The 72,089-nt window shown below is 47.3% G+C and overlaps 2 protein-coding genes across 2 annotated transcripts; both read right to left on the bottom strand.

Moving 5' to 3' along the window:
* Positions 1-28,968: 28,968 nt before the first annotated feature.
* LOC127342627 (protein DOG1-like 4) lies at positions 28,969-29,976 on the bottom strand. Its single transcript, XM_051368613.2, has one exon. It carries the CDS (start codon positions 29,777-29,779, stop codon positions 29,081-29,083), a length of 699 nt encoding a protein of 232 aa, XP_051224573.1. The 5' UTR covers positions 29,780-29,976; the 3' UTR covers positions 28,969-29,080.
* A 13,795-nt stretch (positions 29,977-43,771) lies between these two features.
* Positions 43,772-53,172, bottom strand: LOC127342626 (uncharacterized). Its single transcript, XM_051368612.2, has 10 exons — positions 52,775-53,172; positions 52,370-52,487; positions 50,970-51,066; positions 50,372-50,478; positions 47,951-48,073; positions 47,659-47,812; positions 46,710-46,770; positions 46,231-46,595; positions 44,457-45,978; positions 43,772-44,369 (listed from the first exon to the last, which is right to left on the bottom strand). The coding sequence occupies exons 1-10, from the start codon at positions 52,891-52,893 to the stop codon at positions 44,123-44,125; spliced, it is 2,913 nt and encodes a 970-aa protein (XP_051224572.1). The 5' UTR covers positions 52,894-53,172; the 3' UTR covers positions 43,772-44,122.
* Between the last annotated feature and the right edge of the window lie 18,917 nt (positions 53,173-72,089).

The raw sequence follows: 72,089 nt of genomic DNA, 5'->3' as shown, positions 1-72,089 counted from the left end.
CGCCAAATTGTCAGATTCCAAGATCGCGCGGCTCAGGTCCATGATTTCCTCGACTTCTGTACAAGGACCTTGTTTTTAGTTTATGGGACCATGTTCCCGCGCAACAAGATGCCAGAAACTCTTCCTGCTTTGATGGAGAAATTTTGAGATGCCCCTCGAATCCATGGCTTCGTTCGAGCTCAACTCTCTGCTGGCGCAAGATTTGCTATGATGATGATAAAGATTTGCTATCCAAAGTTTCCCATGAATCATATTGTTTCCAGGTGCCTGGTGATACGTCTCCGACGTATCGATAATTTCTTATGTTCCATGCCACATTATTGATGATATCTACATGTTTTATGCATACTTTATGTCATATTTATGCATTTTCCGGCACTAACCTATTAACGAGATGCCGAAGAGCCAGTTGCTGTTTTCTGCTGTTTTTGGTTTCAGAAATCCTAGTAAGGAAATATTCTCGGAATTGGACGAAATCAACGCCCAGGGGCCTATTTTGCCACGAAGCTTCCAGAAGACCGAACAGGAGACGAAGTGGGGCCACGAGGTGGCCAGACACCAGGGCGGCGCGGCCCAGGTCTTGGCCGTGCGGCCCTGTCGTCTGGGCCCCTCGTGACGCCCCCTGACCTGCCCTTCCACCTCCATATAGTCTTCGTCACGAAACCCCCAGTACCGAGAGCCACGATACGGAAAACCTTCCAGAGACGCCGCCGCCGCCAATCCCATCTCGGGGGATTCAGGAGATCGCCTCCGGCACCCTGCTGGAGAGGGGATTCATCTCCCGGAGGACTCTACACCGCCATGGTCGCCTCCGGAGTGATGAGTGAGTAGTTCACCCCTGGACTATGGGTCCATAGCAGTAGCTAGATGGTTGTCTTCTCCTTATGTGCTTCATTGTCGGATCTTGTGAGCTGCCTAACATGATCAAGATCATCTATCTGTAATGCTATATGTTGTGTTTGTTGGGATCCGATGGATAGAGAATACTATGTTATGTTGATTATCAATCTATTTATGTGTTGTTTATGATCTTGCATGCTCTCCGTTATTAGTAGAGGCTCTGGCCAAGTTTTTACTCTTAACTCCAAGAGGGAGTATTTATGCTCGATAGTGGGTACATGTCTCCGTGAATCTGAGGGAGTGACAGAAACCTCTAAGGTTATGGATGTGCTATTGCCACTAGGGATAAAACATTGATGCTATGTCCGCGGATGTAGTTATTGATTACATTACGCACCATACTTAATGCAATTGTCTGTTGTTTGCAACTTAATACTGGAAGGGGTTCGGATGATAACCTGAAGGTGGACTTTTTAGGCATAGATGCATGCTGGATAGCGGTCTATGTACTTTGTCGTAATGCCCAATTAAATCTCACAATACTCATCATATCATGTATGTGCATGGTCATGCCCTCTCTATTTGTCAATTGTCCAACTGTAATTTGTTCACCCAACATGCTATTTATCTTATGGGAGAGACACCACTAGTGAATTGTGGACCCCGGTCCATTCTTTTAATCGAATACAATCTACTGCAATACTTGTTCTACTGTTCTCTGCAAACAATCATCATCCACACTATACATCTAATCCTTTGTTACAGCAAGCCGATGAGATTGACAACCTCACTGTTTCGTTGGGGCAAAGTACTTTGGTTGTGTTGTGCAGGTTCCACGTTGGCGCCGGAATCCCTGGTGTTGCGCCGCACTACATCTCGCCGCCATCAACCTTCAATGTACTTCTTGGCTCCTACTGGTTCGATAAACCTTGGTTTCTTACTGAGGGAAAACTTGCCGCTGTACGCATCACACCTTCCTCTTGGGGTTCCCAACGGACGCGTGCTGTACGCGTATCAAGCAGATTTTCTGGCGCCGTTGCCAGGGAGATCAAGACACGCTGCAAGGGGAGTCTCCACATCCCAATCTCTTTACTTTGTTTTTGTCTTGCTTTATTTTATTTACTACTTTGTTTGCTGCATTATATCAAAATACAAAAAATAAAATTAGTTGCTAGCTTTACTTTATTTTACTGTCTTGTTTGCACTCTATATCAAAAACACAAAAAAATTAGTTACTTGCATTTACTTTATTTTTGTTATCATGACTAGTCCCGTAGTTGTCACTCTATCACCAGAGGAATCGATCTTCACTTTTAAACAAGGTGGTGAAGAGAATTTTAAAGAAGCTTGGTCTAGAATTTTTGATTCTTATAGTAAAACTGAACCTAAAATGACCCTAAGTTTGCTTCTTAGTAACTTTTATTTTGGGCTTATTCTTCGTTATAGATATGCCTTAGATGCTGTAGTGGGAGGAGATTTCCTTCATTGCAATGGGGATCAAGCTTTTAATGCCATAAAGAAGTTGGTTGCATCACATGATTCAGCTAATAACTTTGATTCAGCCCTTATTAGCATTTATAATAGATTAAACACTCTTGAGACAAGTGCATCTCGCTTGAATGACAACTATCGCTATGTTCGTAACCGTCTTGAACAAGTTTTAGTGAACTCTGAACCTTCATTATGGGATCCTACTGTTAAAATTGTTATCGGTGATCAAACTCTTCATGCCAATTGTGATATTATGTCTGAATTTTGCCTTATGCCTAAGAGTATTCATGAATCTTAGAAACTTTGGGGATTCGTCGAAGGGGGAGAAGGAATAACTCTTATTGATAACTCTGTTATAATCCCTAAGGGAATAGCCGCAGGTGTGCATACAACCATTCTTGGAAGAACAGTATCCATTGATTATCTTGTTATTGAATGTGTAGGAACAGGACAAATCACACTCGAAAGATCCCTGCTGAAACTATTGGGAGCAGTCATAGATATGGGAGAAGGCACCCTGAAATTCACCTCTACACCGAGGGGAAGACATGTATTCCCTAAATAAAAAGGTAAGAAAAAGAACAAGAAAGGTAAGGGCAAAGCCCAAGGTAATGTTGATACACCATCTTTTGATAATACTTGATACACACTTTCTGCGCCTAGCTGAAAGGCGTTAAAAAAAGCGCTTATGGGAGACAACCCATGTTTTTTGCTACAGTACTTTTATTTTATATTTGAGTCTTGGAAGTTGTTACTACTGTACCAACCTCTCCTTATCTTAGTTTTGTGCATTGTTGTGCCAAGTAAAGTCTTTGATAGTAAGGTTCATACTAGATTTGGATTACTGCGCAGAAACAGATTTCTTGCTGTCACGAATCTGGGCCTAATTCTCTGTAGGTAACTCAGAAAATTATGCCAATTTACGTGAGTGATCCTCAGATGTGTACGCAACTTTCATTCAATTTGAGCAAGTCCGGTGCCTCAATAAAATTCGTCTTTACGAACTGTTCTGTTTTGACAGATTCTGCCTTTTATTTCGCATTGCCTGTTTTGCTATGCTTGATGGATTTTTCGATTCCATTGACTTTCAGTAGCTTTTTGCAATGTCCAGAAGTGTTAAGAATTATAATGTCACCTCTGAACATGTAAATTTTGATTGTGCACTAACCCTCTAATGAGTTGTTTTGAGTTTGGTGTGGAGGAAGTTTTCAAGGATCAAGAGAGGGAGATGATACAACATGATCAAGGAGAGTGAAAGCTCTAAGCTTGGGGATGCCCCGGTGGTTCACCCCTGCATATATCAAGAAGACTCAAGCGTCTAATCTTGGGGATGCCCAAGGCATCCCCTTCTTCATCGACAACATTATCAGGTTCCTCTAGTGAAACTATATTTTTATTCCATCACATCTTATGTGTTTTGCTTGGAGCGTCGGTTTGTTTTCATTTTTGTTTTGTTTGAATAAAATGGATCCTAGCATTCATTGTGTGGGAGAGAGACACGCTCCGCTGTTGCATATGGACAAATATGTCCTTAGGCTTTACTCATAGTATTCATGGCGAAAGTTTCTTCTTCGTTAAATTGTTATATGGTTGGAATTGGAAAATGATACATGTAGTAATTGCTATAATGTATTGGATAATGTGATACTTGGCAATTGTTGTGCTCATGTTTAAGCTCTTGCATCATATACTTTGCACCTATTAATGAAGAAATACATAGAGCATGCTAAAATTTGGTTTGCATAATTGGTCTCTCTAAGGTCTAGATAATTTCTAGTATTGAGTTTGAACAACAAGGAAGACGGTGTAGAGTCTTATAATGTTTACAATATGTCTTTTATGTGAGTTTTGCTGCACCGCTTCATCCTTGTGTTTGTTTCAAATAACCTTGCTAGCCTAAACCTTGTATCGAGAGGGAATACTTCTCATGCATCCAAAATCCTTGAGCCAACCACTATGCCATTTGTGTCCACCATACCTACCTACTACATGGTATTTATCCGCCATTCCAAAGTAAATTGCTTGAGTGCTACCTTTAAATTTCTATCCTTTACCTTTGCAATATATAGCTCATGGGACAAATAGCCTAAAAACTATTGTGGTATTGAATATGTACTTATGCACTTTATCTCTTATTAAGTTGCTTGTTGTGCGATAACCATGTTCCTGGGGACGCCATCAACTACTCTTTGTTGAATATCATGTGAGTTGCTATGCATGTTCGTCTTGTCTGAAGTAAGGGAGATTTACCGCTAGAATGGTTAGAGCATTGCATAATGTTAGAGAAGAACATTGGGCCGCTAACTAAAGCCATGATCCATGGTGGAAGTTTCAGTTTTGGACAAATATCCTCAATCTCATATGAGAAAATTAATTGTTGCTACATGCTTATGCATAAAAGAGGAGTCCATTATCTGTTGTCTATGTTGTCCCGGTATGGATGTCTAAGTTGCGAATAATCAATAGCGATAAATCCGATGCGAGCTTTCTGCTTAGACCTTTGTACAGGCGGCATAGAGGTACCCCTTTGTGACACTTGGTTAAAACATATGCATTGCGATGATAATCCAGGTAATCCGAGCTAATTAGGACAAGGTGCGGACACTATTAGTATACTATGCATGAGGCTTGCAACTTGTAAGATATAATTTACATGACACATATGCTTTATTACTACCGTTGACAAAATTGTTTCTTGTTTTCAAAATCAAAGCTCTAGCACAAATATAGTAATCGATGCTTTCCTCTTTGAAGGACCTTTCTTCTACTTTTATTGTTGAGTCAGTTCACCTATTTCTCTCCACCTCAAGAAGCAAACACTTGCGTGAACTTTGCATTGATTCCTACATACTTGCATATTGCACTTGTTATATTACTCTATGTTGACAATATCCATGAGATATACATGTTATAAGTTGAAAGCAACCGCTGAAACTTAATCTTCCTTTGTGTTGCTTCAATGCCTTTACTTTGAATTATTGCTTTATGAGTTAACTCTTATGCAAGACTTATTGATGCTTGTCTTGAAGTACTATTCATGAAAAGTCTTTGCTATATGATTCATTTGTTTACTCATGTCATTTACATTGTTTTGATCGCTGCATTCACTACATATGCTTACAATAGTATGATCAAGGTTATGATGGCATGCCACTCCAGAAATTATCTTTGTTATCGTTTACCTGCTCGGGACGAGCAGAAACTAAGCTTGGGGATGCTGATACGTCTCCGACGTATCGATAATTTCTTATGTTCCATGCCACATTATTGATGATATCTACATGTTTTATGCATACTTTATGTCATATTTATGCATTTTCCGGCACTAACCTATTAACGAGATGCCGAAGAGCCAGTTGCTGTTTTCTGCTGTTTTAGGTTTCAGAAATCCTAGTAAGGAAATATTCTCGGAATTGGACGAAATCAACGCCCAGGGGCCTATTTTGCCACGAAGCTTCCAGAAGACCGAAGAGGAGACGAAGTGGGGCCACGAGGTGGCCAGACACCAGGGCGGCGCGGCCCAGGTCTTGGCCGCGCGGCCCTGTCGTCTGGGCCCCTCGTGACGCCCCCTGACCTGTCCTTCCGCCTACATATAGTCTTCGTCGTGAAACCCCCAGTACCGAGAGCCACGATGCGAAAAACCTTCCAGAGACGCCGCCGCCGCCAATCCCATCTCGGGGGATTCAGGAGATCGCCTCCGGCACCCTGCCGGAGAGGGGATTCATCTCCCGGAGGACTCTACACGCCATGGTCGCCTCCGGAGTGATGAGTGAGTAGTTCACCCCTGGACTATGGGTCCATAGCAGTAGCTAGATGGTTGTCTTCTCCTTATGTGCTTCATTGTCGGATCTTGTGAGCTGCCTAACATGATCAAGATCATCTATATGTAATGCTATATGTTGTGTTTGTTGGGATCCGATGGATAGAGAATACTATGTTATGTTGATTATCAATCTATTTATGTGTTGTTTATGATCTTGCATGCTCTCCGTTATTAGTAGAGGCTCTGGCCAAGTTTTTACTCTTAACTCCAAGAGGGAGTATTTATGCTCGATAGTGGGTTCATGTCTCCGTGAATCTGGGGGAGTGACAGAAACCTCTAAGGTTATGGATGTGCTGTTGCCACTAGGGATAAAACATTGATGCTATGTCCGCAGATGTAGTTATTGATTACATTACGCACCATACTTAATGCAATTGTCTGTTGTTTGCAACTTAATACTGGAAGGGGTTCGGATGATAACCTGAAGGTGGACTTTTTAGGCATAGATGCATGCTGGATAGCGGTCTATGTACTTTGTCGTAATGCCCAATTAAATCTCACAATACTCATCATATCATGTATGTGCATGGTCATGCCTTCTCTATTTTTCAATTGCCCAACTGTAATTTGTTCACCCAACATGCTATTTATCTTATGGGAGAGACACTACTAGTGAACTGTGGACCCCGGTCCATTCTTTTAATCGAATACAATCTACTGCAATACTTGTTCTACTGTTCTCTGCAAACAATCATCATCCACACTATACATCTAATCCTTTGTTACAACATGCCGGTGAGATTGACAACCTCACTGTTTCGTTGGGGCAAAGTACTTTGGTTGTGTTGTGCAGGTTCCACGTTGGCGCCGGAATCCTGGTGTTGCGCCGCACTACATCTCGCCGCCATCAACCTTCAACGTGCTTCTTGGCTCCTACTGGTTCGATAAACCTTGGTTTCTTACTGAGGGAAAACTTGCCGCTGTACGCATCACACCTTCCTCTTGGGGTTCCCAACGGACGCGTGCTGTACGCGTATCACCTGGCCAAGATGTCAAAAAAGAAGAGAAACATGGGCAAAATTGATGATCTTGTGACTCCTGTAGCAGAAGATATGATGGATGAACTTCTTCGGATGGATGCTGAGTTCTTCATGAAGGGTAGCTATGCCGAGCATAGTACTCGTGCTTCCAATGAACGAATAACCATAGACCATGTGCTAGGCATCCGCTGAGGATTTTTCCTTTGCTGTATTTTCTCCCTTGGTGCCTCTTTGTATATTTGTAAACATGATCTATATTGTAAAGCTGCCAACTATGTATATATATTTTTTTCTATTTTTGATCGTCAAGCCCCCGAGTGTCTTGGTGGCGACGTTCTATATTTTTGTTGCGAGGTTTTTTGGACCAAAGCGATAGAATCTTGACGAGTATACTATATTTATGGGTGTTAGCCCCAGATTTTCTATTTGGCGAGGTATTTTTGTACGAAGGCGAAATATTTTCGTAAGTCTAGTTCATCTATATTGTGTATATTTTGCAACTTTAGAGGCATTTAGCCCCCGAGCAAGTCGAAGAACAAGAAGTATATCTCCACTATCTTTATTATATTGCAGCACCGCGAGCCCGCCTCATTAAAAACCTTTCCAGCCCCACTCGGTGCCCTGAAAAGGAAAAGAGTGCGTCTGAAAAGTCGCGGGCATTTCAGTACATTGTATTTTTATAGAGGAGGACTATATTTCGATTCTAGGCGTAGAACCGCCTGAGCTGCACCACGTTCCAGGGGTTTTTCTTGGGAACCCCTGTCTTCTTGTCCTTGATCCTGTATGCTCCTCCGTCGATTACTTCCGTGACGACGTAAGGGCCCAACCATGGTGACTCGAGCTTTTCGGTACTTTGCTGGTTGAGCCGTAGGGCCAAATCGCCGACCTGGAAAGATCTTGGCCGCAATCGTCGACTGTGGTAGTTTTTCAGGTCCTGCTGGTATTTGGTGACTCGTGATAGTACTTCATCTCGAGCTTCATCGAGTGCGTTTACATCGTCCTCCCGAGCTTTTCTTGAGGTTTCCTCGTCATACTCTGTCACTCTTGGGGAGTCATGCTCTATTTCAATTGGTAGTACCGCCTCGGCTCCGTGGACGAGAAAAAACGGAGTTTCTTGTGTCGCCGTATTTGGTGTTGTTCGGATGCTCCACAAAACACTTGGAAATTCTTCTGGCCAGGCATGTCGAGCCTTTTCAAGTGGTCCTAGCAGGCGCTTTTTAATGCCGTTGCAGATGATACCATTGGCTTTCTCGACTTGGCCGTTGGTTTACGGGTGCCCAACTGACGCGAAGTGCAATTTGATGCCTACTTCTGCGCAGTATGCCTTGAACTCCTTAGCTGTAAAGTTACTGCCGTTGTCTGTGACGATGCTATGAGGTACTCCAAAATGAAAAACGAGGCCCTTCACAAACTTTATTGCCGACGCTGCGTCTGGTGAGTTTATTGGCTTCGCTTCTACTCACTTGGTGAATTTGTCGACAGCAACCAACATGTACTCATATCCTCCTGGCGAAGTCTTGTGCAATTTTCCAACCATATCGAGTCCCCATTGGGCAAAGGGCCAAGACAATGGTATTGGCATTAGCTCTGCTGCCGGAGAGTGCGGTTTTGCGGCGAATCTTTGACACGCGTTGCAGGTTCGTACTATCTCTTTTGCATCCTCGATTGTTGTCAACCAGTAAAATCCTGCCCGAAAAACTTTGGCGGCAATAGCTCGACTGCTCGCGTGGTGACCACATATTCCTTCGTGCACGTCCTTTAGGATGATTCTTCCTTCTTCGGGTGTAACGCACCTCTGCAGCATGCCCGAAATACTTCGTTTGTATAACTCCCCTTTGACCACTGTGAAGGCTTTTGATCGTCGAATAACTCGCCTTGCTTCAACTGGAACTTCGGGTATTTCTTTCCTTAGGATATACGATATGTACGCTTGCATCCATGGAACCTCTACCATCATCACCAGCTCCTGGTCCTCTTCTTCGTCTGGAACTTCTTTGAGAGGCGCCGAAGTTTTCTCCTCCTTCGTTTTCTTCTGCGCCTTCTTTGGCTTTGTGGATCTCTCAGCTATTTCTTCCCAAAATACACCTGGCGGGATTGGAAGGCATTGCGACCCGATGTTTGCGAGAACGTCGGCTTCATCGTTGCTCAGCCTGCTGATATGGTTTACTTCGCATCCATCAAACAGCTTCTCAAGCTCGTTGTACACCTCCTTATATGCTATCATGCTATCATTGACTGCATCACATTGGTTCATAACCTGCTGAGCTACCAACTGTGAGTCGCCAAAGATTTTTAGTCGAGTTGCACCGCAGGCTTTCGCCATCTTCATCCCGTGTATAAGGGCTTCATATTCTGCTTCATTGTTAGATGCATTCGGGAACGTCATCCGTAGGACTTACTTTAGTTTGTCGCCTTCAGGTGATATGAGTATCACCCCTGCACCAGCTCCTTCTACTCTCTTGGATCCATCGAAGTTCATGGTCCAGGTTCTCGACAAATCTGGGGTCCTGTATTTTGTAGCTCCATCCACTCTGCAATGAAATCTGGCAGAATTTGCGACTTGATTGCTTTTCTTTTTTCATACGTGATGTCCCGAGGGGAGAGTTCTATTCCCCAAAGGGAGACACGTCCTGTAGCTTCTGGATTATTCAGTATGTGTGATAGAGGTGCTTCATTGAGCACTATGATCGGATGTGCTAAAAAATAGTGGCGCAATTTTCTTGCTGTCGTGAATACTCCATATGCTAACTTCTGGTACTGCGGGTACCGCTATTTTGAAGGAGATAAAACTTCACTGATAAAATATACCGGCCTTTGCACTCCATGGAGTTTTCCTTCTTCTTCTCTTTCGACGACTAGCACCGTGCTAACCACCTGGGGTGTGGCTGCGATGTATAGCAGGAGAGGTTCCTTCTCTTTCGGCGCCACCAGGATTGGTGGTGTCGAAATTGTGCGCTTCAAATCCTCGAAAGGTCTATCGGCCTCTTCGTTCCACTGGAATTTCTCCCTTTGCTTGATTAAAGCATAGAACGGTAACGCTTTTTCTCCCAGCCTGGCGACAAATCTGCTTAAAGTTGCGACTCACCCAGTTAACTGCTGTATTTCCTTTAACTTTGTTGGCTTCCTCATGGTTACGATCGCTTGGATTTTTTCGGGATTTGCCTCAATCCCTCTCGCTGAAACTAGAAAACCAAGAAGTTCTCCTCCAGGGACGCCCAAGGAACACTTCGTCGGGTTCAACTTGAGGCAGAATTTGTCAAGGTTGTCGATAGTTTCTTTCAGATCCTCAATTAGCGTCGTTCCCCTCTTTGATGTTATGACGACATCGTCGATGTACACTTGTACGTTTTTCCCAATTTGTGTCGCCAAGCACTTTTGCATCATCCTCTGGTATGTTGCTCCCACGTTTTTCAGACCAAAAGGCATTGTTCTGTAGCAAAACACGCCATAAGGTGTGATGAACGCTGTTTTGACCTCATCTTCTTCTTTCAATCTGATCTGGTTATAAACAGAGTATGCATCCAAGAAGGAAAGACGTTCACATCCTGCCGTGGAGTTGATGATTTGGTCGATCCTCGGGAGGGGAAAGTGATCCTTTGGACAATGTTTATTGAGACACGTAAAATCGACGCACATGCGAAGGACTTTAGTGTTTTTCTTCGGCACCAACACTGGATTTGCTACCCATGTGGCCTCTGTATGCAGCTCTTTTATAAAACCAGCTTCTCTTAGTCAATCTATTTCTGACAGCATAGCTTTGCGGTTTGGCTCCGAAAAACGCCGCAAAGGTTGTTTGATTGGTCTCGCTAGTGGATCCAAGTTTAGGTGGTGCTCGGCAAGTTCCCTGGGTACTCCTGGCATGTCAGCTGGACACCATGCGAAGATTTTCCAGTTCTCACGGAGGAACTCGACGAGCGCGCTTTCCTATGCGAGGTCCATGTTTTTTGCGATGGACGTCGTCTTCTTCGGGTCTGTCGGGTGAATCTGCACCTCCTTAGAATTTTTCTCAGTGTTGAAAGTTGATTCTTTGTTTGGCCTTCCTACATCTGGCAGCACATCATAGTCAGTCGTGAGTCTTGACGCCATATATTCTGCTTGCATCCCGAAAGTTTCTGACAGTCGATGAAAATCTTTATCGCACTTATCGGCTAGCGCAAAGCTTCCTTTGACTGTGATTGGTCCCTTAGGCCCAGGCATCCTCCATAACAAGTATGTGTAATGTGGTACTGCCATAAACCTAGCATATGCTGGTCGTCCCAACAAAGCGTGGTATTGTAATGGGAAATCCACGACTTCGAATTCCAGCCTCTCTATTCTGTAGTTTTCTCGGGTGCCAAACTGAACATCGAGATTAATCTTCCCCAGCGGATAACTTGGCTTCTCTGGTGTAATACCGTGGAATCGTGTATCGGTTGGTTTTAGATTTGCTAGGGATATGTTCATCTTCCTTAATGTATCTGCATACATAAGGTTTAAACTGCTGCCACCGTCTATGAACACTCGAGATACGTCGAATCCTGCAATTACTGCTGGTAAGATGAGTGCTGATTGCCCTGGTCGAGGAACTTGCTGTGGATGATCCGCGATTGTGAAGCCAATATCTTGCCCTGACCAATTAAGATACTCGACTGTTGGTGGAGGCATCTTCTCTGCCGTGAACACTTGCCGCGAGATTACTTTCTGAGCTCTATTGGATGGCCTGCCTTTCTGAATCATTGAGACCACTCCATTGGAATTGGGATCAACATAAGGCGGTGGTGCAGGTGCTGCCGCAATTCTGAGCTGGTGTCGATTATCGTCCGTAATTGCGGGAGGGGGTGGTAGGTGAATTTCACTCCTGGGCCCCTGAGGATTTCTGGGTGCTGCCTGAGCATTGGCATGCCCAGCCCATCGTAACATTGCCTGAAAATTTCGGCAATCCTTCTGCAAGTGTCCCGACTGTCTTTTCCCGTTGTTGTCAAGATAAAAATGCATTTGGCACGGCCCGTTCATCATCTCCTCGGGAGACACGAAAGGCCTCTGAAACCTCGACCCCGTGTTTTGCCTGTTGTTTCGAGAGTCATCTCTATTGTCGCCTCGCTGCTCGTTGCTCCTCTGGTAATCATATCTATTATTTCCTCCGGCGCTCGCTCGGAAGCCAGCCGAAATTTGCCCAGGTGCATCATAACCCGAGTACTGCCGAGGAAATCGTCGCCTATTTTGATAATTTCGGCCGCGGTCCTCCTCTGGTGACCTATGTCGTTTGTTGTGAACAGCATCTTCTCCATCTGCCCATCTATTTGCTATCTCCATCAATGCTGATACTGTCTTTGGATTGGTTCTCCCCAAATCCTCGACAAAATCTCCTCGCCTGATTCCCACGACAAACGCATCTATCGCTCTCTCGTCAGATATATTCTCTGCCGAATTTTTGATAATATTCCACCTCTGGATATATTTTCTCATTGACTCGTCTGGCTTCTGTCGACATGCCCTCAATTCCTCTAGTGATGCGGGTTTTTTGCAGGTGGACCGGAAATTCTTGACGAATATGTCCTCGAAGCTATCCCAGCTGTCGATAGACCCTGGAGGAAGCTTCTTGATCCAAGATCGCGCGGCTCCACTTAAATGCACCTGGATGCTTTGCATAGCTGTTGCTCTGGTCCCTCCAGTGAGCTTCACCGTCTCGAGGTAATCAACTAGCCAATCCTCTGGATCTTGCAGGCCGTCGAATTTCTTGAAGTTATCAGGCAACTTAAATCCCGAAGGGACTCGAGTTTTTCGTACTCTCCTCGTGAAGCATGGCAAACCGCACATATCCTCGTCGTTTAGTTCTGGGGAGTGCCGATGTTCCCTTCTGCTTTGCCGTGCTCTGTCCACCCTTTCTTGCGCTGCCGTGTCTCTTGCTCCACTTGTTCCTTCGGGAGTCGCTGCTGCTGCTGCCGCAGGTCGTGGACTATTTTGCCTTGCTGTTCCTTTGGGAGGTGTCGATGCAAACGCCGTTCCCATGGCTCCAACTCCTGCCATTGCCATGTTATACAGCGCCTCCCTTGGATCTCCTGGAGGTGGCCTGGACGCAAGGATAAAGGCTTGTGTCGCCATATACCCAGCTTCTGGTGTCTTGGGGATAATATTCCCTCTTGTGTCTATCGACATAAAAGACATGTCGAGGTTTTGAACCAAGTGCTCCCTTTCTCCTTCTGGTATATGTTGCAACCTTGACCTTGCTCTGTTTCGAGCTTCCCTGTGGCTATCTCCCAAGGTTCCAGATTGTCGACTCAGCTCTGCCCTTCGCCTGCTTGACGCAGAGGCTGCCTCCTTTCTTCTATTCAGGGCAGCTGTCTGTTTTTCCAATTCCCTCGCAGCCCGTGCGAGCCTATATTGATATGCTTGCAATTCTTCTGGTGTGGCTGTGGTGGCCATTGGTTCTGAGCCATCCATAGCTCTTGCGGCTCTGTCCCATGCTGCTTGCGGGAGTTGAACTCTATCACGAGGCTCAGATCCGATATATTTGTTGCCTATACCTCGTCGTAAATCAGAGGGATCGACATATGGATTTCCCAAATCGTCGAAAGCCTCAGATGTTTCCTCCTGATCGCGGCTTGGCTCTCCGATGGCATAAATCTGATGGTATTTTGTATTCAGATCTGTGCTGGGTTTGGTGACACCATCATAAAGATTGGTGAAGACCTTGCCCACTGTAGTGGATTTGTCGATGAAGTTGAAGCTGTCGACACTGCTCGAGTCATCGCTTATATAGGAGTCCGCAGATGACTCGAAGGACATGTCGCTGAAGATCTTGGCAAGCTTTTCGCTTGCCCTGGTGCTGATGAAGCGTGGCGATGAAGTCTCCTCTTCGCCTGACTCGATCGATGATGTTGAGCTTGAAAAATTGGAATCGACCGCCGAAAATCCCGACGAGATCGGAACTTCGAGATGATACGTTCCCTCTTTCTCGACGCGAAAGTGGAATCTTCCGAACGTCATCTCCATAGGCTCCTCCATATACGTATATGCATCCAAACAGGAGGGCGGGTGAGGAACAAAATCGACAGGACCAGTTGTGATCTGTTTACCTCGATCCATCGCGTTGTTTGCTGTTGATGAAGTCGACGATCTTGAACGTGCCATCGAGACCAGATCCTTGACGCTTCTAATTCCCACAGACGGCGCCAATTGACAAGGTATGAACTTTTCAATGCCTACGGGTTGTAGACTAGGGTTTAGTTGGAAGTAGAGGGCAAGTAGATCTCGAAGGTTTCAGCCGAAAAGTACTCGACGATTGTGAAAACTAGGGTTTGAGAGACAATGATTCGATGCTTTCTTTGTCCCTCGACTCCCCCTTATATAGGAGGTGGAGTCGAGGGATTCGTATAGTACAAGTTACGGAGTCCGGGAGGGTTTCCAACCCATCCCGCAAGATTACAAACATCGTCTTCTAATACAACTTTAGCTTTCCTAAATATCCACTTGGGCTTCCGATTCTTCTTATTCTTCGAGTCGTGGGCCTTCAGTAAACCCCGGGTACTATATTCGGCAGGTCCATTGGGGATGCCTATGTCACGGGGGCCTGGTCAAGGTGGGTTGGCTTTGGCCATGAATGGCGCGCGGAGGGAGTAGGTGGGCGCGCGGGGGCAGACCAGGCGGCAGCGTGCGATGCAGGTGAAGGAAGCGAGCCGACGGATGATGGCCTCAGCGTTGAGCAAGCGCGCTGCACAGCGGCAGGGTGGGCTAGGCTAGCGAGATGTTGTACACGCGGGAGCAGCAAGGTGGCGTGGGCGAGCTTGCGCGGGGTACAAGCTGGAGCGGTGGTGGGCTTGGCGCTGGAAGGTGCGGCGAGGGGAAAGCGGGCGCGCTGGTGGCGCAGCATGCAATCAAGAGGGGCCAGGGCACAACGGAGGAGCTTGGATGGTTGGTCAACATGGAAGAATCTGGCGGTGGCAGTGCCGCAGTGTACCCACTGGTAGTGCCGGAAAGGACGAACTCGAAAGATGAACAGGCCGACGAACAGACGAAGAAGGCAACGGAAATTGGCCAGAAAAATCGACGATTTCGGCCAAAATAGAAAGAATTAGGCCTACAAATTTAGGGGAACCATAGATCAACACGAATAACACCAGATCTGTGGATCAAAACCACAAAAACGTAACAAATCCGGAGATCAAATTTCGAGCTATTTTTTGGGGCAATTTTTTGGAAAAAAAATTGGGTGAAAATAGAGAAATTGGGGGGTCAAATTCGTGTCAACCTTTGCTCTGATACCATATGATGAGGCCTAAGGCCATGTGGGTTACCCGATCTCACGAATTGACCGAGGGAAAGACGGGGGAGAGGAAGAATACGAAGAACGATGAAGAACACGACGAACGCACGCAACACAACCTGATACAATCTGGTTTACTCCCGATAGCATGAACCACTATCCCGATAGAATCTATCAAGGGAAACACACGAGGTAGAATCCCCGAGAGAAAGACCGGTATACGATCTATAGAGTCACATGTGTGAGAGACCGCAGTAGAATCAGAAGTCGGAAATATAAATCATATAAGGAGTGCCTTGATACAACTCTAAGATTGATGTCTAAGAGCATGTCTAACAGGCCCCTTATAACCCGCCCACCCCGTAAAATTCCGGCGAGATACGGGGCAGGCGCGGTTTGGGCCGTTGATACGTCTCCGACGTATCGATAATTTCTTATGTTCCATGCCACATTATTGATGTTATGTACATGTTTTATGCACACTTTATGTCATATTCGTGCATTTTCTGAAACTAACCTATTAACAAGATGCCGAAGTGCCAGTTGCTGTTTTCTGCTATTTTTGGTTTCAGAAATCCTAGTAACGAAATATTCTCGGAATTGGACGAAATCAACGCCCAGGGTCCTATTTTGCCACGAAGCTTCCAGAAGACCGAAGAGGAGACGAAGTGGGGCCACGAGGTGGCCACACCCTAGGGCGGCGCGCCCCCCCCCCCCTTGGCCGCGCGGCCCTGTGGTGTGGGCCCCTCGTGCCGCCTCCTGACCTGCCCTTCCGCCTACTTAAAGCCTCCATTGCGAAACCCCCAGTACCGAGAGCCACGATACGAAAAACCTTCCAGAGACACCGCCACCGCCGATCCCATCTCGGGGGATCCAGGAGATCGCCTCCGGCACCCTGCCGGAGAGGGAATCATCTCCCGGAGGACTCTACGCCGCCATGGTCGCCTCCGGAGTGATGAGTGAGTAGTCTACCCCTGGACTATGGGTCCATAGCAGTAGCTAGATGGTTGTCTTCTCCCCATTGTGCTATCATTGTCGGATCTTGTGAGCTGCCTAACATGATCAAGATCATCTATCTGTAATTCTATATGTTGCGTTTGTTGGGATTCGATGAATAGAGAATACTTGTTATGTTGATTATCAAAGTTATGTCTATGTGTTGTTTATGATCTTGCATGCTCTCCGTTACTAGTAGATGCTCTGGCCAAGTAGATGCTTGTAACTCCAAGAGGGAGTATTTATGCTCGATAGTGGGTTCATGCCTCCATTGATATCTGGGACAAGGATGAAAGTTCTAAGGTTGTGGATGTGCTGTTGCCACTAGGGATAAAACATTGGTGCTATGTTCAAGGATGTAGTTACTAATTACATTACGCGCAATACTTAATGCAATTGTCTGTTGTTAGCAACTTAATACTGGAGGGGGTTCGGATGATAACCTGAAGGTGGACTTTTTAGGCATAGATGCATGCTGGATGGCGGTCTATGTACTTTGTCGTAATGCCCAATTAAATCTCACTATACTCATCATAATATGTATGTGCATGGTCATGCCCTCATTATTTGTCAATTGCCCAACTGTAATTTGTTCACCCAACATGCTGTTTATCTTATGGGAGAGACACCTCTAGTGAACTGTGGACCCCGGTCCAATTCTCTATACTGAAATACAATCTCTTTGCAATCTTGTTCTACTGTTTTCTGCAAACAATCATCTTCCACACAATACGGTTAATCCTTTGTTACAGCAAGCCGGTGAGATTGACAACCTCACTGTTTCGTTGGGGCAAAGTACTTTGGTTGTGTTGTGCAGGTTCCACGTTGGCGCCGGAATCCCTGGTGTTGCGCCGCACTACATCCCGCCGCCATCAACCTTCAACGTGCTTCTTGGCTCCTCCTGGTTCGATAAACCTTGGTTTCTTTCTGAGGGAAAACTTGCTGCTGTGCGCATCATACCTTCCTCTTGGGGTTCCCAACGAACGTGTGAGTTACACGCGATCAAGCTCTTTTTCTGGCGCCGTTGCCGGGGAACTGAAGAAAAGAAGACTTCTAACTCCCACGTCAACTACACGCCAGCAAATCTTTTTCTGGCGCCGTTGCCGGGGAGATCAAGACACGCTGCAAGGGGAGTCTTCACTTCTCAATCTCTTTACTTTGTTTTTGTCTTGCTTAGTTTTATTTACTACTTTGTTTGCTGCACTAAATCAAAATACAAAAAAATTAGTTGCTAGTTTTACTTTATTTGCTATCTTGTTTACTATATCAAAAACACAAAAAAATTAGTTACTTGTATTTGCTTTACTTATTTCATCATGTTTCCTCCTAAGTTTGTTCTTAAAGATGTACCGGTAGGTCGAGGGTCTATCCTTGGGAAAGACAATATAGAAGATTGTTTCACTCATATTAGTACGGTCGAAGATTTTGAAGATAGACACTTGGTAGAACTTGTTCCCACTTATGAAATTGATGTTGCTTCTTTAGTACACGCGTTAGAAGCTAGCTTTGTTAATCTTAATCCTGTGATTCAACATATGTTTCTTACACTCAGTGATATGGAAGAAGGAGAAAAGAAAGATTTTGTATTAGAAACCCTTCTTAAAGAATTTGGGGGAATAGCGAGAGAAGCTAGAAAAGTCTTCACTAAATATAATATGCTAGGCTCTTATACCAACTTTGCCAGTACCCTTGAGAAGATGGAAAAGGATAGACAAAAGTACACTAATAATATTAATGATGGTGGGGAGATCAAAGCACCAATACCATGTAAGCTCCTAGCTATGAATGATGCACTAGAAAATAATTATGCTTGGCTTGTTCCTGAAAATTTGTTTGATGAGAGTAGCACGCCTAAGACTAATGAAAAGGGAGATGCTAAAACTTATGAATCTAATATACTATGCCTAGTTGAGAAAACTCCACATCCCGCTGTAGGAGTACCACCCTTCGATAATACTTGATACACACTTTCTGCGCCTAGCTGAAAGGCGTTAAAGAAAAGCGCTTATGGGAGACAACCCATGTTTTTACCTACAGTACTTTGTTTTTATTTTGTGTCTTCGAAGTTGTTTACTACTGTAGCAACCTCTCCTTATCTAAGTTTAGTGTTTTGTTGTGCCAAGTAAAGTCGTTGATAGAAAAGTTCATACTAGATTTGGATTACTGCGCAGAAACAGATTTCTTTGCTGTCACGAATCTAGGCTGTTTTCTCTGTAGGTAACTCAGAAAATTATGCCAATTTACGTGAGTGATCCTCAGATATGTACGCAACTTTCATTCAATTTGAGCATTTTCATTTGAGCAAGTCTGGTGCCTCGATAAAATTCGTCAATACGAACTGTTCTGTTTTGACAGATTCTGCCTTTTATTTCGCATTGCCTCTTTTGCTATGTTGGATGAATTTCTTTGATCCATTAATGTCCAGTAGCTTTATGCAATGTCCAGAAGTGTTAAGAATGATTGTGTCACCTCTGAACATGTTAATTTTTATTGTCGCTAACCCTCTAATGAGTTGTTCTAAGTTTGGTGTGGAGGAAGTTTTCAAGGATCAAGAGAGGAGTATGATGCAACATGATCAAGGAGAGTGAAAGCTCTAAGCTTGGGGATGCCCCGGTGGTTCACCCCTGCATATTCTAAGAAGACTCAAGCGTCTAAGCTTGGGGATGCCCAAGGCATCCCCTTCTTCATCGACAACATTATCAGGTTCCTCCCCTGAAACTATATTTTTATTCCATCACATCTTATGTGCTTTTCTTGGAGCGTCGGTTTGTTTTTGTTTTTTGTTTTGTTTGAATAAAATGGATCCTAGCATTCACTTTATGGGAGAGAGACACGCTCCGCTGTAGCATATGGACAAGTATGTCCTTAGTTTCTACTCATAGTATTCATGGCGAAGTTTCTTCTTCGTTAAATTGTTATATGGTTGGAATTGGAAAATGATACATGTAGTAATTTGCTATAATGTCTTGGGTAATGTGATACTTGGCAATTGTTGTGCTCATGTTTAAGCTCTTGCATCATATGCTTTGCACCCATTAATGAAGAAATACATAGAGCATGCTAAAATTTGGTTTGCATATTTGGTTTCTCTAAGGTCTAGATAATTTCTAGTATTGAGTTTGAACAACAAGGAAGACGGTGTAGATTCTTATAATGTTTACAATATGTCTTTTATGTGAGTTTTGCTGCACCGGTTCATCCTTGTGTTTGTTTCAAATAAGCCTTGCTAGCCTAAACCTTGTATCGAGAGGGAATACTTCTCATGCATCCAAAATACTTGAGCCAACCACTATGCCATTTGTGTCCACCATACCTACCTACTACATGGTATTTTCCGCCATTCCAAAGTAAATTGCTTGAGTGCTACCTTTAAAATTCCATCATTCACCTTTGCAATATATAGCTCATGGGACAAATAGCTTAAAAACTATTGTGGTATTGAATATGTACTTATGCACTTTATCTCTTATTAAGTTGCTTGTTGTGCGATAACCATGTTCACTGGGGACGCCATCAACTACTCTTTGTTGAATTTCATGTGAGTTGCTATGCATGTTCGTCTTGTCTGAAGTAAGGGAGATCTACCACCTTATGATTAAGCATGCATATTGTTAGAGAAGAACATTGGGCCACACCCTAGGGCGGCGCGGCCCCCCCCCCCCTTGGCCGCGCGGCCCTGTGGTGTGGGCCCCTCGTGCCGCCTCCTGACTTGCCCTTCCGCCTACTTAAAGCCTCCGTTGCGAAACCCCCAGTACCGAGAGCCACGATACGGAAAACCTTCCAGAGACGCCACCGCCGCCGATCCCATCTCGGGGGATCCAGGAGATCGCCTCCGGCACCCTGCCGGAGAGGGGAATCATCTCCCGGAGGACTCTACGCCGCCATGGTCGCCTCCGGAGTGATGAGTGAGTAGTCTACCCCTGGACTATGGGTCCATAGCAGTAGCTAGATGGTTGTCTTCTCCCCATTGTGCTATCATTGTCGGATCTTGTGAGCTGCCTAACATGATCAAGATCATCTATCTGTAATTCTATATGTTGCGTTTGTTGGGATTCGATGAATAGAGAATACTTGTTATGTTGATTATCAAAGTTATGTCTATGTGTTGTTTATGATCTTGCATGCTCTCCGTTACTAGTAGATGCTCTGGCCAAGTAGATGCTTGTAACTCCAAGAGGGAGTATTTATGCTCGATAGTGGGTTCATGCCTCCATTGATATCTCGGGACGATGTGAAAGTTCTAAGGTTGTGGATGTGCTGTTGCCACTAGGGATAAAACATTGGTGCTATGTTCAAGGATGTAGTTACTAATTACATTACGCGCAATACTTAATGCAATTGTCTGTTGTTAGCAACTTAATACTGGAGGGGGTTCGGATGATAACCTGAAGGTGGACTTTTTAGGCATAGATGCATGCTGGATGGCGGTATATGTACTTTGTCGTAATGCCCAATTAAATCTCACTATACTCATCATAATATGTATGTGCATGGTCATGCCCTCTTTATTTGTCAATTGCCAAACTGTAATTTGTTCACCCAACATGCTGTTTATCTTATGGGAGAGACACCTCTAGTGAACTGTGGACCCCGGTCCAATTCTCTATACTGAAATACAATCTACTGCAATCATTCTACTGTTTTCTGCAAACAATCATCTTCCACACAATACGGTTAATCCTTTGTTACAGCAAGCCGGTGAGATTGACAACCTCACTGTTTCGTTGGGGCAAAGTACTTTGGTTGTGTTGTGCAGGTTCTACGTTGGCGCCGGAATCCCTGGTGTTGCGCCGCACTACATCCCGCCGCCATCAACCTTCAACGTGCTTCTTGGCTCCTCCTGGTTCGATAAACCTTGGTTTCTTTCTGAGGGAAAACTTGCTGCTGTGCGCATCATACCTTCCTCTTGGGGTTCCCAACGAACGTGTGAGTTATGCGCCATCAAGCTCTTTTTCTGGCGCCGTTGCCGGGGAACTGAAGAAAAGAAGACTTCTAACTCCCACGTCAACTACACGCCAGCAGCCGTCTAGCAGGCCCCGTATTCGGGCCGCCCCGTTTTGGTGGAATACGGGGCCCAGTAAATCGGCCCCTCCACCCCCCTACTTATACCGGGCGCAGGTGCTGAGTGAGGGGTTAACCCCTCACTCGCAACCCTAGCTCCGCCGAGCGCCGCCGCCTCCTCCTCCTGCTCCGGCGAGCAATTCGTCCCAACCCCGCGCCGCATTCCACCCAATCTCAAGCATGGACCCCCGCCGCCGTAGTACCGCCTCGCCGGAGAGCGGATCGAAGCGATCCCGCTCGCCGGACAACGTGGAGGATGCCTGGCGGCTTTTTTGCAAAAGATCCGCCGCCGGCAGCCGTCGCGCGGCCTGCAAGTACGACGGCGGGGAGTTCGTCCCGGAAAAGCTCCTCGACTTCACGCGGGGCGGCCGCTGGTACCATGAGGACCCGCCGCTCAAGCCGATGAGCGGCCCGAAGTTCTCGGCGTGGCTCGCCGAGTGGGAGCGCCAACGCCGGGTGAGCGAGGCGTGGAGGGCGACCATCGGGAGCACCAGCGGCGGAGGTGCCCCGCTCGCCGGGGAGGAGGAGGAAGACGAGGACAAGGACCCCGCCTTCTTGAAGGCGATTCAAGACTCCCTCAAGGACGCCGCCGAGAAGGACAAGGCGGAGGAGGAAGAAAGGGCGGCGACCATCGCCGCCGTGAAGGAGGCGGAGGCGCGGGCGTCGCAGGCGCAGGCGGAGGCCGATGGGTTCATCGTCGACCTCTCCGACTAGAAGTCGCGATCCGATCGCGCATTTTGTATGTATGTAGGTACATCGATTTCTATGTATGATCGACGAACTATGAATGAAAGTTTCCCGGGGTTTTAAATTTACAAATATACGGGGTCAAATACGGGTTCTGCTAGACGGAGCGGTGTCTGATCGACCATTTTTTTATACGGGGCGAAATTCGAGCGTTATACGGGGCAGAAAAGTAAGGGGCCTGTTAGACATGCTCTAAGAGAGGATAGGATTTCCCTAATCCATGATGCGGATAAGACCGAACGTCGAGCTACATCATTCCCTCTAGTGGAGGGACTCATAAACTTCGGCAAGGGTTAGTTTTACTTAGTATAATATGGTGTCTTGAGAATTTGTAAAGGAACTAGACAATGAGACTAACAGTAGAAGAGTGAGATCCTCATCTTCATACTTTACCTACATGGACAACAATTCAGAAATAATCTCTCTAAACATCAATAAGTGATTCATCACCAACACACCTTATTGCAGCTTATGCGATGACAACTTCATATTCACGTGCATCTTACTCTGAGATGTAGATAGATTCCAGTTTCACCAGAGGGTCGCTGCAGTTTTCTCCAACAACACTTATGCAAATTTTTATTGGATATATTAAGTTGAATCAATGACAACGCCTTAACATTCCTTCCGCTTTTATTTATCGGACCATGTCTTTGCATTGGACTTTCCAAATTGTTCGATCACTTCATTGATGCATGTCATGAACTTTGTAGTTTATTGTGTCAAAATCACTATTAATATGTAACTTTTTTATATTTATTTGGACTAACCTACAGTTCCAAAACTGCACAAGTTCTTGTATTAATCTTTGTTGTGTATGAAATAGGAAAATATGGAAGGAAACCACTCATTATGGCGAAATCTGGAGTTTCCTGAAATCTATTTGATGTGGGCATTACCCGTCGGGTAACCGACATTAGCCTACCGCCTCTGGCCCAACAGGGGCCCCACGAGGATCACCGCGGCCCATGGTGGACCAATACGTTGGTTGCAGCGGTGGAAAGATAGAAGGAGACGAATTCTTGACAGACAAGGCAAGGAGACATCGATTAAGGAAAAGATATATTAGATCTTGTTGTAACCTAGTCGAATCCGTGTAGGACTCTCGGGACCTGGCCTCCTATATAAAGACCAGGAGAGGGCCTGTCGTAGCCTATCCTCGCAACCTACATAATCTAGCATACATTAAACCCTAGAAACCATAGTTCCCGGTGAGACCACCACTATGTAGTCTATCGGCTGCCTCATTGTAACCTTTTTTCAACGATAATCAAGATCAGACAAGCAGGAGTAATGGTTTTATCTCATCGAGGGCCTTGAACCTGGGTAAATCTCGCCTCTCGCTCGTTTGGTATCCGATGTCTCGTGCTAACCTGTAGGATTCCATCAACCCTAAGCCTCTCGTGGTGGGCATTGCCAAGGAGCCCCCTCGTCACTGTCCCTACATGACACTTTTTAAAGATCGCCTACAAAGGACCTGAATATGGCCTCAAATGAAAAATGCTAGAAATAGAAGTTGTGGATAATTTCCATACCTTTCGTTTGACGTAAAATCTCCTCAAACGGAGTTCGTATGCGACATTTGGACATGTTTTACTGAAGGGTACAGAGGCAGTTTTGGGAACCTGAAAATTTGTGACGTGATTGACTCAAACTATTATACTTGAGGGATTCGGCCAAGCAACGACTTTATGGGCTCATAAAGGACAGAGGGGAGTCCTAGGAAGGTTCTAGAGGTGCCCAAGAGCCCTTAGATTAAAGGGCCGTCCATCCTATGGCAAAGATTGTACCTCCACCCCTATATATTGAGAGGAAACCCTACTTTTGGAGGACCCATCCATTGTGAAGAAAATCCTCCTCATTGGCAGCCGCCAAGGAGGGGGAGAACCTCCCCCACACCAGCACCAAGTCCAAGCAAGAAGAAGAAGGGGAAAGGGGTTGCTGCTCCCTAAGGTCGCCGCCCCTCCAGGAGCCGTCGTCCCTGGATGCCGCGTGTCAGGCCACCGGCGGCTCCCGTGGCCGCCGCCATGGGGATCTTCATCTCCATCTTCACCTTGGGGATTCACCTCTTCATCAAGATATATAGCACTTCTCCATCATCTCTCTACTGTAATCTCCTGGCAAACATGATGTGTGATGCAATCTATTATTTTTCCATGATCTATTGTGTCTCTATGTCTTTGTTTGAGTAGTGACTTGTTTATGGCAATTTTGACATAGTTTGTTCTTGGTTTAATATAAGTATTTGTTATCTTCTATGATGATATCTTGTACTGATATATGAGTGCACACATATGTTGGAGAATACATGAGGTTGCCACCGTTGCATGATGATAGGAGGAGGGACAGATGGAGTTTGATAGAAACCATGTCCGAATTCTTAGATATCCATGTTATATTAATTCATGGTTAATCAACGGGGTGGGGGAGGGGTATAACTATAAGTACCTTTAAACATACAACGGTAGTTGGACTTTATGTCTTAATAATTCCTGGCCTTGGGACCAATCACTAGGGGTATATTTGCTCATGTACATGGATGCACCTATTCATGGCTCCTCCTTAGAAGAAACAATAAAAAGACTATATTGAGCTTCACTTATTGTGATAATCACACAAATGAAATAACAATTTTCATGAACACTTACTCCCTTGAGTTACTCCACTTTACTTCACTTCACCTCACACCCTTTACTCCACTTCACCTCACACCCTTTAGTTTACTTGTAGTAATTTTACTTCGTGCAATTATTGTGAGTACTTTATATTTTCTAGTTAGTACAAAAAAACCACACACACACTATAGTCCCTAGCTTTGCATAAAAGTTCATATAACTAGGTTATAGGGCTTAGAGAATAGATAGTTTACCATTAGCTCCTCGTGGGTTTGACACTCAAATACTTATTGAATTGTACTACGATGATCCCCTACACTTGGGGGTTATCATTCATCCATATCAGAAGATTTGCGAGAATCGCCCTCATATTCACTTGCCACGGGGAAATGGTGTCGTGTAGTCTAGCTACTTCATATTGAACTTCAAGGAAGACATGCCGCAAACCCTAAAAACACGGGATCTGATAGCACTTGTTATGAACGCGACAAGCAAATAAAGAAGAACGAACAAGAACACATGCGGGGGATACAAAATTTTAACATGGAAAACTCTCTCCAACAAAAAAAGGTAAAAAACCACGGACGCTAGCTAGCAAAACTTCACTATATCGGGGAGTGTTTACAAATGTCGTAGGTTATTTTACGAAGGGAACCAAACCATAACCGGCGGCTTACAAGAGGTATAAATAGGTGACATGCCTCGCCCCTCTCGTTAGAAGTTAACCTTCTTATGAATTTGGATCACAATATAACATAAATCATCATCGTTGATAGTATCTGTGACTAGCTGACTCTTTTATACAATCAATACCACATATATTTAAAGTAGTAAATAGTGCATGGTAGAGATACATGAGCTACCTCCAACAATTACAACGTGAAGTCTAAAAAGCAAATCTTCGAGGTCTTCAAATTTTTTCTTCTTCCATGACATAATCTTGTACTTTTCTGAGGGCAGGCAAGCAAATACTAAACCAAAAACCTGTAAATACCAACAAAGATTCTCTCATAATTTTAATTTGAGCTACAATGCCAAGGATAGATATACACCGCAACAATTAAAGTAGGCAATCAACTTCCGCAATAATACCAACACCAGTATGTCAAGGCAAAGTTACCATACAACCCTATCGACGTTATTGGGGAGCCGAGAGTACGAATCGCCATTGTCAAGAATATAGAAGGGGTAAATATTGCCAGGACAATCATCCTTGCGACAACCATGAGAAAAGATCCAAAATAGATCTGAAGACTCATACCTAGAAAACTACAACCTTCCAACATCAATGTTGACGTTAAGGAGATCATGTTGTTGAACAAAGAGCTTGAAGATCACTTACTATAAACGATGTTATCTCCATTGAGGTGGATGCAAAAAAGTAACTATCAATACTTGGAATACACTATTTTTATTAAAAACTCCAGACATAGATCAGACTCTTCACTCCTCCTGATGAAGGCCGCCAAAGAAGGGGACCGGTATATGAAAGAGGCGGTGGAGGCGGCACTAGGTTTTGGAGGAGGCGGCCGTTCTGTTAAGACGACTTTTGTTAGCTGTGCGTTGACTGAGGATAGACTAGTCAAACCCGAGACCAAACTCCGTCGACAGTAAAAGGTGACAGTTGACACAGTAAAAATTTCGACATGCCGAACAACAACATACTCAGCAGAAAACACGGGACGGACGAGAACAATTGCACGACAGCTACACGAGAAAACAGGACTCGTGCGACACTTAGAGCATCCCCACTCGTTGGCGCTCCCCACGCCCAAATCCGGACGAAACTACCTCCGGATTGGACGAAATTAAGGCGTGGGGAGTACCGTATTTCCAGTCGTCCACCCGGAGTTCGGCGGATAGAGTTTAAATTCAAACAAACCGCCGTCCCGCGCTACAAGTACGGCCAGTTGATCGGCAAAAGGAGCAAAAGGATCAGCCACAGATCGGCGATCGGAGGGAAATTACACGGAAACAGGCTCGTCGGCAGTCCCGGCCGGCACGGCTTCGTCCGACGGACCAGTTTCCTCACACGTCGTGGCCGAAGCGGCTGCGGCGGCGGATGATGAACCAGCGGCAGTGGACGTCGAAGCAGCCGCAGTCGACGAGGTAGATGGTGAGGCAGACGAGGTAGGAGCCGGCGGAGACGACGAAGGACTGGCCGGAGTGGCTCGGAGGATGTCGTTGCGGTGGCCCTGGTACCAATTCCTCGTCTCCTCGTCCATCAGTTCCATGTCGCCGCCGCCCATGAGGAACGCCAAGTCTGTGTTCCTCTTCTTCGCCGCCGCCGTCGTCTTCAGCAGGGCGATCCGGACGCCTTGGTTGGCGAGCATCTCCCGCCACCTGCCGTCGAACTTGTCGTTCCTCCCGTCGGCGTGCGTCCTCAAGTCGGCCCAGCACTTGTCGATCGACGCCTGCATCCTGTCGGCGGGATTGCCCGTCTTTTTGAGCTCTTTGAGCTTCTTCTGGCCGAGTTCAGGGCGCCCTTCCACCGCGCTTGCCGCCGGAGCGTCGGGGTTGTACTGCTCGGTCTTGCTCTTCGAGAGGGTCGTGCGGACTTCCTTCCACTTCTCGCAGTTCTCGAGGCGGGCGTAGACGTTGAGGAACTTAAACTGCAGGCCGGTGTCGTCCGTGTACATGTCCAAAGCTCGGCGCAGCTGGGGAAAAAAGAACACGGCGATACGGGTCAGCTAACGACGATGTACCTCGGTGATGCAGGGTCGACGGAGCATACCGTTTGCGCCCCGTCGTGGCCGCTGCGCGGCCGGGTCTCGCACGCCTCCGGGATGCCGTGCCATTTGCTGCACGCCGTCTGCATGAGCCCCCAATGGGTGGCCATTGCCTTGTCTCCCCGGAACACGTTCATGTTCGTCTTCTTGAAGTAGGGATCGACGAGTTTGCGCTCCTCGTACGCCTGCTTCACTCGAAGCCAATATGTGTCGAACGACTGATTGGCCCCGATTATGCCGTTCGTGGACACGGTCATCCAAGCTTCGGCGAGGCACTCCTCTTCCTTCGGCGTCCATTTGATACGCGGTTCGGCAGGCGGCGAGTCCTTCTTCCTCTTCTTCTTCCCCTTCGACAGGTTGGCGGCGGATTGAGTTGGCTCTTCTTCTTCCTCGCCTTCTTCTTCGACGGCTTGGCTTCCGTCGGCAACATCCTCCCGATGCTCGTTGCGCGCCGCCACAGCTGCCGTCGCCCTCGTCTCCTCTTGCGTGAAGAACCCCGGGCACGCAGCGGCGGCGGTCATGAAGAACCCCGGGCTCGCAGCGGCGGCGGTGGTGCCGGAGGTGATCATCTCGTGGATCTCCTCTTCGTTCGGCGCCGCCATCGCACCGAACGTGAGCGGCCCTCGTCGCAGGGCCGGCGAGGTGCCCTCGAACAGGCCGCCGCCGCCGACGTCAACCTCGGGCGGCGACGGTGTGGGCTTGGACGGTTGGACGTAGGCGCCCTCTTGGAACACGGCAGTCGGCGACGGCGAGTACAGCGAAGGCGAGAAGGAAGACGGGGAACTTGTTGTACCTTGCGTCGGCCATTGGCCGGGGAACATGCCGCCGCTATAGGCCATGCTGATCAGCCTCGCTTGTTCCTCCTGGGCCGCCTCCGCCGACCTCTTGGCGGCGGCTCTTTTCACCCTCTCCGCCCTGGCGCTTGTTTCCACGTCGCGCCGTTGCTCGTCCGCCGCCCACTCGGCGTTCGACATGCCCGGCGGCTTCGTCTTCTTCGCCCGCATCTTCCTCGCCGGCGCCTTCGGCGGCATTGTGGTGGACGAGAAGACGAGGAGGAGAGTGGTGGTGGACGAGAAGACGCCGCCAGGAACTGGAGCTGGAAGACGAGGAGATTGGGGGATTTCGGCGGGAGAGAATGGGGATATGCAAGCAAATTGGAGGGAATGGGGATATGCAAGCAAATTGGAGGGAAAATCGACAGGATTTGGTTTTCCAGTCGCCGACTACGCGGGTCCACACGCCGTTTCGCGCCAAAATCTTTCGTCCGGAGTCCCCGAGCGCGCCCCAGGGGGCCGGGGGTGGCGTGGGCTCGCCGGATGGATTAAGGGCCAAATCCGGACGAAAACGAGGAACCGGGGGCGTGACTGGGCCGAATTTCGCCGTCCGGATGGAAAAAACGTCGCTCGGGGGCCTCGTCGGGGGGACGAGTGGAGATGCTCTTATTGCAGTGGCTAGACTGACACACAAGGACATAAAACGGCGCATAATTTTCCCACGTGGATACGTAAGACGCAACGGCCTTCGCCTCGCGCATAGGTGGAGTTCACCGGCTATAGCTATGGTGCCCGGCGGCGGCCGTGGCCGGAGCTCCAGACTCGTCCCGCGCGGCGGACCCCGAGATGGAATCTGAGCATAGCGGCAACGAACGCGCCCGCCTGCTCCGGCACCAGTACGCCGACGACGCCGCGCACCGTGCGCTCACGGAGCGTGTCGCCCGCGGCCAGCAGCACGCGGAGCGACCTTCCCACCGCCGCGACGGCCTCGTCCGCTTCTCCGTTCAGAGGGTGCTGCCGGCGCAGCGCCGCCAGCACCCTAGGTCCCGCCAGAGACTCCTGCACGGCCGCCACCTCCCGCTCCACCTCCTTCTCGGCCGCCTCCGTGGCCGCGCGCAGGTCCTCGAGCGCGCGGCGCTGCTGGTGAGAGCGCACGCCTTGGCCGTCCAGGAAGCGGAATACCAGCGCGGGCTTCCACCCCCACGCCCACAGGAAGGTGCGCTCCAGCGGGTTGAGCCAGCGTGGGTCTAGCGCGGCCACCACGTCGCGGTCCGCGAGGCGGGACTTGTGCTCGTAGTAGGAGGCGACGTGGTCCATGGCGGCGTCCACGAGCGGCACCAGCGCGTCGCGCTGGCGCGCCGAGAGCGCGGCCGTGAGCTGGGTGACGATCTCCTCCTCGCGGCCCACCCAGGCGTCGTAGAAAGCCGCCATGTCCTCACCGGAGTGCGCCATGTATGTGGGCGGGCGTGGCTGCGGCGGCATCTCGCTGAGGGCGGCATAAATTGGGCGGGGTTTCTTGGCCTGTAAGGATTGGTACGTGGTGGCCTCATTTGCTTAGGAGCGGGGGCAATCGCGCGTGCAGGGCAGGGCAGGGCAGGGGAAGACGGATACGGAGCTAAGCTAAGGCGGTCGCGAGGAAGGAGACGACGTCGGGGCGTCGCCAGTTTGAGTGTCATGGTGGCCTTGTGCTGGCGTGCTCTCGTGCAGTGCAGCGGCCGAACAGACCAACGGCTTGACCTTTTGTGTTCAGGGCGACTCTCTGTCTCTGGTTGTCAGCTTGCGTTGCCGTTGCTTACAGCTCTACATCACCTGCTGGACCGTTGACACCATGCATATTCTATGCGGTTCTGCCAGTTTTCATCCGACCGACGTTTAGTTAAGGCTCTTTTTTTTTTTACAAAAATAGACGGTATAAACACAGACGCCCTTACGAGTTCAATAAATTGATCCGGTGAATTTTGAGATCGACGAAGTCGCTAGGAGCGACTCACTATCAACGAAAACGTTGCCTCCTAGTAAAAAATACTTTACATTTTGTAAGACACTAAAGTGTCGGATTTGATCCTTAGTGAGTTAAAGGTGGCACTGCCCACCTCCACCTTAGATTTCTTTTGTGGTCTGCGCGTCAAATTCTGAATTGTAAATTAGATTGTAAGTAACAAGAGATTGTTCACGGCATAAAAATCTTGACATAGTAACACCAAGGTTGCAAGTAACTATATTTTTCGATATGCAAAGGTGTTACAATTAAGAAATAATATTATCCACACACTACCAAAAAAAAAATACATAGTGAATGTATAAATAGATTGCCTAGCCCTTTTCATTAGTTCAAACTTTTCGTTCAAGTGGCTAGTGCATGAAGCTTAATATGGTATCAGAGCCTAGGGTCTCGAGTTCAAATCCTGGCTTTCTCAATTTATTTTAAAAAATTATCTCTTCTCCCTCCTCTTCTCAAAGCCGCAGCCGCCGCCCGCCCCGGCACCTTGCCGTCCTGCATCCGGCCGTCGTCGTTGCCTCTTTGCCTCTCTACACGTGTTGACTTATCTTCTCGTCTTCCCGTCACACGTGAGAGGGGGTGTTGAAGTGTATAAGTAGATTGCCTAGCCATTTTCATTAGTTCGGAATTTTGGTTCAAGTGGCTAGTGCATGAAGTTTAACGAAAAATTAACTGTTTAACTGAGAACAAAGTTAGTGGTCGTTCGAGCGAGAGCACGCTTGTCTTCATCAGATCCGCGATGGCTAAAATGGCAATCTAGTTGGTTTGACTCACAGTTCAACCAATGGACCTCATATAGTCATATTGTCGGACAACCAACAATAAAGAAGAAGAAGCAAAAAAGTTCATGTTTCTCTGCTGCTCGCGCGGGAAACGTGTTGCAGAGTTGCAGTTGGTTTCTTTGGCTTGGCTCCTCCGCCTTGGAGCGTGGCATCACGGCACTAGCAGATTTGGGCGGTTCCGCGTTTTTAGCTCGCGAGGTTGTTTCCCTCGGTCTCGGTGGGTCGCAGCTACGGGACAGGAGGTGGCAATGCGGGAGTTTGCTGCCACCCAGCGTGCGACAGCCAGCACGTGACGCCGGTTGACGAGATCTAGCCATCTAGTCTAGGCAGATGTGCCAAGAGCATTTGGAGTTGGACTCTCCTGGTAGTCAATCGAGCCTTAGAGCAAGTTTAATAGTAGAGCCAACTGTTGGCTACTACCTCCGATTTAAGGAATAAGGCGTCCTCGTTTTACGTGTTTTTTGTTTGACCAAGAATTACTTCAAATATATAAAGATTGTTTATATAAAATTAGCATCATTAGAAAGTGCTTTTCAATACGAATCCAATGATACTAATTACATATAATATAATCAAGATTGTGTTGCTTAATTTTTATGGTCAAAGTTCGTCTTGAAATACGCGTGCGCCTTATTCCTTGGAACGGAGGTAGTATAAGTTAAGTGCCATGTCATCTATAGTCATTGTAGAGCGGACAGAGATTTGGTGCACATGGGCACCAGTGATCTCGTTTTTAAAATAAATTAAAAATTACATTTTTGAGTTTCAAAAAATTCTGAAAAAAATATATGCATATAGACAATAATGTATCCAACAAACGTGTAAAAAATCAATTTCAAATACTTTATATTTTAAGCTACACAAAAAAGACAAAAGTGCAGATGTGAGTAGTCATTTTCAAATCTACAAACATATGTCAGATTTTGTTATTTTTGTCTAGCTCAAATGAAAAAGAATTTTGGGTTGAGATTTTCCATGATTGTGAGATGTATCACTAACAGTTTACATAATTATTTTTCAGATTTTTTGATAACTAATAAATATTTTTAATTTTTTTTAGAATGGCGAGAGCACTGGAGTTCGGGAGCCAAATATACTTTTCGTTGTAGAGCCAACATGTACAATAGTGAGCTATAAAATTGTACTACTTTATATGTGTATGGCCCATCATTCACTCTCACATAGTGCCTAGGAGCACGTGCTAGAGCTGGCTCTTGCATAAGAGCCCACTTCTCTTCTCTCTCCTCCTCTCTCTCCTCCAACTAAGCAACAATATATTATTTTAATGATTATAGCCAGCTGACTAGGACTTATTGTACATGCTCTTAGAGCAAGTAAAATAAGTCCTAGTCAGCTGGCTATAAGGATTAAAATAATATATTGTTGCTTATGTTAGATATATATATTTGCCTATTATAGTTTCCCCATATGTTAGGGGGATTTCTGCATATGTGCACTTGTACATGTACTATATATTGTGGCCTTTGGCCCCCTGGTAATACAACAAGCATATTGCCCTAACATGGTATCAGAGCCGAAATTGGTTCCCCTCTAAATTTCCCGGCCGACGTTGGTTGTCCGTCGCCGTTCGTCTCTCCGTCGCCCGTCTACTTATCGTCTTCGATCGATCGATCGATCCGCTCCCGGTTCTCCTTTCGTCTCTCCGTCGCCCGTCTACTTATCGTCTTCCATCGATCGATCGATCCGCTCCCGATTCTCCTGGATCTCCCCCGCTCGGCTCCCCCGCTCGGCCCGCGCTCGATCTCGCGAAGCAGGAGATCGATCCGCCCGTCCCTGCCTCCCACGCGCCAGGATCCGATCCGCCCGCCCCAGGCTCTGCTCAGCCCGCCCGTCAAGCTTCCGCCAGGCTCCTCCCGCTCGCTGGGAATTGGCTGGAGAAGGCCCGTCTCGCCGGGAATTGGCCTTCCATTGACGGGAATTGGCCCGTCTCGCCGGGGCTAGGTTCCACCGGCGGCTGCTGTTTCTCTGCTGAGATCGGATCGATCTCTCTGGTCGTGCAGTTGACTTCCATCTGAAAAAAAGCAAAAAAAAAACTATGTCTTCCTCCGGCTATGTTGCGATCCCTCGCTGCCCGGTGATCTTCGATGGCGCGAATTACCCTGATTTCGCTGCCTTCATGCGCGTCCACATGCGCGGTCTTCGTCTTTGGGGTGTGCTTTCTGGCGAGGTCTCCTGTCCGCCGCGCCCTGTTGCTCCTACGGTGCCTGTTGCGCCGCCACCTGTTGCCCTTGCCCCTGATGCTACTCAGGCGGATAAGGATGCAGCCAAGAGTGTTGATGACACTGCTCTGGCTGATTATGACCGGAAGGTCCAGGACCACTCTACTGCCGTTGCGACTTACCGGCAGGATCTGACCGAGTACACTCAGTGGATAGATGAGGATGCTCGTGCTGCTGCTGTTCTCACCTCCAGTGTTCTGCCTCAGTATGCTGCTGAGTTTATGGGTCTTCCCACCGCTGCTGCTCATTGAGCTTTTCTTCGTCGGCGCTATCGGCCGTACGGTGATGCTCTTTACTGTCTCGTGATCCGCCAGAGCATGCCCTTCAGAGGTGATTCTACTATTGATGAGTTCTACACTCGAGTGCTGCTGTTGGCGTCGACTTGATTCTCTCCGTCTGTTTGTGTGTGCCACTGTCCTATTTGTCTCGACCGTGCGCGCGGATCCGGAGTTTCGGCGCGTTTTTGAGTTCTTGTCGCGGCTCCGTAAGGAGTTTGAGCCGCGCCGGGCCCAGACTGCTTGCCCGTGGTCGTGTTCCGCTCTCTCGAGGTCCTTGCCGAGCTTCGTGCTGAGGAGACTCGTCTTAGAGTGGTCTTTGGTCTTCTTGAGGTTCCCTCTGTTCTTGCTGCTCGTGGCCCTCTTGTGCCGTCTGCTCGTGGACCTCCTATGCCGCCGACTTCGTTGCGGCCTCCGGCACAGCCGATACTTCCTACTCCTCCATTCCAGGGTCAGCGTCAGCCCCAGCAGCCTCGTGGTTCGACATCACCTCCTTGCACCTACTGTGGCCCGGCCACACTATCTCTACTTGTTGGCGAGAGGATCCCAGCTTACGCCCGCCGCATCTTACTCGTCGTCTGGCTGGTTCTTCAGGATCGTCTTCTGTTTCGCTATCTGATCAGCACATTATCAGTGGTCTTCGTGGTCTGCTCGCTGGTACAGGCTCTTCCTCGACGAATGCTGCTGGTTACGTACTGGCTCTTCGGCACCGCGCGACCACCACCTTCCACACGATCAGTACGTCATCCCCGTGGTATCTGGATTACGGATCTTCTTTTCATATGACCTCTGCGTCTTCTATTCTTCTGCTCTTCGCTCTCTTGTTTCGCTTTGTTCGTGTTATCACGGTGATGGTACCTCTCTCCTGTTTCCAGTCGAGGCACCCTTTCTACTACCTCTTTCTCTGTTCCTGATGTTTCTCATGTTCCTAGTCTTAAGATGAACCTGTTTTCCGCTAGTCAGCTTACTGATTCTGGTTGTCGCGTCATTCTTGACGCTGATTCTTGTGCTGTTCAGGACCGCCGTACACAGGCCCTGGTTGGAGCTGGCCCTCGCAGCCTTGAGTCTCCGGGGCTCTGGGAGTTAGACTGGCTTCGCGTTCCTTCTACTGCCACTTCATCTGCCAGTTCTCCTGCGGTTCTTTGCCACATCCTTTGGATCTTTTCAGCAGTGGCATCATCGGCTGGGTCACCTCTGTGGCTCCCGTTTATCGTCATTAGTTCGTCGTGGTCTTCTGGGGTCTGTCTCAGGAGATGTGTCTTTGCATTCGTGTCAGGGTTGTAGGCTAGACACACAGATTCAGCTTCCCTATCCTACTAGTGCGTCTGTATCTCAGCGACCTTTTGATTTAGTTCATTCGGATGTTTGGGGTCCGGCTCCCTTTCCTTCGAAAGGGGGTCATCGATACTATATTTTGTTTATTGATGATTTTTCGCGATACACCTGGTTGTTTCTTATGCACTCTCGCAGTGAGGTGCTTTCTATTTATCAGCGTTTTGCAGCCATGGTTTGTACTCAGTATTCCACGCCTATTCGTGTGTTTCGTTCTGACTCTGCAGGCGAGTATATCTCCCAGCACCTGCGTGGTGTTCTTGCTGAGCAGGGCACCCTTGCCCAATTCTCGTGTCCCGGCGCCCATGCTCAAAATGGTGTCGCCGAGCGTAGGCATCGTCATATTCTTGAGAGTACCTGTGCTATGATGATTGCTTCCTCTCTTCCGCCACATTTCTGGGCTGAGGCTGTCGCTACGTCGACTTACCTCATTAACATTCAGCCTTCTGCTGCCCTTCAAGGTGGCATTCCTCTCGAGCGTCTTTCTGGTTGCTCTCCAGATTACTCGACACTTCGTTTATTTGGTTGTGTTTGCTACGTTCTTCTCCCTCCTCGCGATCGCACCAAGCTGACCGCTCAGTCTGTTGAGTGTGTTTTTCTCGGATACAGTGATGAGCATAAGGGCTATCGCTGTTGGGACCCCGTTGGTCGTCGGATGCGCATCTCTCGTGATGTCACGTTTGATGAGACGCGTCCCTTCTATCCTCGTCCCACCTCGGGTACTTACCCGGTGGATGATATCTCTTTTCTTCTTTTTCCGGATGCACCCCCTGCTATCCCATCTCCTCCCCCTCCTAGTCCTGATGCGCCCCCTTCGGCGCCATCCTCTCCTCTGTCTAGTCCACCTAGTACTCCCCGTTCTCTGGCTTCGGATCCTTCTGATGCTGTCCCTTCTTCCGCTTCTTCTGATGAGTTGTCCTCTGCTGATGACCTTCCCCCTTCACGGCCTGTCCGTCAGCGTCGTGCTCCAGCTCGTTACTCTCCTAGTCAGTATGGTCTCTCTGTCGTTTCCGAGCCGACTTCTTATCGGGATGCCAAGCGTCACCCTGAATGGCAGCTTGCCATGGCTGAGGAGATCGCTGCGCTTGAGCGCACTGGCACTTGGGATCTTGTTTCTCCACCTTCTGGTGTTCGTCCTATCACGTGTAAGTGGGTCTATAAAATTAAGACTCGCTCTGATGGATCTCTTGAGCGCTGGCTCATGGCTTTCAGCAGGAGCACGGCCGTGACTATGATGAGACTTTTGCCCCTGTGGCTCATATGACTACTGTGCGTACCCTTCTTGCTGTTGCTTCTGTTCGCCGCTGGTCTATCTCCCAGCTTGATGTTCAGAATGTTTTTCTTAATGGCGAGTTGACTGAGGAGGTTTACATGCAGCCTCCTCCTGGGTATTCTGTTCCCGATGGGATGGTTTGTCGTCTTCGACGTTCTCTCTATGGTCTCAAACAGGCCCCTCGTGCCTGGTTTGAGCGCTTCGCCTCTGTGGTGACTGCTGCTGGTTTCTCTCCTAGTCTTCATGATCCAGCACATTTCGTTCACATTTCTCCTCGTGGACGTACTCTTCTTCTTCTCTATGTTGATGATATGATCATTAATGGTGATGATCCTGAGTATATTGCCTTCGTCAAGGCTCGTCTTCGTGATCAGTTTCTTATGACTGATCTTGGTCCTCTTCGCTATTTTCTTGGCATTGAGGTTTCCTCCACTTCTGATGGCTTTTCTATCTCTCAGGAAAAGTACATTCAGGATCTTCTTGCTCGTGCTGCTCTTGGGGATGAGCGCACAGTTGATACTCCTATGGAGCTTAATGTTAAGCTTGGTCCTACTGATGGTGATCCTCTTCCTGATCCCACCCGTTATCGCCATCTTGTTGGGAGTCTTGTTTATCTTGCTGTCACTCGTCCTGATATTTCTTATCCTGTTCATATTCTGAGTCAGTTTGTCTCATCTCCTACCACTGTTCACTATAGTCATCTCCTTCGTGTTCTTCGTTATCTTCGTGGCACGATCACTCGTCGCCTTTTCTTTCCCCGTTCCAGCTCTCTCCAGCTCCAGTGCTATTCGGATGCTACGTGGGCGAGTGATCCTACGGATCGTCGTTCGCTTTCTACTTACTGTGTGTTTCTTGGTGGTTCGCTTGTTGCTTGGAAGACGAAGAAACAGGTCGCAGTTTCCCGTTCGAGTGTTGAGGCTGAGTTGCGGGCTATGGCTTTGTTGATTGCTGAGGTGACTTGGTTACGGTGGTTGCTTGCAGATTTTGGGGTCTCTGTTACAGGTGCTATCAGTATTGCACGTGATCCGATCAAGCATGAGCTGACCAAGCATATCGGTGTTGATGCTTTTTACACGCGTGCACAGGTACATGATGATGTTGTTGCGGTTTATTATGTGCCTTCAGATTTGCAGTTGGCGGACTTCTTTACGAAGGCACAGACTCGAGCGCAGCATGATTTCTTACTCTCCAAACTCAGTGTTGTGGATCCACCATGAGTTTGAGGGGGGGTGTTAGATGTATATATTTGTCTATCGTAGTTTCCCCATATGTTAGGGGGCTTTCTGCATATGTGCACATGTACATGTACTATATATTGTGGCCTTTGGCCCCCTGGTAATACAACAAGCATATTGCCCTAACAGCTTAGTTGGAGGAGAGAGAGAAGGAGAGAGAAGAGGAGTGGGCTCTAATGCAAGAGCCAGCTCTAACACGTGCTCCTAGGCACTTTGTGAGAGTGAAAAGTGGGCCATGCATTGATAAAGTAGTACAAGTTTATAGCCCACTATTATACATGTTAGCTCTAAGTGGACTATAGATGGCATGGCACTTGGCTTATAGCCATTAGTTGGCTCTACTATTAAACCTGCTCTTAGGGTCACCTGAATCATTTTGATATATAAAAATTGTCTGTTTTAGTCTATATTTGAATTGGGCTTTGAACGCCCAAATTTATCTGTTTGCGTTGAGGGTAACCTAATGGCTCGACGCATGCTATCCTCCCCTAACCTTATTTCAATAAAAAAAAGCTTTTTTGCAACAAAAACTTAAACAAGGATTACATCATTCATGACGAAGATAGTTGTAAGTTCATGCCGAAGCAATAGAAGGATATCATCATTCATTACAAATAATATAAATACATGTAAATAATTTGTAGGATTCGGAGGCTTCATCACATCGCCGGTGCCCGTCCGGACGGAAGCTCTTATGCTTCATCACCGGAGTCTAGGTTGATGATACCGGCCACCGTTGCCTCCCGAACGATTGCTACATGGTGGGGATCGTCGCTGACCTTCTTCACCATGCGGCTAGGCCTTGACCAAAACGTGATCCGCCCGGCCTTGTTCTGCTCCGGCGGCACGTGCTCGCTAACGAAGTGGTCCAACATAGCCTCTCGCTCCTCGAGAAAGCGGGCCGGCCAGTAGGCGCGCTACCGTCATCGTACTGCGAGTCGAGGCACAGCTAGCAGCTAGCGCCTCCTACTGCCTCTCCGAAAGACCTCGTAGCCGAATTCGTCGTGCCAGTCCACCCATTCTCGGTCCATGGCATCGGTGGTGCAGGAGGTTCCAACTACTGGTGGTCTGTTGAGTAAGCAGGCCCGTGAACATCAATGGCGATGGATGTGTGTGATGAGTGTGTGGCCGCTTGGCGATAAAAGAATGTTGTATACGCTACTAATGGTGGCACAGAAGGCTAGCCGCCAACCAGCCAGATCTGGTGTGGCCACTGAGTCGAAGCGATGCAGGTATTGAAACGGTGCAGAAGAAGAAGCAAAGGCAACTGTCGAAGCGACGCAGGATTGGAAGTAACAGTCCGCTGACCGGCCACACACTTTATCCACGCCAAAGCATTTACGGTCTACATTTGGGCTTTGCTACATAGTGCCCAGGCACCGGTTAGTCTTAGAGGGTGGCCCACCCAAATATAGAAACCCACGTGCAACCATTCTAATGCTTTCCCAAAATAGTAATTTCGGGTTCCCACTTAGCATTAAAAGGAGTGTGACCACCGAAATACCATCTGCCCTCTCCCTCACCCCTTTCTCCAGCGCGGTCACCTTTTCCACAAAGAACCGCACCGGAAGTATTCAGATTCGTAAACAAACAAAGATTAGTTTGCATAACCACATCCTAGATTAAGGATGTAAAAAAAGGCAGCGCTGGAAAAACTTGTTTGCGCTACTTTTGGTGCATTATTACTACGCAAAAAATACATCCCAGTCACAACTTGATCATTCCAACATTCTAGTTTAGATGTAAAAAAAAGATATAATTTACTTCCAAGATTGAAGACAAAACCAGTATTGTTGCATCCTTCCATCATTTGGGATGTATAAAAAAAGAAATAAACGTACGTCTACTAGAAAACGTTGCATTCAGAAAACGATGGTGAAATGCACTAATTCCATATGGTCATAATATAATAATTTTCAATATTTTGCATCCTACAAATAATGCAGTAACCTACACTGCATAATAATGCATATGCTAGTGTTAAATGTAATAAAATAGTGCTTACACCATATGCTAGTGTTAAATGTAATAAAATAGTGCTTACATGTAACGAAATGCTAATTAGATGTAGTAATAAAATTTAGAAATGTGCTTCTGCTTGTTAGATGTAAAAAAATATTGCTTACATGTAGTAATAAAATGCTAATTAGATGTAACAAAATGCTAATTAAGTGTAAAAAATACTACTTAGATGTAACAAAAATCAGAGATGTTGAACTGCTTGTTAGATGTAACAAAATAGGTCTTACATATAATAGAATAGTATTTATATGTAATAAAAAATTCAGATGTATATGCAAAAGCAATCCATAGATGTAGAAAAGAGATGAATCTGTGCTCGACCAAGATACAATTTGCAGCACTATGGAACAGATTAATGTTGAACAGTTCTGAAAATATGGATGTGCGTGGACTAGTAGCTAAACTTGACTCACGCATGCCCATAGATGCTGATCCTTGCCGTGGAGGAGGTCCTCCTTCTCCAGCCTAGGCACTAATGCTGATCTTTGCCGTCACTGTGAAGAAGCGCCATGGAGGCCTGCATCGATGGAACCAGGGAAAGACAGGGAGGCAGTGGACTGCGGCAGGTCGCGCAGGGTGGTCCGGTACGAATGCGCCATCATCCCCAGTTCCCCACCTTCCTACGCACCGGCGCGGAAGGTCGAGGTCTTTGGCGTCGGAGGCGAGCAGCAGGTCGGCCACCGGCGTCGAGGTCTTCGTGGTCCAGGCCATCTGGAGAACGCGCGGCCGGGACACGACTTGCATCTCGCAGCGGCCGGCGTTGAGGTCGTCGCACGACCGGGACACGAGCTACATCTCGCAGCCGGCGTCGAGGTCGGCGCGCGGCCGGGAAGCGAGCTGCATCTCGCAGCCTCCGGCGTCGAGGGCGTCGCGCGGCCGGGTCGTGAGCAGCTGCTGACGTCGTAGTCGTCGCGCCGCCGGGATGCGAGCAGCCGGCGGCGCCGAGGTCGTCGGTCTGCCAGGACCCGAGCTGCATCTCGCAGCCGCCGGCGTCGAGGGCGTCGCGCAGCCGGGTCGCGAGAAGCTGCCGGCGTCGTGGGCGTCGCACGGCCGGGACGCGAGCTACATCTCGCAGCCACCGGCGTCGAGGGCGTCGTGCGGCCAGGACGCGAGCTGCATCTCGCAGCCGCCAGCGTCGAGGTCATCGAGGTTCAGCCGTCCAGGCCATCTGCAGCAACGCCATGGCCGCCGCCTCCAACTTGAGAGAGTGGGATCCATGGCCTCTTCTGGTTCGAGGTTGTGGGGATTTTTTCCTGTGCAGGCGGAGATGGAGACTTGTGTTTGTGTGGATGAGAGTAGAGCGGTGCCTCTGTCCGCACGTGCGCGTGGTCCTGGCTAAAATGTTTTCACACCGCGTGATATCAATCCGACGGACGCAAACAGTGGGCACCGTGGAAAGCAAGAACGAGCCCAGCCAATAATTAGATTTTGGGCTAGATTTGGGACGCGGATGCGTCAGGTGCACATACACGTCCCTTTGCGTCGGGCCACTCGGATGGGTTTTTACCTATTTTATGTTCCCGCGGATCAAAATTGACACGTTTGGTCCATTTGCGTTGGGCCTGTGGAGATGTCCTTAGGATATCCTGAGCGAGTGATTGTTTGCGTCAGTGCTGTCAAAACAAAGGGGACTTCCCCCAAGCCGGTGGCATGATTCAAAGTGACGGGCCCACCAACAGAGACGTAATCACGGTCCAAATTTTGAAAGGAATTGCATCGTCGCGGACCCGCCGTGGGCCCATGGATGGTGCGTCTCACTGCCGCTTAGCAGTGGAACATGGCATGCACAACCTTCTCTTCTGCGATGGCCTTCGATGGTGCGCTTCAACTTTACCGCCAGTTGGGTTTCTACCCATTAAGGGAAAGCCATTAAGTGCATGCTATTGGAGACCCGCGTCAGAAATTGGATGGCCACCCCTCAGCTGTCCTTTTTAAGTGTGGATCAATGGCAACGCTTCTTGTCGTCGTCCCATTGCTCAATTCAGCGAAGCCCTCCCAATCCACCCAACAACTTCCACAAGGCACCATGAAAAAAAGGCGTTTCCATGGAGGAAGTCGAAGAACGGCAAGGCCGAGGCATGCTCGGGGAAGCCGAAGAGGTATGTGGGGCAAGAAGCTGATGTCAAAACCCGAGAGGGAGCTCCTCTTTAGCAAGTAAATCCCGAGCAACGAAACCCAGGATGACACATAACAACTACCTGAACTACCTCGCCTACATGGCCGAGGTGGCTAAGGAGGAGGGAACTCTGGACCGGCTCCCCGTCCAACCGAACGACATCAACAACAAGGCTCGCAATCCTGGTATCCCAACGGCCGGAGCCGCTGTGGCCACAACCCAGCTATGCCCAGCTGTGGCCACAACCCAGTTATGCCCTCAATTGAACCGCTTGCAGTGGCGTCTAAACCCTCGAGACGCTTTTTTTAAAACCTATTGAACAGTAACGGTAGTAGTGCTAGGTTTAGGGCTAGTTTAGGGTTTTTTTTCTACCTTCTATAAAAATATGGTACGCCTTTAGGGTACTCTTGAAAAAAAAAGTTTTTTCCATGGCACATGGCGAGATACCAATGGGGATCCTGTTGCTGGACCTCACAAGCGGCTGCCGGTGAAGGTGGTGTTGCTGTTCATTGTGCTCTAGACGGTGGAGCCGGAGATGAGTAGTGGTGCCTCTTCTACATCCCCTTCTAAGAGCAGGTCTAACAGACCCCGTAAAAGGGGCAAACCCGTATAATAACCGCCGATTTGAGGGTTTCGGCTCTACCCGGCCGTCTAGCACGCCCCGTAAAAACGGCCCCCGAATCGTTTTTTGCTGTTTTCGAGTACGGGGCGGGTCGTCGCCCCCTACTTGTGCGGGGTGGGAGCGGGGATAGTGGGTAGTGGGCGAAACCACTATCCCAATTCCGAAAGCGCGCGCGGACATTTCAGTTCCCCCCACCCGTTTTCCCCCGCGCGCCGCCGCCACCCGCGCGCCACCGCCGCAATCCGTCAGATCCGCGCCCCTCCGCCGTCCGCCGAGCCGCGTCGAGGTTCGTCGACGCCCACCGCACCTCCGCCGCACCCCCGCCGAAGTTCCGCGTCCCTCCGCGCGCGCCGCTCGCCCTCCCGCCGTGGTCTTCTCCGCCGGTGAGTATTCCGCCGCGTTCTTCTTCGTTGCCGCCGGTAAATTGGTCGGATTTGGAGCTGATGTATGGTACACCGTGGTAGATGGCTTCGGAGGATGTGCACATGGCGGATTTGGACGCGACGTCGACCGATTGGTCGTCGTCGGATTCCGACGATTCGGATATCGACGAGTTGCTCAACGACGACGAGACGGAGATGATGCTGCTCCTGTTCGGCTTGAAGCAAATGGAGGACCGCATGAAGCTGCTGGATCAGCGGAAAGGATCCGTGATGGGGCGTATGTGCATTCCGCGGAACCGCGCGCTCGGCCACGAACAGCTGATGCAAGATTATTTCGCTGAGGTACCGACCTATCCTCCCCGCCTCTTCCGTAGACGGTACCGAATGCGTAGGACTTTGTTCGAGAAAATCGTCAAAGATTGCGAGGCAAATTGCGATTATTTCAAGCAAAGAAGAAATGTTGCCCAAGTCATGGGATTTAGGCCATACCAAAAAAATTCTGCCGCCATGAGGGTTATTGCATACGGTATACCAGCAGATTATACCGATGAGTACCTTCGCATTGGTGTGCAAACAACCACGGATTGCGTGCGTATGTTTGCCAAGATGGTGATCAAGTTGTATGGAGAGAAGTATCTCCGAGCTCCAAATGAGGATGATACAAAAAGGCTCATGGAGATCAATGAAAAGAGGGGACATTTGTTATTTGTTTAATTCTTCCATTAGAACATTTGTTGACATTTCCGAAAAACAATTTGTCAAAAAACCCTGTTTTGAGGGGTTGCAAACTCGGACGAGCTAGCAGACCCTGTATCCCACCCCGTAAATATTCTGTTTTACGGGGTGAGATACGGGGTCTACTAGCTCGTCCGAGTTTTCGGTCGGCAAAAAGTGAATACAGGACCCTCTACTCGCGTTTTAAGGGGCGAAAAAATACGGGACCTGTTAGACATGCTCTAATAAGCTCGGTGGCGACCTAGATCTGATGGACTTGGACACAGCGTTCCTCTGCTCTGCTACCATCGTGCTGATGGAGGAATTGGGGAAGTCTGCTCCAAGCCAAGTTGTCGATCTGAGAGACTGAAACGTGGCGACATAAATAACCCCATAGAAGCCTACAGATTAAACGACCCACTTAAAAAATCCTCAGAATTATAGTATACTCGAAAATTCCTATGAATCAAACAACTCCACAAAAAGATAAAAACAGAGGTTATAATTCTCCAAAATTCTTATACACTCGCGTCCCAATCTCACCACAAAAAACAAGGTTTTTAAACATACACTTCCGAATGAAGCAAAGGGATGGCCTCAACAAATGCATTCTCCGAGCTGATGAGAACCATGTGCGGTCAGTTACCATGGAAATCATCGCATGGCAAATCAAACAGCAGCAAACCCTGTGTACAACAAAATCTCCCCCTCAATGAATCCTCAAAGTCAAGATTGACAAAATCGGTTTTTTGAGGAGCATTAGTTCCAACATTTCAGTTCTGAATTTCTGATGGACATGCTGGAGCGAAAATGAGATCGCCACATGTACACGTCATACAAAGGTTGATGAGGCTGTTGATGCCTCGGCTATCAGCCAGAGAGGTTGGCGTGCTTGAAGGCAAGCACCAATATCGAAGGGATGTAATTCAACCCCGTCAAATATAAGGTTTACTCCTGGTAAGACTACATATGTGCTGTCTGCATCTTCTGGCTCCGGTTTTCCATCATGGGTGGATGATCGTTCATCAGAGATCGGTATGGTTGTAGCATCATCATGCTCCGAAGAAAGGGCATATGGCCTATTTAGGTTCAGAACATTAGCCACCAATTAATTAATATGAAATGAGAAATCATAAAATCCAAAGAATGGGCAAATTCACAAATACCTGACAGTGCTCCCATCAAAGCCCAAAACTTTTGTGTGGCCTCTTTGTCGCCCACCTAGACTTGGGGCTCCTATGTTCGTTTGCGTTGACAGATCATTAGTTGGATTCCATCTGCTACTAATACTATTGATTAAAGTGCGAGGTAAATCCCTTGAGCTTCCTCGCTTGTTAAATAACTTTGCTACCGGACCAGTTGCTTGATATTCACTACAAAGTTCTCTTAGCCGTCTTCTAACATTTTGCATCACATCATAATGTTCAGTGAGATCATCTTTCTGGAGTATATGGGAAGCAACAATCCTTTCACAAACCCTCTCACATAAGTTTGGATTGAACAAAGGCATTCCAAACTCCAAACTCAAGGGCACCCACTGGTAACTTGAATGTTCGGAATGAAAGCTATCCAATTCAACAGGCCTGTTAAGTCTTAGTAAACGAAGGTAGCCAATTGTGCTCAAGTCAAATTTACTTGATATGTCTTTCAGTACTGAGGTCAATTTGAAGACCTGTTCCTTTGGCAAATTAGCTTGAGCTACCACAGCTTCAATTGAAGGATCATCATTCTTCAGGGGTAAAGGGATATCCACAGTGACAAGGTTTCCTGACGTGCTAAGATCATTTATGCCTAGCGGTTGCACCAACACAGCAGATTGTTTCAACATTGAGTTCAAGCAGTGCAAGAGTAAATTGCCCTTGACCAAATTCCCTTCGAACTTTCCTCCCAGCCCACCAACCACAGAGCCATCCCAAGACCATATCAGTGCCTTTTCACAACCAGCTAACGGTTCTGGCAGCATTCTGAAGCGTTGTCCTTTCATGAAGACAGCAGATAATGGTCCACAATGGCCTGCGGTATACAATACTAGCTTCATCCAAGGTGTCATTGAAGCATAAGAGGGTGGACCAAAATGAATTGTGCCTGAAGGACCAGGAAGAACTGAGGAAGAAGGAAGAGGAACCATTGACACAATAATGTCATAGTCACGGAGAAATAGCCGTTCCAGTGTTGCTGGAGCAAGTGAAGCTAAGCTCTCACATCGCAGGACATCAACAGTGTACTTCCTTTTAATCATTAAAGCAGTGGTGTCAGTTGAGCCATTCTCAACCTCAATTGTACCCATGTTTTCCCCACTTTCCGGTAACTCCATTGATATAGATGATGTATTTTGATCGTTACTATCTAAAACACCAGTATAGTGGTTATCCTGAGGCACTTCATCATTGCCATCATCAGTTGCGTCCTCAATGTTCACCTTGGCCAGATGGGCGGTAACATTGTCATGCAAGGGGCTTGTTGGAGTCTTTACTTCACCAGCATCATCAGTATTCTCGTTGGTAGAAACTCCACCGGACTTTAAACACTCCAAGGACCATCGCAGACTGAATGCATGATTAGCAAACTCCTCTAGCACGCCCTCGAATTTCTTTCCTTCTAAACTAGCCAGATCACTACATAGTTCCGCAATGCAAGAATCACCTAACTTTCCAGCTTCGTACAGCGTTACAGCATGAGATTTTAGACCTGCAGTAGGTTACTTAAGGTGTTCAGTACAGTATTTATTTAGGCAGCCCACTAGGTACTGCCAACAGTCATTTAAATCAGCAATGTACAAGAAAAGTCACTACATTTGTATATTATTCCTTAAAATATAGAGAAGTGAAATCTTAAACAATTGTATAGTGTATACAATGGTGCAACAAATAAATTGATGTTGAAAAGATTTCAGCTCCAAATCTAACATATTCAGTGTTACAAATAAAGAGAGTATCTAACCTGGCGATAATGAACCCATCATTAGGTATGAAGTAACATTGGCATCAACAACAAAGCCTACATGAGCAGTCCCAGAGATTTTCCTGGGTCCATTAGTGTCGATAGTAACCGACTGTGAACCAGACATTTCCGAGTTGATACTTGCATTTGAACCTTCTTCATCATCACTGAGAATGTTACTGGGAAATCCAGGTCCACCTTCATCTTTAAGTACAGAGCCAGCATCCACGAGTTTTACAGCCCAGCCCAGTCGACATGCAAATGATGCTGCTGCCTGCAGCTGATAAAGGTCAGCTTGTAAAGTTGCAGCCAATTCAGCAACTGTAGCATTAGCACTTGACACAACAAATACAGCATAAAGTAGCCTGCAATCAAGAAAATTAGGGTAATGAATTTGATGGTAATACAGCATTAGTACTGAGATATACTTGAATAGGAAATGAAGGTCATCATGACACAGAAAAATTGTCAGAACTTACTCTTCAATCGGGTCTTCATAGGATTGATCCTTGTTAGAAACAAAGCCTTCAAGCCTAGAAACTGAACAAAAAGAAGCAATATGGTAACCTGAATATAAGTTTTCTTAGCACAAATCACGACACATGCTTATTACTTCAATAAAAGGAACAAGCTCAGACGCCCTGTTTACCATTATTCCTATAAAGGAAGCCCGATTAGGGTATTTTGATATATTACCAGTAGCCAAGTTTAGCAACATTCCATTGGCACCATTACATTAAAGTGTACTCGCTCCATCCCATAATATAAGACGTTTTAGCAAGCTGTTTTAGCTTTCCAAAACATCTTATATTATGGGACAAAGGTAGTATCTTCTTTCTAACAATAATAACACAGTGAGCCATCCATATTACAATGAAAGACCATAAAGGATCCTCTTCTAGAAAAAGCCTCATCTGCCATCCTCCCATGCAATTTCTATCTATCATGTTCCATTTTGCTATCAAATACATAGAAGATTCAAAATGTTAAAACCTTTTATCCAACTCTCTTGTAGCTTTTTTGTACAAACACAGACTAGGTCATACAGCACAGAATCTACTTTGTGTCAGTGTATACGCTATGTTGTGGGACCGAATTAGTATCCTCTAAATCAGGAAATACCAGTACTTCTCTAAGATGTACCTTGGCTGGGTTAAATGCTGAACACATATCAAATTTATGCACTGGGGTTTTGTACCAACTATAAGTTTGGTCTGCGCCAGACATAAGGATTTTTTGAAAAAAAAATCATTTAGGTCATAACTTGACCGAACAGGGAAAAGGCTGTCCAAAATATTTGACGACAGATACGAGAAAATATATCACATACATCCTTGTCAGCATGAACAGACTCAATTTAACACTAGACCATTTAAACTCAGCATTCCATAATTATCTTCAAAAACATTTCATGAATTTGATGAATACCTTTGAAGCGGTCATCAGTGTAAACAGGCACATCAAAGTACACTAACCCTCTTTTGTAGAAGTCATTTACAATCTTCGGATCAAAAAGAACATATGAATTGGCTTCCTCTTTGCATATTTTGTCTATGGTTGATGTTTCTTCTTCTGAAAGTTTCTACAGTACATCAATAATCATTAGTTCTTATCGGTCCTACATAAGACTTCACAAAGAAATGATAGCTTCATATCGAGTGAACAATAAGATGCAGACATAAAATATTATATGCAAGAGAGAGATCATGGCAAACCTGACCTTGAACTCTTCCAATGTAAAATTAACAAGACAAACTCCCCACCAAGGTTCGATTGGAAAGTCCACAGGCTGTGTAGGCAGTAAATCTTTTGCGATTGATTTGTTCAGTTTCCACATTAGTTTCTGAAGAATTAAACAGAAGAAAACCATTAATTGCTACAATATCAATCTTGCAGCAGGGTAGTGTTTATGAACATGAAAAAATCTCTATGTATACCAAGAGCAAATATAACCTGGTATTCATGGCTTCCAGCATGAAACGGACTAACCAAATAGGACATTCCTGACTTTCCGTATGAACTATACCTGACTGGTCACAAATGCCCAATGATCGAGTATAACGCATAAGACCCAAATTGTATACAGCTCAAATTTACTAAAGATTTCCCATAAAAACTAGAATTGACTTAGAATTGTGTATCTAAACACGTGTACTTATGGTCCAGGATTATGTTACCCTTTTAGCTAAAAATATGTTGTAGTCTTATAGATACCACCGAAGCTTTAAACCATGTATTATAGATCTATGTATACATAACTTAAAACTAAGATGATCAACTATATTCAGGCCTCTATGGTTCACAGGCCACTAAAAACATAGGGATGTGATATAAATGCATGTGCAAACAGAAGATTTTGAAACATAGAAATTTAGCTCATAGTTCTTGAATGTGCAAGCGGAGGATCTAAAAGAACAGGAATTTACCGCATCTTTCAGAGAACATGCAGAAGCATGTCTTGTCATTACAAAGAGAAGCAAACCAAATTTACAAGAATCCTGCCACCAAGGTCTTCTTCATCCTAAAGGAAAGGGACAACACAGCACTAAAGCTAGCAACACAGACTCAAGCCTACTTCTACAGAATTATCCTCTACGCTCAAGTGGGAAACTGCAGTGTGTTTCTTCGTCCTCCAAGCAATGAGAAAATCACCAAGAAAAACACAGAAAGCAGAACTCGACCGCCAATTCAAAGGATCACTAGCCCAAGTAGCATCTGAATATGCCCGAAGCTGTAATGAATTGGAGAGATGGTCCCACAAAGATATCGTAGAACCCAAAGGGGGTGAACTCAAGTGGGAACAAAACAAACTGACTCAGAATGAACCGGATAAAAAATATCAGAGGAGTTGTGGCTAGATAGACAAGACTCCCAACAAGATGGAAATAGCCAGTCAGGGCAGAAAGAGGGTCACCATCAGAAGCTCAGAGAATCAGAGATGGACACAGAACTCCATTGGAATCTCAACTGTACGCTCACCACTAAGAGCAGCACGAGAAATAAGATCCCGACGATGAAGGCATTGTGCCTCTGTTTTTTTACTCTTTTAAACTAAACAAAGTCAACCTCAGCAAGGAACAGAGTTGCACACGCCCAATTCGAGGAAATCGACGGCAGCCGTTGCTGGAGGGGTATGCTCCGCAGGAGGCTGCCAATGGTGAGGAAGAGGCGACGGCGACAGCCTACAGGGAGAGTGTGGCGGCGCCCAGTGTAGGTTAAGGCGAGAATGGTGGCCAGCAGGACAGAGAGCACTGGCGGCAGTGCCAGACTCTGGTGGAGGAAGAGACACCTAGAAGCAATGGTCTAAGCCAGCGGTGAAGGCGCCGACGGGAGACTCGCTGAAATGACCAACGGAGAAGTCGCTGCAGGCTTGCAGCAGCCAGGGGTCACTGCAACGTGGAGCAACACGGGATGGAGACGCAGGGACTTGATGCTTCAATCGTGGCGATCTTGATCTTGATGTTGATCTAGCTTGGTGGAATTCGAGCAACATAACATGCAGAAATCTGCATCGGGGCTCAGGAGCCTTGGGATGAAATTTGTACGGCCGAGGCGGACAGAGACCGAAATCAATCTGAAAACAACAAAGAATCCAAACCAAAAACGAAGTCGATATGTAGTGGAAAAAAAACCTAGGGCTCATGTTGGGAAATATGCAACTTGTATTTCCTGGAGGCCACTGGTCAATGTGTACGCACATACAGGTGTGGTAGCAAAAACCCTTATACACTTCGCATGGTGGTTCATGCAACCAACGACGGTAGGCATGAACCCAGCGCTTGACTTCTATGAAACCTTTGATTTCATAGAAATGTTATCGATTTGTTAGGGTCCGTTTGGATAACAGAGTTGAAAAAGGGAATACAATTTAGCTACTAATTCCAGTTTCATGGAAATTAAAAGTGGAGATCAATTTCAAATCAAAGTGTAAGATTGCAACAGAATTTGGTGCTCAATGCTGCTATCACAATGGGGGGTTATGGAATTTGTCTGAGTGATTGGTACAAATCAAACAAACATTTAAGGAAAGCCTCCACAGATTGCAATCCTATTGAAGCCTATGTACGATTCACATGATTGAAAGAGCGAGTGATACCATTCAAATAAAGTCATGAGAACATCAACAATTGTACAGTACTACCTTTGATCTGCATTTGTTCATAATATCAATAAATTCATTTCTTCCAACTCCAGTAAGCCTTAGGGCATCAGCAGCAGTGAAGTTTGGAATACTATCATATGGTTGTTCTGCAAACATAGTAACACATGTCAGAAGATATACGTGAATGTTATTCATGAAAAGCAACTTAAAATCTTGACGGTTGTGGTATTCCACCTCATTGTTTCAACGTGGTTATTAGCTTACTATTGTTATTGGCAGAAACATTAAGAACAGAATGTCCCATTGCTGGGATGTTGACTGCACAAATTTAAATAGTATAATACTTAAGATCCCAGAAACTGATCCATGCAATATGTGGATATTTCAGGTTGATACAAGCTTATCAGTACATTGCCTGGTTCCGCAACTTACAAAAATAGAAAGGATAAAAATAAAATATTCCGGACAACTTGGGATACCAGCAAGTATCAGATAATCAGAGCAGAGGATGCCCCGAACAATGTGGAATTTTTCCAGCACAAAATAAAAAACAGATTAAGATTGATCTGAATTACAGTACATATTACTGGTACATATAGAATGCTTCCAAAGAATATTGCTGTTAACAACCGATTACCGTTCTTCATAGTTTCAAACAGGATGTCACAGTAATATCTGAATGGTGAGATCCTCAAAACTCGGCATATATAGTCTGCAAGATGATAAGGATATAGCTGCAAAACATTGTGTATAAAGTAAGATCATTGCAGTTTTTAGGTCAACCATTTAACATAAGAGAGCAGTGTTTCTGACAAGTTGGGTTAGACCGGTTCCCATTACATAAACATGAGCATGAAGCAATTACAGAATTTTTTCGATACGGGGTACACCCCAGCCTCTGCATCAATCGATGCATACGGCTCTTTATTGACTTTATTGAAGCAATTACAGAATAAATGATAGAAATTGTAACTGGCAAGATACACAATGCAAAACAAAGTTTATGGAAATAAATAAAGAGTAACTTGCATTGTGAGTGCAACAGATAGTGTAGTAGCTGCAACTAATTACTTAAATGTGATAATTACTCACAAGTTAAAAAAATTGACTATTGCTCATTTTGGTAACAAAACTTGATTAGTTTGTTCCGCAAGGTCAAGGTAACACCTGGCTTAAGCTCACTTTGCCATGGCCTGACGAGTCTAAGTACTATTTGTGGGCCTCTTGGAATTTTGAAAAACAAAATCATTGTACCTAGCCATAACATTTTCTTCCTCCTCCCTGTTCCCATTCTTGTGAATTGTCATTCGTCTTCTCAGAGCAAGTGAGCATGGAGAAAAATGAACAGGCTGCGACTTTAGAGATGGAGAACATTCGGCTGCTAACGCCAAGAATCGGCACCTGATGCAGGTTAGATTGCTTTGTTCTACTGCAAAGCAAACGGGTCTATGCAGATCACCCTTTCTCCACACCTGTGACCTAGGCTACGATATCACCATGACTGTTGAACTGCACGTAGAGCAGTGCCAGTGATAAGGGGTTGCCATTCTCTCCTCCAAATTGACCTCATATGTGTCTCTGGAATCTCAGATGACACTTACAGTTGAAGACTTGGTGTGGAGAAAGGGTGTAAGCATCTTGCAGGAATTGGTGAACCCCCCTTGAAGGAGGCTGATGGTGCAGAAGATGCGAAATGTAGAGAAAAGGTGCAGCAATCAGGAGGGAGACAGCAGGGGAGAGAAATGTTATGATATGTTCAGCGGGTAGTGTTTTGCAAAATTCCAAGAGGCCTGCACACGACAGTTAACACTTAGGATACTGATTAAGCTGTATTAGTGTAGGTGGTACCTAATTGATCAAGACTGCACTCACTGATTGTTATGGGACCAAAATGAGCACTTGTCCAAGTTCTGTGACTTGGTTGTGTACCCAGCACAAAATTATTGTATCCACGGTGCAATTCAGTCATCAACATGCTAGCTAGTAGATTGTTATCAACTGAGATGTAACAGGAAATGGGAAGTGTAAGGAACATACTGCAAGATTCCGCCGGAGATAGCGCATCATTTCTTCATAGTATTCCCCTTCTCTGTAAACTCTACGGGCAAAGCAGGTATTCCATTGTAATCGTTTTCGGATGCAATAATCCACAATCCTGACACCAAAATTATGAGCCCAGTGTTACTCCAAAGAAGTTAACTGTGTATCAACAACAGGAATTAGGATACAAAGAAACATGAAGTAGTACAAGGGAGTTATTCGAGAAGGCCTCTAATGAAGGAACCAATTACATGGTATAAGCATAGACTAGACATCAACTCGAAGCGGCATTAAGTTTTACTGATGTAGTATCATTTCGAGCTCAAAAGCAGCCACCAGGGGTTGCAGTTTGCATCCATGGAGATGGAGGTGAAGTGGTAGGGGAAGGTTGGCAGTAGGTACCTGCGATGCCACTCGTCCTTGGTGTGGAGCGTGGACTGGAGACGCTTGGGGAGGGACTCCCAGGGGCACTCCTCCCCGATGGCTTTGACGACCATCTGCTCCTCGACGGCCGCCGACATGGCCGGGGCGGGGGATGGGTTGGTGGGCGGGTGTGGTGTGGTGGATCTGACCCCGGAATGAGATCACGATCTCGCGTTGGTGAGAAGTCGGAAGCGGAAGAGGAGGGATGATGGAGTGGGGACGTGCGACGCCCCCTGCCGCTGCCGGAAGGAAGCTGGAAGCCGGTGCGAGCTTCCGGCTGTGCCTGTGGTGCGTCGGTATGCTGGCTGAGGGACGGAGACGGAGGCTCCTTCCTTTCCTTGTCCGGCAAAACAAAACCGCAGACGAAGCCTTGAAACTGGCCGACCCACCGTGGTCAATCGTTTTCCTCTTCGCGGCTACAAGTCCATGCTGCTCTTTTTCTCGAAACAGTACAATCAAATACTTTTTTTTTTTGAAAATACCAATATATTAAGCTAGCAAGCCGCCTCATTAAAAACCTTCCAGTCCCCTTCGGTACCTGGTAAGGAAAAGAGTGCGTCTGAAACTTGCTGCTGACATTAATGTTCGATTACATCATTGCTCAAAAGAGCTACATCATTAAGAGCGTCGACTAACACATGACTAGGAGGATCCCCCTCCCACTGAATAATACTATCTGATTCAAAACACCTTCTTGCAAGATTATGAGCTACCTTGTTTGCTTCTCTTGGACAGTGTTGAATCTTGAGCAGCCCTAAGCGCTTCCCAATTTGAAAACAGTCCGCCAAAATTGGTGTATAAGGTCCCCAAATCTCAGTACCATTGCATGCTTCTACCAATTCCATACAATCTGATTCAATAATCACAGGTAAACAGCCCAGCCTTTCACACAACATCAAGCCATGACGTAGCGCTTCAGCTTCCGCTACTGTAGCATCCAACAGATTAAGCTTTGGCCATGCCCCACCCGAGATCACCTCACCCCGATGGTTGCGGATAATCACAGCTGCAGCTCCCATGCCATTAGGATAGTATGATGCATCAATATTTACTTTATAATTGTTTCGAGGAGGCTTCGCCCAGTTCACCAGCTTTGGCATATTGTGTTTAGCCGCCATACCAAAATTGAGTGTCAAAACTTGAATAGAGAACGCCGTTCGGCCAGGTGGCGCTACCGTTTCCCCCTTCACAAACTCTCTTCGTTGCCACCAAATATACCATGAAGCTACTAAAATAGTTTCCTGGAGCCCAAGTTGACCTAAGACAGGTGACATCTTCACAGGGTTCCTTAAGATCTCCTCTAAGATAACCGAACCAGATCTATCTAATGAGATGGATTCATTAATAACTCCTTCTAAACCCAGGGCTTTCCAAATTTCCTTTGCTCTCAGGCAAGTAAACATAAGATGTCGGATGTCCTCAGACCCCTGCATACATACTGGACATTGGGCTGAAACCTTAATGTGTCGGTTAGCCAAAACCCCAACTCCAGGAATTAATCCATGTAGAGCCCTCCATCCAAAGATTTTAATTTTCGATGGCAGATTTAGCTTCCAGAGAATATCCCAAACAGGGTTCTTCGTAGATGTTCCCTGACCATCATTCCTTCCAATTTTTATACGGTACTGGTGCTCCCATTCAGTATAGTATGCAGACTTGACCGAGAAGATATGAGTTTTTGTTTTATGCCAAGCAACAAAATCATCCTCAAGATTTGGGCTTATAGGTATTTTCAGAATTTTTTGCACCTCTAAAGGATGAAAGGTGTCCAGCAATAATTGTTCGTCCCATAGTCCAGTATAGGGATCAATTAGCTCATCAACCGTACGGAGTAGATTATGTCCTCTTTCTGTCTCAATTTTCCTTGATATATTACCAGGGATCCAGTGATCCTTCTAAATGTTAATATTCTGACCATTCCCAACACGCCAAATATGTCCTCTTTTAAATGTTTGAATACCTTTGATAATACTTTGCCAGGTGAAAGATGATCCCCCTTTTGGACCAGCATTAAGGAGATCACCTGAAGGATAGTACTTTGCTCTGAGAACTTGTGCACAGATAGTATCAGGTCTTGTCAATAATCTCCATGCTTGCTTTGCAAGCATAGCCAAATTAAAAGCATGTAAATCCCGAAATCCCATTCCTCCATCAGATTTCGGAATGCACATTTTCCACCATGATCTCCAATGCATAGGCTTCTGCTCTTCCGTGTCACCCCACCAGAAAGCAGCCATAGCATCCGTAATATCCTTACATATGCTCTTCGGAATTTTAAAGACCCCCATTGCAAAAACCGGTATTGATTGAATGATTGCCTTCAACAAAATTTCTTTTGCTCCCATAGATAGCAATTTCTCCTTCCAACCTTGCAGAATAGAGATCACTCTTTCCAATAGATACATGAAATGATCACTCCTTTTCATCCCCACCATAGCAGGTAAACCAAGATATCTGTCAGATAGGGCTTCAGTCATAATATTCAGCTCTGTACACATCTCCTCTCTAATTTGCACATCAACATTGGGACTAAAAAATATACTACATTTAGCCTCACTCACCATATGTCCTGAATTTGCACAATAATGCTCAAGTACTTGTCTCAACGAGGTTGCATTAACTCTGTTTGCCTTCATAAGGATCAGGGAATCATCAGCAAATAATAAATGTGAAACTGATGGTGCATTTCTACACACCCTTACTCCTTCCATGCCACGAACCTCCTCACTATGAGCCAGTAAACTTGATAATCCTTCTGCACAAATTAAGAATAGATATGGGGATAGAGGGTCCCCCTGTCTCAAACCTCTAGTAGGAAGAAATTCTTGTGTTTCTTGATCATTGTATCTTACTTTATACTTCACCAAACTTACACAAGCCATAATAAGCTGGACAAAATCTTGATGGAAACCCAATCTAATGAGCATATTCTCAAGAAATCCCCACTCCACTCTGTCATATGCTTTATGCATATCTAGCTTGACTGCACAATACCCATTCTTCCCTTCTTTCTTATTCTTTATGTAATGGATGCTTTCATATGCCACCAAAATATTATCTGTAATGAGTCTACCAGGGACAAAAGCACTCTGAACCGGTGAAATAATCTCATCAAGAAATGATTTTAACCGAAAAGCAATCATTTTTGATATTACCTTGTACAATACATTGCAGAGACTGATAGGTCTGTACTGCGTTATAGTTTCAGGGCTCTCCACTTTTGGAATCAGAACAATGACTGTATCATTCCATCCCTCCGGAATTATCTTATTATTTATTGCATCTAGTACTTCTTGAGTCAAAACATCACCAATGATGTGCCAGCATTTTTTAAAGAATATAGCATGCAAACCATCAGATCCAGGCGCCTTCATATCTCCAATAGAGAATAAAGCTTTCTTAACATCCTCTGGGGAGAAAGGTCGTTGTAAAGCCTCATTCATCTCAGTAGTTACCCGAGGATTCACCTTGTTCAAAAGTTCTGGATCGGTATCATAAACCTCTGTTGAAAAGAGACCAGAGAAGTAATCAGATATCATAGGATTCAAATAAGCTGTCCCTTCTAGCCAGGCTCCTTGATCATTTCTCAGCCTTTTAATTCTATTCCGTTCCCTTCTGGTGCTAGCATATTTATGGAAGTAAGAAGTATTTTTATCCCCAAATTGTAGCCAATTTATCCTACTTCTTTGTGCCCAGTGAATTTCTTCTTGCTCTAGGAGCCTTTCAATCTCCAGAGCTAACTGTTTTTGTTTGCTTATATTCTCATCTGTCAGATCATCCACTGCCACTTGTTCCAGCTCCCTCTGTGCCGCTCTGATTTGTTTCTTAGACCTCTGCAGGGTATACCGATCCCACTTATGGAGCTGCTCATGAACAGCTGAAAGCCTTCCCGCCAAACCTGGATTATTTGAATCTGTTTATGAGTTTTCCCAGGCCTGCTGCACTATATCCCTGAAGTGGGCCTCTTTCAGCCATTTTGCCTCAAACCGAAGCACCTTTGGGCCCAAAAAATCATGTGCTTGTTGTTCTTCCAGACTGAGTAAAATGGGTCGATGTTCTGATTTGCAGTACGGGAGATTTTCTACTACGGCATGTGGGAACATGTTATTCCAAGTTTCATTTGATAATGCACGGTCCAGCCTCTCTCTAATGTGACCACGGTGCCAAGTAAATTTGTCGCCGATATAACCCATATCTGATAAGTTACAGTCCACCAAAGCATCACGAAAATTTTGCATAAAATGAAGAGGTCTTGGGTTGCCTCCTTCCTTTTCAAACGGGTATAGAATCTCATGAAGGTCACCTAGAACGAGCCAAGGCATATCAACCTGTGCATGTAAGCTCCTCAGATGATCCCATGTCATATGCTTGTTCTCCCATTTAGGTTCACCATACATCCCTGTGAATCGCCAAAGATTTTCCACTCCTCTACCAATAGTTACATCAATATAATTATCACACTTAAACCGGAGATCCACTCCAATCTCCTTCTTCCAAAATAACAGTAGACCACCACTTCGTCCATCACTCCTCACAACATACTTATGATCCATCCTTAGACGTCTACGAAGACACTCCGCCGGAAATTCATCCAAGTGTGTTTCTGAAAGAAAAATAACATCCGCCCCTCTACGCTTCTGAACGTCCAGAAGCGATAACACTGCCGCGGCCCCGCCAAGACCGTGGCAGTTAAGTCCTAATATTTTCATTGCTCCCGGCGGTCCTCCTCGAGGGAGGCCGCCGATCCTTCAGTATATGTATCATGGTGTGAACCTTCCCCATCCTTCCTTGCTTTCTTTTTATTTGCATTTTTCTGTGGAGTCCCAGACAAGTCATTATCTGCGTCTTTATCAGTACCTCGGCGTTCTTCTATCGCAGCCACTTTATCCAGAACCCCTGTTCCTGAGTTTCCAACCACCAACGATCCATCCGTCACACACGAGTTCAACGCCAAACGTTTTCGGGTATTAGGATTATGATCAGATTCCTCATAATCCATATCAGAGGGATATGCTTCTGACGGCCCACCCCCGGCATATGCTGTGAAACTTCCTCGCCCTCTACCTCTTCCACGAGCAGAAAAGCCATCTCCTCTATTTCCTTGGCCTCTGCCTTGTCCACGACCTCTCCCACGACCTCTACCACCATCAGCCAAAATAAAATCACCCCATTCAAACGAGCTCTGATCGTGCTCGCCAGTTCCACACTCCTCATACCAATGACCAATCATAACACAGTGAGCGCAAAAATCTGGCATCTTTTCATATTTAACTTGAAAATACTCTCTCTTTTTATCCCTTGTCATAGAGACGAATCTGCTCAATTTTTTGCTAGTGTCCAGTTTGACCTTCAGTCGCACAAAACTGCCAATGAACCCCGCCGGCAGCTTGATCTGAACTTCCAGAACTTCACCAACACATCTTGACATTCCTCTTATCACATGCTCTTTCAGATAGTTATCTGGTAATTTATGTATCTGAGCCCACACAGTGATCTTATCCAATTTAATAGCCAGAGGATTAGTGAAGCCATCATACTCCTCCATGATTAAACCTTGATCACGGAATAGCCAAGGTCCCTGGTTCATTGCCTTATTCCAGTCCTCTAAGCAATTAAATTGTACAGTAAACAGGTTTTGCTCAATTCTTCTCCAAGTTACCTCTTTTGCTGGATTCCACGCCGATCTCATATCCGAAAAAAGAGCACTTTGACTAAACCCTAATTTGGATGTATGAACACGGGCAATGGCGAGCCATTTGGCTTTTACCTCAGATTCTGGTACTTCATCTTCCCAGACGAACTCCTCCACCTCATCGTCTTCCAGATGCAGCCTACCCAGGAGATCATCCACGTTCTCCTCTTTCTTTCCCTTCCCTTTACTCGCCTCCGCTTTGTCCGCCATCGGGGACACAGGGGAACCGCGACTCACACCTTCCGCCCTTGGAGATCCGCCGTCAGCGTCGGAAGGACGCTCTCCGATTACCATGAAGAGATAGCCGGATCGAGGACGATCCACAGAAGAAACTCTCGACGGGTTTGACGCCGCCAGAGGAGACTAACCCTAGATATTACGCTAGGGGAAAAAAACTTTAGTACAATCAAATACTTTGTAACGCCCACACTTACCCCTATGAACTTAGAGCATCCCCACTCGTTGGCGCTCCCCACGCCCAAATCCGGCGAAATTTTCGTCCGGATTGGAGGAAGATTTGGCGTGGGGAGGAGTAGTTTCCCAGTCGTGTGCTCCCCAAGCGGCGTTTCTCGAGGAAAAAGAGGATGGCTCGGGGAATCCGGACGAAAGAGGAGACACGTGGGCGTGGGCGGTTGGTTTAGCTTCATCCGGAGTCCCCGGGAGACCCCCGGGAAACCGAGGATGGCATGGGGAGTCCGGACGAAAATAGGCTCAAATCCGGACCAAAACGAGGAACCGGGGGCCTGACTGGGCCGTTTTTCGCCGTCCGGATGAAAAAAAGTGGCCGTGGGGGGCTCTGTGGGGAGATGAGTGGAGATGCTCTTACCCCTATAAACGCTCACACGCGCACATCCTACCCTATGATCATCTCTGAGAGACTGCGTTGAAGAACTGATCCGGCGGATCTTGAGATTGATAGAGTCACCACAGGCGTCTCGCTGTTGACGGAAACGTCGCCTTTAAGCCGATGAGGACCCGTTTCGATAAATGAACGAAGTGAAATTTAACTAGTGCTTCCTCACACCTTTTTCGCATAGCTAGGATGGATTGACCAAGTCTCCCCAAAAGAAAGGACTTGTAGCCGCAAAAGAAAAGCCATTTCGTCCTTCTTTCTGCACTTTGTTTGATAGTCCGCAAAGCACAGTTCCTGTGTACGATGACAAAATAATAACGAGTTTGGTTGCAGCCTACTGCTGTCCGGGTGATATTAACTCGCAATACTACAAACAGCTTAGCGGATATGTAAGTAGTAGGTAGCAGTAAAATTAATGTCGTTCCATCCTAGCTACTAGCAAATAGTAGTTCGTTAAGATATTCCCTAGCTACTAGCAAATAGCAGTTCCTCACTATGTTTCCCTAACTACTAGCAAATTGGTGTTCAACACAACACAAGGAGGAGTCGGGGAGTGCTCGACGACATGGTAGTGTTCTTCCTTCTTTCTTCAGAGTCAGGTTGTGCCTCTCTCTGCCCACATTACGCCGGCCCGCTCTTGCCTCTTGTTCTTCCAATCCTAAATGTCACCCTGACTAACACCTTTGGCCATACTCAATGTCATCATCCTCCTCATCCAGGAAGAACTCGTCAATACACCACCGCAAGATCCAGTTGTGTAGAATGCAACATGCAAAAACAAGCTTAACTTGGTTGGAGAAATGATGGAATGGCTACTGATCAAGGATCTTAAACTTGTTCTTCAGAGCAGCCAAAGCCCTCTCGATTGTCACTCGCATGCTAGAGTGTTTGGGGATGATAACCCCCAAATGCAGGGGATCACCGTAGTACAATTCGATAAGTAGTGTCGAACCCACGAGGAGCTAGAGGTAAACTATCTATTCTCTAAAGCCCTATAACCACTTATATGGCCTTCTATGCAAAGCTAGGATCCATAGTGTGTGTGTGAAGTGGTTTTTGCTATACAACTATGAATGCTAAAAAATGCAAAAAAGTGAAACTAATGCAATAAAACTAAAGTAAAGTGGAGTAACTCAAGGGAGTAATTGTTCAGGCAAATTGCTACTCATTTGGTTGGTTGTCACAATTAATGAAGCGTGAAGATAGTCCTTTTATTGTTTCTTCTAAGGAGGAGTCATGAATAGGTGCAGCCATATACATGAGCAAGTACACCCCTAGTGATTGATCACAATGCCAATTAAGAGCAAACAAGGGAATTATTAAGACATAAAGTCCAACCACCGCATTTAGATCTAAGGTCCCCATGATAATACCCCATTGATTAACCATGAATTAATACAACATTGTTGCGGTCAAAACCCACCGGCGGGCAGCGACGGGCAACACAGTAGAGCCGGGAACAACTTAGGGCTGCGGCTGGCCCTGGTCCCTCCGAGCGACGGCCCGCAAAGCCTCTGGTACACACGTCCGATGCTGGTGCAGGGCGTGCCACCTGACCTATACAGTCGGGAAGGTGATGGAGATGCCTCGCTTAGTTTCCTGCATGGCATACACGTAAACATTAAATACGAGCCTCGATCGGCTCTCAGGTTATCCCGTGAATCGGCTCAAGGAGCCGATCCACCCATGATTCGTGCGAGGTGCACGAATATATGGTGGTCCTGCTTGATCAAGATAAAGCTAATGCGATCTACGACGATTTAGGGTTTTCACCGCATAATCGGATCATCCTACTCACGATTGGGCCTCGCGGCCACGCACGGTGATCGTAAGCCGATCCTAGACAAGGCCTAAAAACCAACACGAGGTTGATCCCCGGAACATCCTGTCTAGGACTAGCAAACGACACCCTACGTGCCGCTGGATCCTCCAACCCTTTGTAAGGCCTAACTATTGCAGATATTAAACTAATCCTTGAAGAACAAGGAGCAACCGTAACGGATCGGATCTACTAAATAATGATCAAGCGGGGTGCCGCCCCTACACCTAAGATAGGTGTAAGGGCGGCTAGATATGCAAGGGTTGCACTACGATAGCATATAATATTAAGAACAATGCTAACCCTAACATATCTAAGATAACTACGTTGCTCGCCATCAAAAAGGCTTCAGTACGAGCAACGCATGAACAACGAGCATAAGCTTGTGCTGCCTAGATCGCAAGATGCGATCTAGGCAGCATGATGCTTACCGGTAGAAACCCTCGAGATGAAGGAGTTGGCGATGCGCCGAGATTGATTTGTGGTTGAACGTTGGTTGTTGTTTATTCCATAAACCCTAGATACATATTTATAGTCCAGGGGACTTTCTAACGTGGGAATAATCCCCACCGTGTACGAGACAAACTTTACCTAAACGACACGTATCCTACTATGTTATAGATACACGGGCCAACTAGCCCAAACTTTGCATGTAAGGCCGATTCACGTAATTCTTCTAGGTATATTCTTTAAATCCATCTTGATCGCGGCCCACCTCTGACTCGGTCAAATCCTGGTGATAACACATGCCCCCCTGGTTTTGGAATTGATAATTCCAAAATCACTCTGCTTTCCCTTCGTCGGGTCATGTCGTGGCAGAACCGTCGCAGTATCCTTCATCATGATGCCTTGCCTTCTCAACTTCTCCGCGTGACCTGGCAGTTTTTTTTTCTTTTAGGCACCACTTCCTCGGAAACTGCTGTGGCATTGAATTTCCACTATATCCCCTTTTATTTAACCGCTCCGCACAGTTTACCTCCGCATTAGCACTCCCAAAATCCCTCCTGCGCCACCATGTCTTCTTCCTCCTCCGTCTCATCGGATCTTTCAACCTAGTCCTCTTCCTCTCGCGAGCCGACGCCGGATCCGAACCCGGCGGAAGTCCACGCGGCCAACACCCGCCGCGCCATTGAGGCCGGGGAGGAGTCTAGCCATGACTTCTCCATCTGGTCAGAGGACGACAAGTCCCTGACCGACGGGGAGAGCGACCTCCGTTTCCTCGCCGACGGGGAAACGGAGGAGGAGAGCGATGATGATCGCTTCTCCTGCGACGACTTCACCTCCCCTGAGGAGGAGGAGGAGGAGACGGAGGAGGAGGATGAGGAGGACGACACCCCCTCCGATGAACCGCCGGCCAAGCGGTTCTGCCCCTGGCCGGGGAACCTCAGCGACTTCGACAGCGACGACGACGACGCTGACGAGGAGGATGAGGACAACGAAGGCCCGGTCGGCGGCCACTGGAGCAGCGACGACGAGCCCGCCGGGAGTAGCACCGACAGCGGTGACGATGGCGATGACGAGGGCAGTGACGGCCCGTAGATAGGACTTCTAGCATAGGACCAGTAGTAGTAGATGGGGCAATGTACCCCCTAGTATTTCCTTTTGAGAGCAATCAGCTCTTTATGTAAGAAATCCTGCTTATCAATGAAGAACTTCTCCTAATTTGATTTTGCCGATTTCCTTTTGAGCTTAAATTAGCCGATTCCCCTTTATACTGACCTTGCCAATTTGTCCTCTTAGCCAATGCTTCATGAGCCGATAGCAACGCATCGGTCCTTTTAAAATTCACCCTTCTATTCTTCAACTGATGATTTTGAGATCTGGTGGATAATGTAGAGTCTTCAGGAAAGCCTTTGAATTCTTCCAACCAAACCTAATGGTCTTCTTCAAACACTCATCATTTTGTGAAGAAGGTTGCGACGAAAGATCAGCCGATGGTACCCCAATCGGCTCCTAAACAGAGCATTTACCAGGCCTGCTGCCCCCCGAGCCTTACTCGAGGCGAGAATGTCAGTGAGGATGCACCAAAGCCGATCACCTTTCTTCCTTCGAAAGCCGATATACCTCTTCTGTCAACACTGCTGAACTAGCACCAAGGGCTGAAAATCCTCGACAAGAAAGTTCAGGAACCCGAATCGGCTCAAGGCAGCTGAAGAAGCTCTCATTGTTTGCCCCTTCGAGGAAGTAGAAGGCCCCACCTCGGTGAAGCTCTCATTGTTTGAACACGCAGCCAGTAGATCCTGCGTAGTATTATACTAGAGTCGATGACTGTGCATCGGCTTTGTGTCATAAAAAAAAATTTACTGGCCGATTTTTTCTATCGGCCCCCAATGTTTCACTGCACACAGGTTCATCTGCACCTGTTCATCTGATTAGATGCCCCCCGAGCCGAATCTGCCAGGTGACTGCAGATATCGGCTTTGTGGTTAGCCAAGGCACTGTATTTGCACGTCGGCTCCGCTAGGATTTGTGTTGACTCTCATCCGCCGACGTGACCGCTGCCCAATAGATCAATGTTGAACGTAAGCAGAACCTGTGGTGAAGATAATTTTGGCCGATTGCTGAAAATCGGCCTCCATATTGATCGAAACGCTCAATGAAGGTCTTGTAATTTTCCTTCATAGATTTTTTGGGGCCGATCACAAGGATCAGCCTCGCCACGTTTGCCATCGGTTTGTCCTAGTTACATGGTCAGGCCAGTGGTTAAAACCAGCCTAACCCTGCCCTTTGTCACGTCGATGCGCTTGCAGTCGTCCAAATTGATACCTGAGAGGGGCTCTTGGCCTGCTGCTTCCCACGCGTTCATGCCAGCCGTTGAAATTTCGGCTGAGTCATCGGCCTGGACGACCTCTACCTCATCTCCATCCCACTGTATTATGCATTGGTACATCGTGGAGGGAATGCAACAGTTGGCGTGGATCCAATCTCTTCCTAGCAGAACAGCATAGGTGCTCTTGCTATCGACGACGAAGAACGTCGTAGGGATAGTTTTCCTTCCTACGGTCAGATCCACGTTCAGAACACCTTGTGCGTCAGACGCTTGGCCGATGAAATCGCTCAATGTCACGTTGGTCTTGATTAGATCCGAGCTAGAGCGTCCCAACCGACGTAGCATAGAGTAGGGCATAATGTTGACTGCCGCTCCGGTGTCCACCAGCATCTTATTGACAGGCCTCCCATCGATATAACCTCGCAAGTACAAGGCCTTCAGATGTCTGTAACTTCTTTCTCGTGGCTTCTCAAAAATAACCGGCCGTGGGCCGCAGTCAAGTTGTGCCACAGGTGCCTCGTCTAATCCTGGAGCACTGAACTCCAAAGGAAGGATGAACACCATGTTTGTGCCAGTCGATGTTTCATCATCGGCTTTCCTCTGCTTGGGGCGCCACTCCATTTTCCGTGGACGACCCACTTCATCCAGGGTTCGCTGAACTTTCGCAGCCAGATCAGGTCGCGCCTTCCTTAGCGTATGCAGGTATAACCTCTCGGCTTCCTCCAAGCCGCGCAATCGCTGAACCCTGCGCTTTTGGGAACGGCTGAGTCCGTCAGGGCACCACCTTGGACGGTGGTACCTGTCTTCTTCTTCTTCTCCCTCGTCTTCTGAATCCTCGAGATCTTCCAAACGAGGGGACTCAGAGCGTTTGCTTTGTGTTGGGAGAGGTCCTAGACGTTTGAACACGGACACGTTGGCTGCCTCCTTCTTCTTCTGGTTGCATTCTGGGCAATTGCCGATTGTGGGCAATCGGCTCATTCCTGAATCCCAGCAGTGTCTGAAGAAGGGGCAGTCCCAATGCCTATCTTCGTCGCCTTGCTCCCTTGTCTTTTCCTTGGCACGGCGCTCGTACTCCTCCTCATCGCGATCATGCCGACGATGTCTTCTGGCTTCTCTAGCCAGACGATCTCTTTCATCATCATCGCTGGATCGTCGGCGTTGGTCATACTGACTCACATACTTGTTGAGGAGGTGATCGAGAGGGTCGCCGATATCTTATGTTCTTCACTTCTCCCTCTCGTGATGTAGCGCTTGCCATCATGACGGAGCCGATCGCGTGGAGCGGCCTCCTCTGTGTCCTTGCTACGAGCAGCTGCCCTCGTCTCCATCCTTGCCGGCGTGGTGTCCGTGCCCTACCATGTTGATGCGAACGAGGATCTGGCCGGCAGCCTTCGGGGTAAGTGCATTCCACCATGTTAACGGTGGGGAAAGGTTGGGTGTCGACCTTCATGGCGTGCGGTTGAAAATCAGACGTCCTTGTTCTATCGCCATTTGGATCTGCGACGCCACACCTGCGGTCGTTGGTGGCATGGGAGAGCGAGTTATGCCATTTGCGGTATGGCTTTCCGTTCAGCTCTGTATCGTGGGGAATTTGAGACCTTCGGGTATCTTCAATCGCTTCTCCTTGAGTAGGAGGTCGAAGATTTGCTCAGTTTTGGTCACGTCAAAATCAAACCCCACAGGCGGACCTGGTGGCTTAACCCATTTGCAGGACACGGGGGTTGCCCCCCGAGTCCATTCAGCCACTACTACCTCTTGATCTCCCGCAGAAACTTTGTCTTCCTCTGCCTCGACCAGGACTACTGCACGCTTGAATTTGTCCTGGTACAAGTCCGGGTGGCGCTGTTCATATGCCGACAGTTTCTGAACCATGTGCGCCAGTGAGGGGTAGTCTGCTTGGGAGGCCATGTCCTTGAGCGGCGCTGCAAGGCCCGCCACGCCAACTCGATCGCTTCCTTTTCAGTCACACGAACCGAATAACATCGGTTCCTGAGATTCTGAAGCGCTGGATGTATTCTGTCACGGTTTCTCCACGCTTCGACGTATTTGTGCTAGATCGGCAAGGCCGGACTCGGAAGCCTACGAGTGGTACCGCATATGGAACTGCTCTTCCAACTGCTTCCAAGTCCGGATCGATTCTGGTGGCAACGAGGTGTACCACCCGAAAGCCGATCCCGTGAGGGACTGTGAGAAGAACCTCACGCGTAGTGGATCCGACACTGAGGCCGTTCCTAGCTGTGCCAAATATCGGCTCACATGCTCGATGGAGCTGGAACCATCCGATCCACTGAATTTGGAGAAATCAGGGAGCCGATACTTAGGTGGTAGCGGGATCAACTCGTACTCGTCGGGGTACGGCTTGGAATAGCCGATTGCCCTCCTTTTCGGCACCATGCCAAACTGGTCTCTCAGTATGGTACTGATCTGATCCGCTGTGCTGGCTGCAGGAGTTGAACTCTGAAGATTCGCCGGGGTGGCGTACTTAGCCAGCCATGCTTGCTTTTCCAGCTACGAGCCAAGCTGCAGGAGCTGAGCTGCTGGAGGTTCGTCGGGGTGGCATATTTAGTTAGCCACGTACGCTTCTCAAGATCTGTTGTCGATGTTCCTCCTGCTTTCCCGAGAAGTCACGATGTCGCGGCCTGGTTCGTGAGCGCCCGATTACGCGATGCGGCACGTACGTGCACATATACCCGTGAGGGATCTCCTTAGGCGCCTCATGCAAGAACTGGCAGTCACTAGGGTCACCACCGATCTTGTAGACGACGAATGCTGGTGAATTCGGCACTTCTGGTGCTGCCAACGCAAATGGCAGCGGTGGACGGGACTGGAGTGGCATCTCTCCTTGGTGTGTCCCGAGAGCTGGTCCTGACGGAGAGTACTGGTGCCTCATGATCTCCTGGATCACCCGGAGAGCGACACGCTCCAAAGTGTTCACCAGGTTCTCAGAGTGGCGGTGCAGCGAGTGAGCCACCAAGTAGTTGATCTCCTGACGTAGGGACCTGGTGCATTCTTCTGACGGGGCAGAGAGGTCTATCCCATCGAGTGCACCATCAGGCGAGAACCCCTTCCACCTGATGCCATGTGAACGGGTTCTGTGGAAAGAGCCAATGAGGTCGGCTTCGAGGATGGCTTTGACCTCGTCATACTTCTTCTTGAGCTCATCGGTCAGATCCTCGTACGTGACTGGCGTGCCGTATGCCATCTCAGATGTAGATGGCGATGTGGTTGATGTAGAAGCGTGTCCCACCGGGCGTGCCAGAATGTGTTGCGGTCAAAACCCACCGGCGGGCAGCGACGGGCAACACAGTAGAGCCGGGAACAACTTAGGGCTGCGGCTGGCCCTGGTCCCTCCGAGCGACGGCCCGCAAAGCCTCTGGTACACACGTCCGATGCTGGTGCAGGGCGTGCCACCTGACCTATACCTGGTCAGGAAGGTGATGGAGATGCCTCGCTTAGTTTCCTGCATGGCATACACGTAAACATTAAATACGAGCCTCGATCGGCTCTCAGGTTATCCCGTGAATCGGCTCAAGGAGCCGATCCACCCATGATTCGTGCGAGGTGCACGAATATATGGTGGTCCTGCTTGATCAAGATAAAGCTAATGCGATCTACGACGATTTAGGGTTTTCACCGCATAATCGGATCATCCTACTCATGATTGGGCCTCGCGGCCACGCACGGTGATCGTAAGCCGATCCTAGACAAGGCCTAAAAACCAACACGAGGTTGATCCCCGGAACATCCTGTCTAGGACTAGCAAACGACACCCTACGTGCCGCTGGATCCTCCAACCCTTTGTAAGGCCTAACTATTGCAGATATTAAACTAATCCTTGAAGAACAAGGAGCAACCGTAACGGATCGGATCTACTAAATAATGATCAAGCGGGGTGCCGCCCCTACACCTAAGATAGGTGTAAGGGCGGCTAGATATGCAAGGGTTGCACTACGATAGCATATAATATTAAGAACAATGCTAACCCTAACATATCTAAGATAACTACGTTGCTCGCCATCAAAAAGGCTTCAGTACGAGCAACGCATGAACAACGAGCATAAGCTTGTGCTGCCTAGATCGCAAGATGCGATCTAGGCAGAGAGTTGCTTACCGGTAGAAACCCTCGAGATGAAGGAGTTGGCGATGCGCCGAGATTGATTTGTGGTTGAACGTTGGTTGTTGTTTATTCCATAAACCCTAGATACATATTTATAGTCCAGGGGACTTTCTAATTTAGGCGTGCACCTAACCGTGCACGGGTCAAACTCTATCTTCTAATCTAAGATGCAATCTACTATAATACAGATACACGGGCAATCTAGCCCAAACTCTTCGTGCAAGGCCGCCTCAGAGATCTTCCACGTGTAATCTTCCAAACCCATCTCCCTTACGGCCCACCTCCTGATTTGGCCAAAATCTGGTGATAACACATGCCCCCTGGTTTTGGTAATGATAATTTCAAAACCACTCTGTTTTTTCTTCGAAGGGTCATGTCGTGGCAGAAACGTCGCAGTATCCTTCCTCATGATGCCCTGTCTTCTCAGCTTCTCTGCAAAACGATAGCTTTAGCATCACCTCCTCGGAAACCGCAATGGCATTAAATCTCCACCAGGCTCCTCGTTATTTAACCGTGCCGATCGATTAGCCCTCTTCATCCCCTTCCTCTGTTCTAGCTACCGGCATCAAAAAACCCCCTCCTTTCATAGCCATGTCGTCTTCTTCCTCTTCTTCCGTTTCTCTCCAATCCTCTTCCTCAAGCGAGTCGATTCCAGAGCACGACCAGATGGAGGCGTACAACCGGCGTGCTCCCAAGCATTGGGACAAGCAGGAGTGGGACTTCGATTTCGTGCCAGAGGGCGAGGACCTCGTCTGGTCAGATGGGGCCATGCCCCTAACCGACGGGGAAGACGACCTCCGGTACCTGGTTGACGGAGCACTGGAGGCAGAGAGCGACGACGACGACCCTCCCTTCCGGGGTAAATTCACATCCGTCACCAAAAGAGAAGAAGAGGATGTCGAAGACGAAGACATCTCCTCCGACATGAAGAAGGAACATGAGGACGACACCTCCTCCGATGAACCGCCGGCGAAACGCATCCGGGGCTGGGCTTGGTCAGACGAGGACGATGATGATGACGAGGAAGAAGCCTCCGCTGAAGGTCACAGTAGCAGCACCGAGGGATTCGTCGACAGCAGCAATGAGGGCAGCTACCCCAGCGACGGCGAAGACGGCAACAGCCCTTAGAATAGGGACCTACTAGCATAGGATTAGCAGTAGCAATCTGTCCCTTTTGCTGAACAATCGGCTTCTCTTTGTAAGAAATCTTATTATCAATGAAAAATTTCCTTTGATTTTGCCGATGTTCTTTATGCTGACTCAGCCGATTCTTCCTCATCTGACCTTGACGGTTGTCAACCTAACCAATGCTTAATGACCAGATGGGGCCACGCCTTGGTTTCTCACGACAATCTGCGAGACAGGCCAATTCAGTCATCCTTCCAAGTTAGCCAGCTCTGCCGATGACGATAGCTTTGGGTGCAGCCGACTGCAGCAGACCGACGATTTGATCTTGAGCGGGCGTTTTTAAGAGAGACCCGGAACTGTTGCTGAATCAGCTTGGATGCTGAAACTGATAACTCTGTAACAAAAGCATCATTCTTCAGAACAGTTGCGATGTAGAGCCAGCTGATTCCAACAAAATCGGTTCCAAAGCCAAGAACCTCTCGGGCGAGTTGCCCCCCGAGCCTCATCCAAAGCGAGCCAAATGCGTCGCCATCGGTTTCCAAGTTATAATGCAGAACCAACCGATTCCAACCAATATCGGCTCTCCAGAGCAAAGATATTTCAGGGCGAGCTGCCCCCCGAGCCTCAATCAAGGCGAGAATACCGGCAAGGATGCACAGATCAAAAAGGCTCTGACCTCAGGTAATCTGGTAATCCGAGACAGCCACCATGAAGAATCAGCCAAACTTTCCCCCAGATCAGCTTTCTTCTATTGAACGCCGATGTTGTAGATGAAACACCACCAGCTTAATGAGAAAGAGGCTGCCTTGCATGCCTAACTGATGTTACTGCTGAACTTGGCGCAAAGGGTTGTCGGCTCATTGCAGCCAAGGCTGGAAACAGAAGCTCTTGAAGCCGAACTGAAAACCATCTTGGCGAAAATCTGGGCCTTGAGCACATAGCCGGTAGGTCTTGTGTAACTGTACTAGAGTCGATGGCTGCGCATCGGCTTCGTTTCTTAGTTCTAAAGTCGATGCCCTTGCATCGGCTGTACGTCATAAAAAAAAATTTACTGGCCGATTTTTCTAATCGGCCCCCAATGTTTCACTGTATCCATGTTTATCTGCACATGTCCATCTGATTAGGTGCCCCCCCGAGCCGAAGCTGACAGGTAACTGCAGATATCGGCTCTGTAGTCAAGCCAAGGCACCGTTTTTGCACGTCGGTTTTGGTAGGACCAATGTTGATTTTCCCTGACTCATCAGCCGACGTAAACCACCGCCCAGTAGATCGACGTTGCATGTACGTAGAACGTGTGGTGAAGATAATTTTGGCCGATTGCTGAAAATCGGCCTCCATATTGATCGAAACGCTCAATGAAGGTCTTGTAATTTTCCTTCATAGATTTTTGGGCCGATCACAAAGATCAGCCTCGCCACGTTTGCTTATCGGTTTGTTCTTGCTACTCGGTCAGGCCGGTGGATAAGACCAGCCCAACCTCGTCCTTTGTCATGTCGATGCGCTCGCTGTCGTCCACCTTGAGTACATCGTGTAACCTTGGAGCACTAAGCTCCGCCGGAAGGACGAGCACCATGTTTGTGCCAGCCGATGTATCATCATCGGCTTTCCTTTGCTTGGGGCGCCACTCCATCTTCCGTGGTCGACCCTCTTCATCCAGGGTTCGCTGAATTTTCGTAGCCAGATCAGGTCGCGCCTTCCTTAGCGTATGCAGGTATAACCTTTCGGCTTCCTCCAAGCCGCGCAATCGCTGAACCCTGCGCTTTTGAGAACGGCTGAGTCCATCAGGGCACCACCTTGGACGGTGGTACCTGTCTTCTTCTTCTTCTTCTCCCTCGTCTTCTGGATCCTGGAGATCTTCCAACTGAGGGACTCAGCGCGTTTGCTTTGTGGTGGGAGAGGCCCTAGACGTTTGAACACGGACACGTTGGCTGCCTCCTTCTTCTTCTGGTTGCATTCTGGGCAATTGCCGATTGTGGGCAATCGGCTCATTCCTGAATCCCAGCAGTGTCTGAAGAAGGGGCAGTCCCAATGCCTATCTTCGTTGCCTTGCTCCCTTGACTTTTCCTCGGCACGGCGCTCGTACTCCTCCTCATCACGATCATGCCGACGATGTCTTCTAGCTTCTCTAGCCAGACGATCTCTTTCATCATCATCGCTGGACCGTCGGCGTTGGTCATACTGACTCACATACTTGTCGAGGAGGTGATCAGAGAGGGGTCGCTGATATCTTATGTTCTTCACTTCTCCCTCTGTGACGTAGCGCTTGCCATCAACATGGGTCTATCCACCAGGATTTGACCGAGTCAGAGGTGGGCCGCGATCAAGATTGGATTTGAAGAGTATACATGGGAGAAATACGTGAATCGGCCTGTTATGCAAAGTTTGGGCTAGTTGGCCCGTGTATCTGTAATATAGTAGGATACGTATCGATTAGCTAGAGTTTGTCTCGTGCACGGTGGGGATTATTCCCACGTTAGAAAGTCCCCTGGACTATAAATATGTATCTAGGGTTTATGGAATAAACAACAACCAACGTTCAACCACAAATCAATCTCGGCGCATCGCCAACTCCTTCGTCTCGAGGGTTTCTACCGGAAAGCATCATGCTGCCTAGATCGCATCTTGCGATCTAGGCAGCACAAGCTTATGCTCGTTGTTCATGCGTTGCTCGTACTGAAGCCTTTTTGATGGCGAGCAACGTAGTTATCTTAGATATGTTAGGGTTAGCATTGTTCTTCGTATTACATGCTATCGTAGTGCAACCCTCGCATATCTAGCCGCCCTTACACCTATCTTAGGTGTAGGGGCGGCACCCCGCTTGATCATTATTTAGTAGATCCGATCCGTTACGGTTGCTCCTTGTTCTTCAGGGATTAGTTTAATATCTTCAATAGTTAGGCCTTACAAAGGGTTGG

This window comes from Lolium perenne, chromosome 3, assembly GCF_019359855.2.
Source record: "Lolium perenne isolate Kyuss_39 chromosome 3, Kyuss_2.0, whole genome shotgun sequence".
NCBI lineage: Eukaryota > Viridiplantae > Streptophyta > Magnoliopsida > Poales > Poaceae > Lolium > Lolium perenne.
Note: the sequence above shows the minus strand (reverse complement) of the source record. Positions and strands in the feature narration are given on the sequence as shown.

What these genes read in the sequence shown, in the direction of transcription:
- LOC127342627 (XM_051368613.2), bottom strand. Translation starts at nt 29,779, where the DNA reads ATGCCGCCGCAGCCACGCCCGCCCACATACATGGCGCACTCCGGTGAG.
- LOC127342626 (XM_051368612.2), bottom strand. Translation starts at nt 52,893, where the DNA reads ATGTCGGCGGCCGTCGAGGAGCAGATGGTCGTCAAAGCCATCGGGGAG. An exon ending in AAGGACGAGTGGCATCGCAG is followed by an intron (nt 52,488 to 52,774) that starts GTACCTACTGCC and finishes TTTTGGTGTCAG; the next exon opens with GATTGTGGATTATTGCATCC. An exon ending in TTTGATGGGAGCACTGTCAG is followed by an intron (nt 44,370 to 44,456) that starts GTATTTGTGAAT and finishes GAACCTAAATAG; the next exon opens with GCCATATGCCCTTTCTTCGG.